Source organism: Tyto alba, unplaced genomic scaffold, assembly GCF_018691265.1.
Source record: "Tyto alba isolate M040663 unplaced genomic scaffold, T.alba_DEE_v4.0 Super-Scaffold_40, whole genome shotgun sequence".
Taxonomy (NCBI): domain Eukaryota; kingdom Metazoa; phylum Chordata; class Aves; order Strigiformes; family Tytonidae; genus Tyto; species Tyto alba.
The window spans coordinates 12,610,606-12,667,822 of NW_024881316.1; the positions used below are offsets into that span (position 1 = coordinate 12,610,606).

At 39.8% G+C, this 57,217-nt stretch overlaps 2 protein-coding genes across 5 annotated transcripts; both read right to left on the reverse strand.

The window, feature by feature from the left end:
- Nucleotides 1-3,221: 3,221 nt before the first annotated feature.
- LOC104358626 (cytochrome b5 reductase 4) lies at nucleotides 3,222-41,744 on the reverse strand. 4 transcript variants are annotated; one of them, XM_042803334.1, is made up of 17 exons: nucleotides 41,613-41,719; nucleotides 40,893-41,041; nucleotides 40,262-40,415; nucleotides 37,320-37,420; nucleotides 35,114-35,198; nucleotides 31,302-31,343; nucleotides 25,812-25,866; nucleotides 24,197-24,254; nucleotides 24,000-24,093; nucleotides 23,399-23,431; nucleotides 22,620-22,742; nucleotides 13,695-13,835; nucleotides 12,357-12,509; nucleotides 11,576-11,726; nucleotides 6,344-6,430; nucleotides 4,723-4,887; nucleotides 3,222-3,840 (listed from the first exon to the last, which is right to left on the reverse strand). In XM_042803334.1, the coding sequence occupies exons 3-17, from the start codon at nucleotides 40,386-40,388 to the stop codon at nucleotides 3,786-3,788; spliced, it is 1,470 nt and encodes a 489-aa protein (XP_042659268.1). In that variant the 5' UTR covers nucleotides 40,389-40,415; nucleotides 40,893-41,041; nucleotides 41,613-41,719; the 3' UTR covers nucleotides 3,222-3,785. The 4 variants fall into 4 exon arrangements, with proteins under 4 accessions (XP_042659268.1, XP_042659265.1, XP_042659266.1 ...); XM_042803331.1 differs by lacking the exon at nucleotides 40,893-41,041 and having other exon boundaries at nucleotides 41,613-41,744; XM_042803332.1 differs by lacking the exons at nucleotides 31,302-31,343; nucleotides 40,893-41,041 and having other exon boundaries at nucleotides 41,613-41,744.
- Nucleotides 41,745-42,601: 857 nt separating this feature from the next.
- Nucleotides 42,602-45,378, reverse strand: RIPPLY2 (ripply transcriptional repressor 2). Its single transcript, XM_042803380.1, is given in 4 exon segments — nucleotides 42,602-42,881; nucleotides 44,785-44,849; nucleotides 45,045-45,360; nucleotides 45,362-45,378. Coding segments are annotated over 4 exon segments (564 nt in total). The 3' UTR covers nucleotides 42,602-42,715.
- Nucleotides 45,379-57,217: the final 11,839 nt, after the last annotated feature.

A 57,217-nucleotide genomic window follows, 5' to 3' on the forward strand; every position in this document is an offset into this window, starting at 1 on the left:
TGCGGGGTTTTTTAACTTCCAGAAAGTATTGATCTCTTCCTCTGTAATAAAATCCCACAGAATGTAAGCACCAGAAGCTGCAAGACAACCTTAGGTACTTGTTGAGAACTAGATGCCACCACAACACAATTGTAGTGTAGATATATTAAAAAAAAAAAAAACACTTCAACAAAAAAAGAGAATTAAGTTATCCACACTAATTGATTATAATATGTGACAGTCAAAATACCAAAGTATGAAGCACTGAATAAGAATACTAGTTCTGTATTACTTAAAAAAGATAACTTGACAACTCTATTTGACCTCAAGAAGTTCAAAAAGGCCACGTGCAAGGTCCTGCACACAGATCAGAGCAATCCCAAGCACAAAGACAGGCTGTGCAATGACTGGATTGAGAGCAGCCCTGCGGAGAAGGACTTGGGGGTGTTGTTTGATGAGAAGCTCAACGTGACCCAGCAATGCGTGCTCTCGGCCCAGAAAACCAACCACATCCTGGGCTGCATCAAGAGAAATGTGGCCAGCGGGCCGAGGGAGGGGATTCTCCTCATCCACTCTCATGAGACCCCACCTGCAGTGCTGGGTCCATCTGTGGGGCCCCCGGCATAAGAAGGCCATGGGCCTGCTTGAGTGGGTCCAGAAGGGACACGGAGATGATCAGGGGACGGGAGCACCTCCCCTGTGAGGACAGGCTAGAGAGTTGTAGTTATTCAGCCTGGAGAAGCCGCCGGGGACCTTATAGTGGCCTTCCAGTGCTTAAAGGGCCTACAAGAAAGCCAGAGAGGGACTTTTTACAAGGGCATGTAGTGATAGGACAAGGAACAATGGCTTTAAACTGAGAGAGGGTAGATTTCGATTAGATAGAAGGAAGAAATTCTTTCCTGTGAGGGTGGTGAGGCACTGGCACAGGTTTCCCAGAGCAGCTGTGGCTGCCCCCTCCCTGGAAGGGTTCAAGGCCAGGTTGGATGGGGCTGGGAGCACCCTGGGCTGGGGGGAGGGGGCCCTGCCCGGGGCAGGGGGGCTGGAACCAGATGGTCTTTAAGGTCCCTTCCAATCCAAACCGTTCTGTGATTCTACGATCATCCCAAAAGAAAGTAGATACTTGCTCACTATTTAATGCTCAACATGTTGCACCTCAGGATCATCAGCCCTTTTCTCTCCCCCAGTGCAATGCAATCCCCACACTGGACTGGTCCGAATAACTTCATGTTGATTCATGGATGATCTCATGCAGGAATCTCCAGACCCTCCCCTTTACTAGGCCAGATTTTGATATTCCATTTTTATTATGAACAGAAGTACTTTTCAATTCAGTGCTTGACAGTGACTGACAATGAATGCATCAGCAACCAACTACCAACAGCAACCGTTCAAAAGTTTCTGAAAGGTAAAACATTTGCAAATTGAGACCTTGAGGAACGTCTCTTTCGCATGTCACAGTCTTCTTTTGCTATCAGCAACATCAGCATCTCACTATTACTCATTTTTAAATTGAGTATTAATATTTCCAGGAAAAATACAATTTCATCAAGCCCCCAAAATAAGATTCCTCTCTTCCCTTGGACAGAGGCAGTCCAAGATCCACAAAGTTTACTCCAACCCCATGAAGATCTGACCTGGAAGAACCACCACAGCAGAACACATCTGCACTCAGCATCTTGTTGGACTAGCAAGGGCAGCTACCCATTTTGTTGCTTTCCTTGCTTCATATTTAAGATATTTAAGATCCACATGCCTTACGACATTGAACATAACCCATCGTGTCACGGTCTTCCTTGCTTCAGGATGACAGTCCTAAAACCTCCAAGAGCACAATGTACTTCAAGCTGCAACTACAAACAGCAATTACTAATAGTACTCCAGATTGGAAACAAAATTTCAGAAACTAAAGTGGATGCACCCTAACTGCAGACTTCACAAGGTTCTAGACCCACTCTGAAGTAACACATCCATGATCACCACCTGGACTGCATGAAGCCTTTGAGAACTCATCATCTACTGACACATTTGACCTATGTCCTAATGCAAAGGACAAAGTCACTGATGTACTGTGTCACAACAGTTACTTATCCAAAACACTTTTATTTTCTTTCTTCTGTCCTTTTGGATAAAGGCAGATAAGGACAATCAAAGCACAAAGGGCAAAATAACCTGTTAAAACCAAAAATTCCGAGAGTGAGGCATTAAATGAAATTCTTTTACCCAGGAGACCATCCCATCAGATCTTGGGTGATGGGAACATGAGAAATTCCTCAGTATCCTACAGAATATGTAAGGTTTAGTCATTAACACCAAGATGCAGTTTTTGAAATCACCACATTAATCTTGTGTTTGTCACGGAAAAAATAATAAAATTAAATGAGAGCGTTGTTTTTTCCAGGATAGCACTGATGCTTCTGCTCAGTGGAAGAGAAACCTGTTTAGACCTTTGTAATACAAATCTCTACAAATAATGCATTGCAAAATTATAACTGAAAACATTTAGATGCTTCTAGATGACAAAATGATGACAGTACCACTGTCTCTTCTGAAGTAACTTGTAACCTATGGGCAATGACTGACAATCAGATCCTTTTTTAACTTCAAGTCCAATAAATGAGAGGGCACTGAAGAGCTGACAGCTCAGTTTAGCACAGCCAGTCACTGTCAGATAGCAATTTAACCTTTTTAAAGGGAATTATTAAAACATTTTTCAAGAATGCTGAAGTATTAATGCCATAACGGGAAGTCTGGCTTCTTCTTCAGAGAAATATGTATTCAACACAACAGGAGGATGTAAACAGTACTAGATGTCATATGAAACAATGCCTACAGATATTACTGACAAAATCTAGAAGGGGGGTAAGCTGCTTTGCTGCTTGTTTCTCCAAACTACTCTTAGATAGCAGATTGCTGCCTCATGATAACACTCTTTTAATAATGGAGTAAAATATCCCCACTGGTTCAAATAACCTCCTTTAATACTACTGCAACCTGCCAAATATATTTAGGTGCTTCGGTGGTCCTTACTCAGGTGTCTGCAGGCCACCAGCTGTCACGTTTTTACCCTCAGAATGTCTCATGATAAAGGATGCCTGATACCAGTAAGGTCACAACCAAAGTTTTGTGGGAGACAGACTCTGTGACACTGTTCTGAGTTCTCAGCTGGTGTCCTGAGCTTGTGCAAACCCTTCTGTACGACACGATAAACTGAAAATACAAAAAATTTACAAAAATGCATGAAGTAATGTAAAATTATTATTTTTTAATTATATGACATCAATTTTATATTTTACCAAAGGTACTTTTATTCTTTGCTTACAAAGCCAAAAATGTATCTGAATCACTTGCAAGTCAAATAAAGATATCACATGAAAAAGAACATTTTCAATGACCGGTTACCTGAGTTACAGTGCAATATTTAATTTCAGATGGTATTGCTCTTAAGACTTTTTACAGTAAGAAATAATAAGTTTTTCAAATCAAAACCTAAATCAGTGCTTGTCATAAATTTAAGAAGTCTCATGAACCAACAACATGAAATATCTTACATAATGTATACTATACATTTTTGCTTACCTTTACAATAAATTAATACCCTGGATGACTTAAGTATTAGCAAAAATATTTACAAAACCAAGATAAAACACAGTATAAATTTTTTTCAAAGATATATTTCTTCCAAGAAACAGTTTGGTACCAAGAGTGAAATTTCAAGTCTTACAAAATCGCCATTCACTTATTTAAATTCATGAAGGAAAATAAATAAAATTCATTATACAAACAAACATGGATATCCTCATAACAGTTTATGCGGTAAAAGCATGTATCTCTTCTTGGGAGTATCCAAGATCCTTCAGGTATCTGAAAGTCAGAAATCAAGTTGGTAATATTAATATTTGTAACCCAAACCCCACCACAGACACAGCTGAAGCATAACTTCAGTGCCACTATCTTGTTTTTATTCAGACATACACAATCAAGTTTACCTTTGCAAATGCATTTAGAGAACAATTTATGCCCAGGAGCTCATATGTACTACACGATCTCTTAAAGTACTGAAAAAATCTCTAAAAATAAATACAGTTCTTTGAATTAGCTCAGATTTCTCAAGAGGTAGCATAATTATTAACCAATTCAACCCTCCATTAGATCCATGCACCTGACTTCAGTAGGGCTGCAAAAATGCAAGTGTTGTCCATATTGATTCAATATTTTGAAGCAGGGCAAGAGAAACGTAGAGGACCTTTTATTTTTAAATATATGGCATATAAAATAAGGAAAGTATTAGATACAGACATAAATAAATGCATTAAAAAAAAAAATCTGAGAGAATTGCTTGTGATAGAATAACTGCTTTGAATTTTACTTTTTATAACTTAATTTGTCAAGCTAACACCAACACAGAAATCTTATTTCCTGTTATAGCAACTTTTCTATGAACATCAAAGTAAAAGCAGCATTTAAACCTTGGGGAAAAAAGGTCATTGTTAAAGAGATGCCCTTAGAAAATTTTGGACAACTTATGAGAGCTCATGAAATTTACATATTGCTGATATTTACTTAGCTACACACTAAATATACTCCTCAAGTATGATGCCAGGTGGTTTTTTACTTTTTTCTTACGTTTTCTTGCAAAGCAGAAAACCGTAGTCTTTCAAAAACAGCCTTACAACACTACAGCTGGTTAGGTGATCAAAGTTTTAAAAATTCCTTGTTCTTGAGTTCATCATTTACAATACTCACTGTACTCCCTGTTCTGTAAAAGGTGTCGGACCACAGATGCAGATAAGCACTTTGGAGTCTTTTTTGCTTCTTTTCACAGACTCAGAGAGAAGAGATGAAGAAATCTTCCCTTGTTTACCCACCCAGTCCTTTGTTGGTTGTGAAAGAATGAATTGAACCTCAAACCTGGTAAGCAGAAGAATATTTCATAAACATTGCCTCTGATTAAGAAATGTGCCACACAAAATGGTAGTGACTGAGACACTATGATTACCTTTCCTGTTGTGTTCAGCTCCCACTACACAGTATCAGATCTCACAGACATTGAGTTGTTCCTACCAATAAAGTCAATCAAATCACCTCCAGTATTGTGTATTTAATTATTTAACCCAATCATTCAGTCTTAAAAAATGTAGCTGTATATTTCACCTTACAAATAAAAACAGCTGGTATGAATTAAGATACTAAAGCACAGATTTCACTGTTCCGTTATTCATTTATACAAACATTGGTGTAGCTCAATACGCAAGCAGTGAAATAAGAATGCTTAGCCAAACTTGTGAAAATGTCAGTACAATTTCACTAATGAGAAGATACTGTAAATGGTTTCAAAAACTCACTAACAGAGTAGTAATTGAGTAAAATCCAAGCAGTTGTGTATCTGAGGCTCCTATTGAAAGGGAAAAAAGGGTTTTTACTGCAAATTTGCACAATGTCTAGACTATGAAGCTTTGAATGTGCCAGACATCACCAGGTTATGAAATAACACTGATTCTTCACTTGAATGTTGTAAAGGAACAAGTGAATTTCATTTGTTCATACAATTTCCACTAAGACTTAAGGAAGCATAAACAAAATGTACTTCTAGCATGCAAAATCTAGGCAGTGACAATTTATCTAGTGACAAAAGCAAGGGTATTGAAATTAAAAGGCAACCTGATATTCCTATACCTTCTGACAGAACTATGGCCAAACTAAGTTGACATTACATGTGCACTAGTGCAATTCTAACCTGCAATTACATTGTAACTGAGAGAAAAAAAAAAAAAAGCCAAAAAAACCCAAAACAACGGAACAACTAGACAGTAAGTAAATACAAAAGTAACAGGCCTAATTTAAACTTTGAATTTCCAGATAAACATTTTCTCAACTAAGTAACACCAAAGAGACTTTTCAAGACTTCTCTAAACTCAGAACGTTGTTCCCAGCGTACCCTATCCTTCATCACTTCCATGCTTCTCTTTACATATCTGTATTTTCTCTTGTTAAGGCTAATTTTCTTCACCTTCAAAAAGCTTCTCAGAGAGTCTTAACAATATTCTCATCTAACATATCATCTCCAATAAACATCTACTAAATGCTGTCAAATCAAATCCCTAGCTTCCTGTGGGACCTACAAAATATAATGACATAGTGTGCTGCTATGCGTCTGTGACCAATATAAGCACATCTCCTTCCACTCCCTAGGTCTCATTAAATTCTTAGCTATGAGTTTCCAGAATCAGGATCTGTCTTTGTGCCAAAGTTGTACAGTTCCTCTAAGCCCCAAGATTTGGTCTCCTATATACTGGGATGGTACAACTTGTCCACAATACATTTAAATACTGGGATGGTACAACTTGTCCACAATACATTTAAATACCTTTCATCTTTAAGAGCTAATTGCTCCAGTTGGTTTCTCCAAAGTATGTCATCTTCTGTTTTGTTGAAGAAGATCAGCTTCACTGTCCTTAAAATAAATAAATAACAAATAAACTGCAGATTGTTTCTGTATTTGAAACATGTTAAAAAATCAGAACATTCTGCATTATTCAGAAGCCTCTAACTTATATTGTTTGTTTGTTTGTTTTTGTGCAACTCTGCAATCCTCAAATCTTTTTGCCACTAACCATATATAGTTTCTTTCTCGTTGTACCTGCAAATCTGTTGAACTTGTGACCTCTCTTCTAAATGTCATAACCCTGCTTGTGGTTGCAACTTCTTCCTAAGAAAAATAAAGTCTCTTGAAGTTAGTAACCTGACTGAAATTACAATATAGCTTGTCAAGTTTTATCTAGTGGTTTATCAATATTGTTTGAGCACAACTACTTCAATTAATAGCTGGTAGATTAACTTGGCATACCTTTTTTGATATTACATACACCAGCTTGTGCAGGTGAAACTGGAATTTCAAGAAGGTTATGCCAATATTAATTTCACAAAGATGGAATCTAAACACATAGAAAATTAACTCATAACTTGAAGAGCAAACTACAGCTCTGTACCACGGCATCTATTCCTACTTTAGTTGTTGATTTATAAAATCTATTTACCTGGAAAGCTACTGTTTACAAGTGCTATATTTGCCAAATAGAGCATTTATTTTATGTGAACTGTCATTAAGGTCAGTGCTATTATCTCTTCAGATTTTTATGCTACAGTGGAGGTAAAACACACCAAAAAAAATGACTCTACAAAACAGAATTTACCATTTGATGAAGCCACATAAACCTAACTTCTCCTTTATTGCTAAGGACAGACTAATCCCCTGGGGACAACTGATACACAACAGATGATGTGCTGTTAAATACAAGCAGTTCCTGACCTGCACCCCACAAGGCTTTCAGTGACTGTTATTTTTCCTCCTCAGGCACAGCTCTGAGCAGAGAGCACACGTTGCTGCGGTGCCAGAAGCGAGTTCAGTGCCCGACTTGCAGGAAGAGGGAGCACTGGGATCCTGGCACAGAAACATGTGCAGAACCACATGGGTACCTGTCGGCTAAGCCTGCTGGTCCTGCACACCACACAGCCCTGCAATTCCCGTTCCATAACAGGGCACTCCACTGCCCAGTGCCCCTTTCACATGTGGCCGACCTCGCTTCTAAGAGACGCCCGCTAGACACAGAGTGTTTATGTGATGCTGCGCTGAAAGCGTTAATTGCCATCACCTCCTCCTCTGTACCTTGCAGAGAGCCATCTTTCACACATGCATATCACACATCCTAGGGCTTCTGTGGAGAGTTCATCATCTCCAGCTGCTCTTCAACTGCAATTTAAAAGCCTGTATTCTCCCAGTCTGAAGACAGCACATTTTTCTGACTTCTAACCTTTTCCCTTCTGCAGTTTGGTAGCATTTCAAGATACTAGGAAATCTCTTACAAGCTACATTAGATGCCAAAGGTAAGAGATCAACTTCTAGTTATGAGAAGCAAGTTCATTTTCTGCTGCCAAAATAAAAAACTGAGGTATGACTGTTGTATATAATACAAATCATCAGTAGTGTTATTGAGAGAAAAAAGTTCCAGATGCATTACAACTCAAAATGAATTACAACATACAAGCTTTGGAAAACGTGCCTTCTATAGAAGAAATTAGCCGCAAATCAGCTATGCTGCATCTTTAAATACTAAAATCATCTTATTCAGAAACTAGCATGTGTCAAAAATCTAGGTTCCTTACATACTTCCCAGGGCCCACTTCCCTGAAAACATGGAAAATAAAGCTCACTTCAAGAATCTAGTACTGTCAAAGCTGGTACGGCACACCACAGCATCAGGTGTGTCTCGGGTGGGGAAAAAAGTCAATAAAAAGTGCATAGGAAAGCCATGTGTTTTGTTCATTGGGCACAAAGGTATAAATTGGTTATTTGGAGAACAATGCTTTGACACACCCTTACTGATACTCCCCAGTGTAAATAAATGTATCTGCTCCAGTACTGCTCAGTACCCAGCACTATAAAGAGAAGACACCAAGACTTGGAATGAACTGGTAACAGTTTTGCTAGAAACGAGGGAGGAAACAGCTAAAAGGAAGAGGTGGAGATTTAGATATGATCCTTACCAGTACAGAAGAGCTGGTTTAGAAAATGATGACATTAGTTAAAGATGATGAGTTTAGATAACAAATAAGAAACTTCATCAGCCCTTTGTAAGGAAATAGGGAGAATCTAACATATGGGAAACTACTTCAAGGGATGTAGATTTTAATAAACTCAACTGGTATTCAAGGTCTTATGGAAAGCTGTACAGAGAGAGAAGTCAGAGGATTTTAACACAGAGGAAGAGAAGATAGAAAAAGTTACAAAATCACCTTCAAAATGAGGCTGACTGAAGTGGGACACTATATTAAAAGTGAGACACTATATTAAGAGTGAGTATGATAATGGAGTAGGAATTTAGGAATTAAAGGCTGGAGACAAAAGAAGATATAACTATGAAAGAGAATCAAGAATAGACTGCAAGCATCCTATACTTACTTGAGAAGAGTGCTAGCCCTCTACCTAGTGTTTAGTGTCTTTGTGCCTCAGTCTTCTTTAAAAACATATCTACCTGATTGAAGTTACACACCCCCAGTAAAAAGGAGCAAAAATCTCATCTTAAAAAGCAGCATAGAGGTAGATATTCTTGGTAAATCAATACTTTAGCCAAATACAGTTTGGTCTGTAAGAGAAGAAACAAGGCTGAAGGAAGAGTATTATGATTTCATGCACAAAAGGATACTGAAGACAGGAAGAGAACAAATTGTTTTCCACATTTACCACAGGCAAGAAACAACAGACTTGAAAGATAATAGGGACACTTTGGCTAGACAGTAAGCATGGAGATCCAACGATCCAAGCCTACTACATCACAGCAAACGCTGCCTAAGGAAGCTGTGGTTTCTCCAGCTTTCACAGTGCAGCCCCAGAGATTCAGCAGCGCTGGCCCAGCACTACAGACAGAGGCTGCTTCTGCGCCCTCAGGTGACAAGTCAGTCGTTCTCTTCCTTCCTCAACTTTCTGCAATTCGGGTTCTAGCGTGCGCAGTCCAAGTTTGCAGCAATCATTATTTTTCACAGTAACGTAATTTCATGCAAATTATATTGTTTATATATATAATCTCATTTATATAAACAGTATATATAAATGCATATATATATTTACACACACATATTTATTAAAGACACTCTTGTAATATTTTCCCAAAAGAGAAAGCGAGGGTTAAAGAGCAAATATAAGGCCAAGAAACTAAGTTGCCTAGAGCAGTCAGAAAAACAGAGCTTTAAGTGTCTGCATATAAACAGAACTGGTACCAGATCAAGTCATTCCAGTGCCTAACAAGCCTCCACGGTGAGAAGGAAAAATTAATTTACTTTGACTAGTAAGAAAACAGATGTTGTTGCATCCTAAGCTAACTGTAAGCATTGAGTTCCCATAAGAAATTGTGCTGAACAGAATTAAAATAAGCCACTCTGGTCATCTTTCAAGGACAGAGTAAACACTATCTGTGCAGTAGTAGTCTTACACACTTCATCTACCCCATTTATTCTGGTTATGGACAAAATGTTGAGATTTGCATTTCTTACTATGCTCTCCTTAGTTTTGCCTTCATGTTATCACAACTACCTTTACCTGACATACTAATTTTCCCCTCAAGATGAAAAAAAAAAAAAAAAAAAAAAAAGATTAATTCCAAGTTCACTTAGTAGTGCTTCCCAAGCATTTGCCAGATCACAGATTTACATTTTGGATTCACAAAGCCAGCCAACCACTTGTTATTCACTAATGACAATACAGGATGCTTTGGAAGAGCCAAACAGTACACAGTCTCTCTGCTCACAGAATAGGATTATATGTAATTGCTGAACAATAAACAATACAAGAAAAATGTCTGGGTTTAGATTTTTTTTTTTTCCTAGAAACACACTTCTGCAGACTATGTCATCATTTTTAGCTTTACTATGAAGACTAGTGTCCAATTAATCTATGTTGTCTCAAAATTTGCTTTATGTCAGCATAATGAACCAAAACATCCCGTGCTTATATTGAATAAAACTCAGTATTAGAAATTTATCTCCTGAGTCCAGATTCAAAGGTACAGGAAAACAGCAGCAAGTCTGTTGAACTGTCCTCTGCACCAAATCCAGTTCAGGTATATTTTTTCATTTTTATACTCTCCCAAATGACAATAGTTCACATTGACAAAAATGTAATCTGCTAAGAAATTCTGCAAGATGTGATTCTAGAGGAAGATTTTTGCTAAAAGCAATGCAAGCACACATCACCTCTATCAAAGTATGCCCTTACAGTAACTCTCTGCATTTCCTTGTAAAGTTGAGCTCTTACAGTTCTAAATGGCCTATCACATCCAGCAGAAGTACTAGTTCTGGGGTTCTGAAGGACTTAAGGGGTCAAAACAACCTGTTCACTTGACCAAGAACAAGTAATGCTTCCTTCTGTAGATTTTACAAGAGGAGTACACAATGCATATGCAATACACACCTTTTTACGTATCTGAATATACTTAATGCCATGCTTATGTAAGTCATACTTTGATGAAAACTGAAATCCATCTGGTAAAAACATGTTACTGTTACTTAGCAGGTGAAAACAATATAAAAGTATGAAGTATGCTAGCTATTTAACAGATTAAAGAGAAGCCATAACTAAACAGCTGTAAGCCTCCTCAGTCCAAAAAACACTATCTACATTGAAATATTTCAATGCTAAAAAAAGGCACCCAAACGCAAAGCTAGTTTAAACAAAAAACCCAAACAACCAAGCAAAAAAACAAAACAAAAACCCCAAAACAAACACTCAAAAACCCCCAAACAAACAAAAAAACAATCCACACCTCTCAGACTTTCTACTTGGGCTCATTTGTACCACAACTCAAATCGAAAATGCAAATCAGTCCATTTTGTTGATTGTAACCAATAACCAAATATGTGTAAGTTCCCTAAGACTCTGACAGGTTCTTCCTAAAAGCATGCCAGCTTTTGGCATAAGTTGAAAAAAAATGCTTTCATACCATTTTATTTTGTTAACTGTTTTATTAACACTGAAGCTTGCCCACTATGTTTCATCTTTCCTATGTATTACTCTAGCTTGCGGTTAAATCATAAGAAGCGTGCATACCGGAGGCAACTGACTTCAGTCAGAGCACAGTTCAGCAGCTTAACCATTGGTGTGAAGCCTGTGCCTGCCGCCAATAAAAAGAGATCTTCTGAAGTTTGAACCTGTGACTTCTTGAAGTTACCTTCAGGATTGCTAACAGAAATATAGTCTCCTTTATAAAAAAAAAAAAAAAAAGTAAACGTCAGTGAGATGAAAACAAGCTAATTAGCATTCTGATTTTTTACAGGCCTTTTCCTATTGCCTTAATCTTTGGGGTATTAGAGATTTTTTCAGAAAGGTACTATACATTTCACACATGGATCATTCCTGTTAAAACAACAGATGTTCAACTGAAATGCCTTGTCTTGATGGATTTCACACTATATGAGTACACAAACATTTGCAAAGTCACTGTTAAACAAAAGTGCATCTAAAATCTAATAAAACAGACCTAGCTTTCTTTATTTAAAAGTACAAAAAGTTGTTCTAAGAGTATATACAAAGTGATCAACTATAACATATGATACAGTTGGCATATCTGAACAGTGAAACATGAACACATTTGGGAGACCAGTCAGGAGACCTTTATGTAATGGACAGCTCCTAGTTACTGTGAGAATAAGCCTGTACACATTCAGGGCATGGAAAATAAGGTTTTTAACAAAAAAAGAAAAAAGTTATAAGTATGTCCTAATGTATAAGTAGGTAAACAATAAGAACATCACAATACCCAGACAGTGAATCTGAAAAGCTAAAGCAATTGATGCAAAACCAAACACACAAACCCCTAACATACACTTACCAATCTGCAGGTGGTCAAGTGCCTGTGTGAACAGTCCACAGGAATAAATTTTAATCATTAAATAAATACATGCACCATCCTGGCGAGATGGTTCTTTGAAATCCAGTGACAAGAAAGGCAATACAGGTGTGTATGGTTTTACTACCTCTGTCCCTAGACAGAAGAAAAAAAGGTAGCTGAAATAATATGAGAAGTACTCTACAGCCAGCAAATTTACTGCAAACAAATACCATATTAAACAAACGTTAAACAAATACTCTACATCCCATAAAAATAACACCATCACATGCTTTTACACAAGTATGTTACTTTCCACTGCACCAATTCTTATCACAGTAGTCTTCCACTTCCAATTAAAATCTCCAGGCCACAGTACAGTGCGTTTTTTCTACACTACTTAGCAATTCAAAACACCATAAGAAAAGATCTAGAGTCATCCCCAAAGAACATGAAAATCTAAACATTTGCATTTAAGTACCACAGCTTGATTTTTTCTAAACTGAAATAGCAGATTTATAGTACTGCATGATTGTATTTTCTTCCACTACCATTTCTAAAAGCTATTGTATACTGATATAAAGAAAGATTGTAAGAGTTGGACACCGGCAAAGAATTAGGTAGGAAGAGGACAAAACAGTTTGCAGTTAAAGGATATTTAAAAATTCTTCTGAGAAATCTCTCAACCATGCATAGTGCAATGCAAGTAGTGACCAGCAAAATCATTAATATGCAAATTTTTAAAAGTACCCTCAAAAAAATAAAACGGGTATTTCTCTGACCTCCCATTTTATTTAAGTTCACATTTCATAAAATTTTGAGGAATACTGCTTAAACAATGCTTTTTAAGATTCATTCCTCTCACAACCTCATGCTATCATTAATACCGTGCAGCTGGAGTGTAATGCAGTGTTACCATGACTGCTATAAATCACTCAGAAGAACTAAAAAAAGAAAAAAAAAAAAAAACGCAGAATTGCAACATTAACTTCTGCATGCCAAAAGAACTGCAAACTAGAAGGAACTATCATACATAACACATACAGAGCGAGCTTCCCCTGTTCAAAGATGAACAGCACTATGTCATCAGAGAGAATGTTTTAAAGGGAGAGTTGAAAGAAGAGCCAAGAAAGTCAACAGTAAACACCAGCCACCCTGATAGTTAGCTTTCCAGCAATATTAATCCAGTCAGTTCATTATTAAGCACTGAATGTGATCCTGAAAGCAGAGACTTTCTAACTGCAACTAGGGAATTAGTGGCCATGGACTTGGCATTCTCCCAAGGCTATGAAAAGGGATTTATGTTAATATATCCATGGCTACACTCTCCATTTTTCTTACCTGCAATGATTTGTTTGAGGTAAACATGTTGTCCGGTGGGAACACGCAGATGTGTGCTCTGAGGCAACATTAAACACAAAAGCTTGGTGTCGTGGGTAACTTCCGTCTTAGAAACCAACTTGCATTTTCTGTAGAACAGTCCTAAAAACATGGTCTTACTTGTCACTTAATTCTCAATCTGTCTTTCTATTCTTATACATCTTCTAATAAGAGATAAAAGGTATGTATTTATCTATATACAGTTATAAAAAGACTATAAACAGATGCTTCTTGTATAATTACTTACAATTATTTTTCTAATTTGGGGCTAAAGACTCATTTATAGCCTTACATTAGGCTCATAACAGACGAGCTGTGAGTGATCAGCTCTGAGTGGGAAGAAGTAGAAAACCATCAAATACTATCAGAAAGCAGAACACACCACACCCCCCCACCTCCTGCCCCCATACTACATTCCACCTGCACTAAATTCACCATACGACTACAGCATGAATACATATATGCAGACTAAGTACAGTTTGGGTAATGCAGATGAAATGCAAGCAAGGCACACCACCACAGTCCTCAGTAACAGACCACCTAAACCCAGCCATCATTCCACATATTTACAGAGCTGACCACCACGTGCTGTTGCAGTTCTCACTGCTATTAGCACAAGGAGCATTGCTGATACAGCTTTGCACAATTTTTCAAGTACACAGTATCAATACTTAAGTGCTTACACACATGTAAAATGAAACTAACACCTGTGCCTAAGTAGGCAACACACACTTTGGCATTATCAATAAACATTTTAGACATTAATTGGTGCCTTTTGGCTAACTAGAAATTACAAACTCCAGTTATATATATGTTCACATGCTTCCTTAAATCAACTGTAAGGTCATACGTACAGCACAAATTTTTGTTCATAGAGCTGTTTTGGAGGCAAGGACATGGGTTACAAATACAGTGCTTTTCAACCTCTGCATCGACTAAACAGCTGATAAAAGGTAACTGAAAAAAAATAAATAATTAAAAGAAAATTTTTAAAAATTTCTATGCAAGGTCTGCGTTTTCATCAAAATTTTTCAGAAAAATGAGGAAGAAATCAGGGAAAGAACACTACTAATCAGAATACCTATTTAAAAAAAACCCCTTGTATATTGCTATTAGCAATGAGGATTAAAAAAAAAAAGGGCAGTGGGGAAAAGGGAAGGAAGGAACACCCTGGAATACTGAATATTTAGCTTTGTTCAGGGACAATGGGGAAATAAACTGCAACAGTTTCACCAATATCTTATGAAACCTTAAAGTAATGTGTTTTCCCTATACCTGAAACAGGCTCACAGCAAGATAAGCCATTTACTCTGCCTCTGCTACAGCAGGGGCAATGACTGATCACTTATACTGGAAATGATGTCTGTGGCAAAGCACTCAGAGTAAGGCTGGCCAGACCTGCACCCATTTGAACTAAGCAGCCATCCTGATCTATGTAATCGACATCATTACATCGCTTCATGGTCTAAGAGAGGTTTTGAAAACACAGCAAAATAGAGGGCTATGCCCTGCTGATTACAGCCAGAGACTGCAGAAGGTAAGCCGGGGTAAAGCAGCAAGGAAGTACTTCAAAAAAAAGGCAGGGATGCAAAAACAACCACTTAATAGCTTTCACTGTGGAAAGCAACAAATGTCAAATATAGGAAGGTATTCCTCAACTCTCAACTACAAAATTCTATTAACTGATATAGGCCAGTCACCATTGACACCCTAGGTTAGTACTTGACTATTTGAGAACAAGTGTCCCAGATGTCTAAAATATCAATGGGAATAACAATTGCTGCATAAGGCAAGTGACAGCATATTGAAGAAATCTAGATAACAAAACCAGAAGTGTAATTTGAAGATGACCAGATGAAGAAGACATTTTTCCTCTTCTACCATTAGAAGAGCATTTTTCCCCTGAGCCTTTTTTTCAGCACTGCAGTATTCTAGCTCTAACCTGAAATATCAGTGTGATGATACCACACTGCCTAAACAACTCTCTAACGCAAGGGAAGTTTCATGGGCAATAAGATTCTGGAAGCTCAGCCCAGCAAAGAGTAACAAAAAAAAAAAAACAACCCCAACAAACAAAACGAACCAACCAAACCAAAACAACCAACCAACCAAGGCAGAGAGAAAAAGCCTCTTCCCTACAATAATCCCATGTAATTTACCATTTTCAAGGTAAAATTTGTAATCAGTCCAAGTGAATATTTTCACATAAAGTCTCTCAAAATTTGACAGGTTCATACATGAGAATACTTGATCATGACACCCTTCTAATGACACATTCTGCACTGAATTGCAATTTCAGTGAAGCAACATTTCCTCCCCTCTCTTTTTCTCATGTTACTGAAAAATATGTCACTATTTTAATCAGCTGAGCTACTTGTGAAACAGGATGCAAAGGACACACACAAACTGCAACTCAGGAAATTCCAACTAGGCACCACCATGACAGTGGTCTGGTCCAACACTGGGGCAGGCTGCCCAGACAGTCTCTGTCCTTGGAGATATTCAAACCTTGACCAGGCAGCTTTGAGCAGGAGGTTAGACCACATGACTTCCAGAAGTCCCTTTCAACTAAATTAATCTGTGACTCCGATATTTCTTTACGTTTTAGAAGTAGAAGCACCTTGAACTTTTGTATTTTGCCACTGCAGCAGCAGATGCTTTTTTACTTCCTCAGTTTAATCACATGCCGATTCTCCTTTGAACAGGGATGGACTGCCAAAAAATCTGATGTAAGTGTACATGTAGGTGGACATGGCATTTTTCTGCATGCACTTGTTTTCTTAAATTATTCAAATACCTACCAATGAATTAGCCACTATAAATCCCTGTACAGACATGATGTAAAGCCCTTGACATGAAATAAATCTTCCTTACTATTGTGTCACGTTTGTCATCTAACATCCTACATACTGCTTATTCTGAATGAGCACACATTTCAGATACACCAAAAGAATGCCTACAGCCCTGAAAAATTAAAGGCAGTAATTCCATTTCATACCAATCTTAAAGTAAAGCAAAACATCAGCAGCTCTCCAGCTATATGAAAGAAATTTTATAAGAAGTTTGTTGTAATTTGCTTTTCTAACATTCTACATACTGCAAAGTATGGTATACAAATAAATATGCTAAGATTGCTGTCAATTCTGCAGACTTAATAATTACTTGAAAGGATATGAGAGGTTGGTAATACAGCCCACAACACCGCCACAGCTAATCATCTTCCCGATATTTGGGAGCAGAGAGAGTATTTAAAAAACTGATTCATCACCTGGTTCACTGTTTCCTGTCTATGTTCTGACCTTTCCAACCTGACAAATTCCAACTTTTTGCATATGTAATGAACTAACCTTTACCTCTTCCTTTTTCTTTTTATTTTGTCATATAGAACTTTTGTTCTGATTATCTCAGACTTTTGAAAACAGAAACCTTTCTAGGTCTAAGCAAACTCCTAGTTTAGGTTGTCCTCTTTGTTATATTAACTAGAACTAGTTCATTATCAGTGGTTCCAATAAAATATGGAGACACAAGCAAAAATAATTGGCAATGTAGAAAAGCCTTTCAACAAGGTTGAAACCTTGAGCCTCTAGTAGCAAGCTGAAAGAGAACAACTGCTTTTAGCAACCCATGAAGCCAAGTTAACTGTCAGATGATAAAGATATATGATTTGCTACTATACATAAGCAAAAGGCACTGTTCTCTCAATTCTGGAGCATGGTGCAAGTCCCCAGCAGCAAATCCTAATTTTCAAAGTAGAGAAAGTAATTAGGGAGGAGATTAGCTTTGATCAAACTATATGCAGACATCAAGTGTCAGCATAACAGCTCCTGATCTCTTCTCAGAGAAGCCATCTCTGCAGTCCCCCCGCTACGAAAACCTTGCCACGTAAACCAAATACAACCACAGGCTGGAGACGCCGCTCTCTAAGCTGAAGTTTCTTCTCTGCTGGAAACAACTACTACAACACCTTGATTCATATGAATACAAAATGAGTTTTACTAACAAAAACTGCTGTACAGATAACGATACCTTTTGGAGATTACAATCCTTTTGCCTAATGTGTTCTTCCTTGTTATGAAAGGGATTTTAAGATTTTTGTCCTTGAATGATGTTTCCTGCTTTTCTTCAGTGATAGGACTTCAGTGACAATTTTAACTTCCTCTTACTTGTTAGCCATAATCCTAGTAATATGCTACAGCAGCAACATTAGCCTGTTTGCCTGGGATACAGTCTCAAAGCACAGAAGCCCCATCCTCCACTGCCCCTCCATCTCTCATAAAGGAGTTCCATCCCACCCCCAGCATGCACATAATATTGTCCGTAAACCAGATGAAAGCTATTCCTTATTTTGTTTGGGTTGCTTGATTATGGAACCTCAAGTACTGTCAGTACCAACATAATGGAGATTAGACCACACAGCTGAAGGAAGATGGCTGCCTATCACTCCTGGAAGTAGCCCAGTCTTGGAATTAAAACAACCATGAACCCTTAATGCTGACCATCAATTTATCACTACCTTCAAACGCTTCTGTTAATTACTAGATCTAACAAGCTAGCTCCTATTATCCAAAGAGGTCAGCCATGTTCCTCCCAGATGGTCTTCCTCCCTTCCCAAAATAAAGTTTCCACTGAATCAACACCTTCTAAACTCTTCCTGGTTACGCAACAAATACCACACTGGCACTGCATAAGTCTGGTTTATATACCTTGGAGTGCTGCATCAGCGTTCTGCTCTCTTCTATTACCTCTAACATAAAAAAAAAAAAAAAAAAAAAGACGACTATGATCTTCCACTTAACATAGACTAAAACCACTGCACCAAACTATGAAATTACATCCCATTTCAGTCCTTACAGGCAACACCATTTTGATTCTTTACTGAACCCAATAAACATCTGCCAATAGTTGCACACAACTGCCAGTAGCTACACAAAGAAATGGATTATCAGGTTAGTTTCAAAAACAGGGCTCTGAGTGGAAGTTCAGAATCATTTTCAGAAGGCAGAAGTAGAATTTATTCTCCAGAGGAAAAAATACACACCCACACTCCCATAAATCATCCCTACTAACATGTAATTTTTCACCTGCATATGGCTGCTGCTTTTATATACAGTCATTCTAAAACATTTTCTGAACTGGCATGCTAAGTACTTAGTTTTTGACTTAAATTTCATTTTTACTTTGTAGAAACATGTAGAAACAAATTTCAGGATAAAGATAGTTGGTATTAACACATACAGCCCCAACATCAGCTGCTTATTCTATTGGCTAAAGCTCCTAAGAAATCAGAAAATATGCAAAAAGTTATTAATTCAAGTAATTCCAAGTTTCACTTTCTGTTGACCACAGCTACAGTTGTACAGCTATTCACAAGTCAAAAATAAAAGCCTTAGATATTTAGATACACAAAACTGCTTTTTTATGTACATGCAATGTTTTTGTATCTCATTCAGAGCAAGAAGCCTTTTGATGGGACATCATAAACAGATTTATACTCAACAATGAAATTTTATTTAAGTGGTCAGTGGTGAAGGCCTTGGTATTTAAAAATTTGGCAGAATTCAGTTTTTCCACAAAATCAACTAGCACACTAATAAAGAAAACCAAAGCCAAAAGATCTGGTCTTACCAACTAAGATGAACCAAGGTAGCTGAAATTTAACTTAAATTTTATATTAAATAATTCCACAGGAAAAGCTAATTTTCAAGTATTTTTCCAGTTGGTGTCTTTTTAAACAATCTTTGATAAACTGCAGGTCTAGGTAACAGCATTAGAGTCCTTGCCTGTAACCTCCAAGACTGGGCTGCAATTCCACCTTGACACAGAAGCATGATATGCAGTGGTGATTACAACCTATCCCCTCGTCATTGGGCTTCCATATCTTATTTACCAGAAAAGCCACCTACAATAAAATCATATCTTAATACCGAAGAGAAAAACTGCAATCTATCACTATGCTGTGTAGTTCTTTTAAATGGCAAAGTTCTGCCTTGCTTTTTTAATACTGCATTTCAATTTCACAGGATGCTGGCACTATGACCATTACTTTTTGTTTATACTTCCTAATGACCAGTTTCATAACAGCTAGCTAAGAGTAATGTCACCAACTTCCCTACACTGACAATCTAATTATATTGAGTTGTGCTTTTTATGCAATACTGTCAGGTATAAATAATTATTCCTCTGGAAAATAAAGCCCTTAATCCTTCTTAAGGAGCAGAAGTGGTATTGAATGTTCTGCTGAATCTACTGATGCATCTTAAAATACACTGTAGTTCCCTGAAATCACATTAAAATTTTTTAAAAATCCCCCTCAACTTTGAGGAAATTCCATGATTTTGGGTTTTTCCTCCCACTTAAGAGATACACTGGCCAAGATGTTAGCCTAAACTCAGCAGGAATTTGAGTCCATCAGCAATTTATCAGAGAGTATGATTTTCCCAGTGTAAGAGGAAGAAAAATGTAGGGGCTTATGCTTATTGTATCTTCATAGCATAAAGCTATCATAGGCTTCCAGTATCATCTTTGCATTATGTCTGAAGAGCTTAATCACTTTTTTTGTAGAATTTAGAACTGGCTGCTCTAAAAATAAAGATTAAATAACTTAAAAGTACAATGGTTTGGGGGGGTGCAGGTGGTGTAGTGGTCATTGCCCCTCCCCCCCCTTTACAAACTTCCATTCATAAATGCTGTCATGTGAACAAGTAATAACAACAACATAAAAATCAAGCAAAGTTTTCAAGTGTCAATCCTTCCTTAATTATCCATCTCTTCTCCCTGTGCTTTCAATACCATGGAAATGTTTGAAATGATTTATACACAAGAAAATACTACAGAAAAACACAAAGAGAAGAAAAATCTGAAGAATTAAACATCAGTGCTCCCATAGGCACTTACTTATTTCCAGAATAAAGTTATTTTGCTTCAGAAAAAGTAGTTTTGCGTACAAAACCAACTGCATACCTAATAGAGACAAGGAGATTATCTGGAGTTGTTAATTACTATTTCTGTATTCACACTGCATGAGGTAGGAGTTTCTCCACACATAACATTACTTTGTTCCCACAGAATTAGAAGCAAAATTGAAACCTGTGCAATTTAGAGAAAGGGGACACAATTTTAAGCACAAACTGAAAGCACCTACTTAAGACTAAATTAAGCAAACAGAAGCCTCCAACACATAGATTTTATGGCTGAGCTGAAATCACAGGGTTGGAATAAGGAAAGATACTCAAGCCTGAACATTCTTCCTCTATAAACATTCTGGTATGTTCAATTTTAAATTCTGGGCTTTTAAAGTTAAAAAAACCTGCAGAACAAAAGTTTCAGGAGTAAGGATACCAACATATTTGCTAGATTCCTCACCTCTGTAATCAGGAAACTGAAGAAACTCAGGCCCAGCAAGCTCTTTACCTCAAGTTTTCTGGAGGTTCAATTTAAACTGATCTGAACTCAGTCAGTCAGTCAGTGATACATAATACAGTAATTCAATACCTACAACATTTCTCCTCTGCATAACAGGACAGATGCTATGCTGGAGATTGACTTCTTGGAAAAAAACACCGAATAATAAACTAGGAAGCATTGGCTACTAATACTCAATTTGTTTTTTTGCCAACTACATCCAGTCATCCTCATCTTCTTCATTTGTAAAGGATCTATAAGGCCACTATATTCCACACCTCTTGTCCTTTCAGGTTATTTTCTCATTTTGTCTTTCATAATCATGAAAAGCGGTAAGGAGACAGAAATGAGCAATGAGCAATGGACAATGGACAATGTATTAGTTCAGGCTGTATCCCCTTAAATATAGAGGATTATCTTGAAAAATCTAAAGTGGATGACTCAACAGTTTCTAAAATTCATAAGGAAAATTACATTCTATATAACCTAGAGGTAGCTAAAGAGATGTGCTTTTACGCAGTCCATTTTCATTTTTGTACCACAGCAATCTCTCAACTTTAAAGGCCTAAGTAATATTAACTGAGAGCCAGTAAGAGGTGTACAACACAGTGATCAACGTTTAATTAGCTCTTAAAAATGTATGTCTTTGCTTTCACACATAATAAGGCAGAATAACAGCAAACAGCCAACTTCTGAGCATTATTAGAAAAAGGGCCAAGAGGGCTTTTGAGAAACAGTACAGTTGCAGTAACAGAGGAGTATGCCTGTATTACACAGCATAGTTGTGCAGAAATTTTTAATTTTGCTGTTAATAAAAAAAAAAAAAAGCACAGCGATCAAGATAATGTACTTGGGTGCTGCATCAAGTTCATGAACTCATACGTAACATCTACTGCTTCTTGCAGACCCATCAGCTTGTTCAGAGCTGGCTTTGATACCGACACATGGCTTGAAGTGCCTTACTTAATCATAGCTCAAGTTACAAAGATGGGGCATGCTGGAACAACATTACAGTGTTGAGAGATGTTACATCTGCAGTAACAGTTAGAAGTTGGGGTTTTTGTACCTTCACTACAGTTACTCCAATAATGATTGACACAAGGCCATGCACTATCTCCTCAGGGTCTACTGAGGTTTTCATATGGACAGAAAGGATATTAAGCACACAGGGAGCCATGAAATGGAACAACGCTCAAGCAGTCCTCACCTTCCCCTACTAGGTTCTTCCATTCTTTCCACAAGCCTGGAAGACCCGTAATTCCACTGTGAGACAAAACAAACCAATAAACCAAAGCAAAACAAAATAATATCTCTAAGCTGAACCCTTTCAAGAATTTCTGAGAGGCTTTCAACAAGACCAGGCAACATTCCTGAAAGAAATGAAGGTATGACTATAGAAAAAGAAAATCCCAGAGAAACAAAATAGAACTAACAAGCTCCAAAAAGTCTTAAAACAGCTGGTAGCATGGCCATGAAACTGGTTACCTCTGTCTGTGCATTTGATAAATGTATTATGACACTCCAAGGGTTGTCCCAGCATTTTCCAATGAATGTTATCCTTTTTCTTTAAAGTAATCTGTACTTTCCCAACTTTCTCAGCAATAGTTACTAAAAGAGAAAAGGTTTCACACTGTTACTTTTATTTATATTCTGTGCAAAAAAAAAAAAATTTTACTCCTCCATTATAATGAAATTTTAGAAGAATTAGTCATTTGAAAACACACAGAATTAATCCGTTAAATTAAAATATCAAATTAAATGTACTTCCAGCTATCTCTTTAAAACAACAAGCACTAACTTAATATGCATAACTAGTGTATCTTATTTACTAAAAACACAGTGAAAATCTTCACAGACTCTCTGGTGAAAAAGAATGCTCATGAATTCAGACTCCTCATTTACTGGAAATTGGTAACTACCACGAATTATGACTTCCTTTCTTTTCAAAGCTATTTGAATGAATAATTAAAACCAGGAAAAGCCCGGTCTAAGCAAAGAACAGTTTACAAATACACAACAGAACTAACTTCTAATTATTTTAACATTTAGTCATACTCAGAAGAATCAGAGCACCATCAACTTTCACCAGCCCAAATGCCACAACTGAAAAAAAAAAAAATTATTCAGTTATGGTTTGATTTGATTGTGTCAGAACCTTGTGGTAAGCAAAACTGTAAAGCATCTGACAAGTCAGAAAAATAAATTGAAGTTCCACGTACTGATATTAGAAGGGATACAGAAGTGCTGCAAGAAACAGAACTTACCAGTCATGTCTTCTTGAACTCCATGATCCAAATCTAAAATAAACAAACTCTATTTTAGGCAAAACCAAAATTACATTCTAGTTATTATATATACAATTTAAGGCTAGGAATACCGAGTGAACTAATGACCCTAGAAACTTCTGCATCGTTATGCAGCCCTGAAATTTCACTTTCATCCTAACAGTTCCAGTGAGTTCTGCAGGCCTAATACATAACATTAAGAAAGACATAATTTTTCCCATTACTTTTAACAATGGCTCATGTAAAGCTACCAATCTGCATTTATCTAAATCATTCCACCTGCCCTTTATGAATACGGGCATTTTAGTAACCACTGAAAATACACTTGAAGAAAAATTTTACACAACTTTTACAATTTCCTACTACACTTTATTCCACATGTAAAAAATACATACTAAACAAATGAAGATGTGAGTTAATAAACAGTGCAGTTCTTTTACATCAAGGTACTTTAAAGTAATCATCTTTAATGAAAGAGGTATAAAATATTAATTGGTAAAATGCATATGATCTGATGAGAGGTTTTTAATAAAGAAGAATGAAAATTCAGTATTTTCAAATGCAAAATTACAGTACCTACCAACTTCTATAAGATATGAGTGGTCATCCACGATGATCTCTCCTCTTAATTGTTTGTCTTGACAGTCAACTATCACCAACTCTGTGTTCATATCCTTTCACGGGCAAAGGAAAAAATAAAATTAATAAAGTTCTTCCAGAATTCAAGCTGGATCACAACTGGATCTCGTCATTCTCCCTTTCATATAATACACTTACCTTCTGCTTAGTATATATGACAATAGTGATCAAACTGTCTGTTTGGAACCAGTCATAACTGTAAAGCAAAAACTACAGTAAAGAAAAAATATATACTTTGGGCATACGAATATATATTTAACTAGCAGTTTTCAAGCAGAACATCCCTCATGAATTTACAAGCCAAATGCGTTATTTACTATTTTTTAAGTCCAGAGACAATAACTTTGAAAAGACTGTTAAAATAAGAACAGTCTAATTATGCATCCTGATAGTCAGCACACTGTAGATGAAATTATATGGTATTGGTTTTACTTAAAAAGCACATGCATCCTCTTTGCAGCACAGGAACCTTCCTAACAAGATGATTAAAATCCTTGACTACAAACAAAAAATATTAAATAGCCAGAGTGGCTTCCAAGAGTTTTAGTTACCATGCACATAGCACAAAGCTGCAATTTCCCTTCAACTCCCCAAATCAAGATTTCACATTCCTATGTTCCCAAGCTGCCCAAACCTTGTAATAAATCCAGTGTAAGGTAAGAAGCAGAAAGCCTTCAAATGCTAATTGTTTATATGTCCTTACACTTTCCAAGAAGTAATTTACCCACCCAAGCCCAGAAAAGCTATTCCTTTCTCTAGCCCTTTTCACAGGGACCATACATCTGAATCTCAGTCCTGGATCCCACATCTGTAATTCACACCTGACTCAAGCATCTTGCAAGTTGCAATCCTAGCAAGTGAAAAACAAACCTGTCCCCACAACAAGGTTAGCCCCTCTCATCTCCCTTCCCCAATGTTCTAACCTGTCAACTGTTTGGACCCTTGGACCAGAAAAGGCGGCAGAGAGGGAGGATGTCTCGTCCAGCAGACACTCCTGACAGCCAACACATTCTAGGCTGTACACCTTCCAGTCACACACCAGAACATGCCAGACACACATGGGGAAGAAAGGCAGGAAGGCTGGGGAGCACTCTTGAAGATAAGCCACGTTCCAGTTGTTCACGAGCCACAGTAGTTTTTATGATTGCATGTAACTAGCCCAGAGATTACACATTCACAGATTTTGATAGAAAGTGAGAAACTGAACTTTGGCAACTCAGGGAATCACGAAGTAAAATTATACCTCAGTGACAACAGCAGGCATGTCACAGTGGGATTTTAGGGCCTGCTTTGCTTTGCATATTGTAGAAACGTGAATACAGCTATAACATCTTAACATATTCCAGCTTGAAATGAAATACTTTTCCAAGGCACATCATAGGTTTATGGACAAATTAACTAAAGTGAAAAAAGTAATCAGCCCAGTTGGAATCACTTTCCCACATTTTTTTCAAAAATCAAGGCTGAGGAGGCTGCAAATATAAGCCACACATTTGTATATGAAGCAAGTGTTAGAAACCAACAGAGCAAGCTGAGAACCTTGCATCATCATCTGCCAATACAGTTGATGACCTCTGACATGTTGTTTAAATCTGAGTTGAGACTTTCCTACTTATAAGAGGATGGTAATGAAATATACTCATTTAGCTAAAATATCAAGAACTAACCATGGAAAAAGTTGCCTGCATTTACTAAGAACTGCACAAAATTATTAAATAGAATGTTCAACAGACAATGAAAGACAAGGGTTTACCTTGGAGTTAAATCTTTAGCAGAAGCACCCAGTGCCTTCTTCTCAGGAAGCATACCTACAAAAAGTAGAGTCATTAAAATATTTGCTGTGATGCTCGCTTAACAGAAAACAAGCAGAGACAGTTTGTTATTTTGAAACTGAATGTTCTAAATACCCCTCCACAATATTTAGTGGCTTTATTTCAACAGGCAGCCAGAAGTACCCATGTACTTTTTAAATTTTGTTTTTATCCAGCACTTTCTTTTTGGAGAGCAGGCTCCTAGAACATGAAGTTCTGCTTCAGAAATTAAGAGCTCCATCTACCACAGAACCTGTGTGTGCAGCACTTCTGATACATGTAGCTTGGTCCCAGTTTTATCTGTTAACAGCTTGTGCTCTCACACCTTGTGATAGCGAAGTATGAAAAAAAGGTTATCTGAGCAAATCTCCTTTAACCAAACTACCTGTTTATGCAATTATTCAGATGAACAAATTAAATTTGGGACATCTGGTCTAACCTAATTCACAAGTAAAATTTCCCATCACTCAGTTAAGCAAAGATATCAGCCTTAATCTCCCTACTTTGACTTTGCTAGGCATTTTCACAGAATTCAGCTACTCACTTTAATTATTAAACATGAAACAGTCTGAAAAAGCTTTTGCTGGGAGGCAACATTTGGTCAGTCTGAAAATGCCAACCGTACTAATCTCTGGCCTAACAGAAACTGAACATATTTGGCAAAAACTTAAGCAGAGATGACAGATAAAAACAACTGCAATACTTCATAAATTTTAATACAAGGCAGTTACATAGAATCACGATGGAGGAAGCTACACAGACTGAAATGTAATACAATTTGTAACACCACATGAACAGTAGTTTTTCTGGACAACGGTTAGGCAGAGGTCTAAGATAACAGTTGGTAAGTGATGGTTTCAAGCCCATTCAAAGGCAAACCAAAAAATCTCAAATGGCTATGCCCAAAATAATTAACATATAAATGCTGTTACTTAGATCATTATTTTCTAAATGCCAGTAAGTTTTGTAGTTTGACTACATGTTTAAACACAGTAATTGAGTGGCTCTACCACGTGGGAAGTAGATAAAAACAAAGAGAATCACTCTGGTCTAGTCCAATCTGTCAGAATTATTTGATCATCCAGATGGGGGAATTAACCTAAAGCAATTAAAACTGGCTGGAATTACTTATTCTTTGATCCTTAATTACCCCTAAGTACACACCATCTGCAGCTGCCAAGGAAACTAAATGGCAGAGCAGTCAGATCATTGCAAAAGAACACCAACCACCTAATGATAAAAGCTTTCTCCAAGGCTAAGGCTTTCTTGAGGATATATATCATACGCTTAAGTTGGCCTCAATGAATAACAGAAATTCATGGTCATACACTCTCTTATTTGCTTTTGCAGGTCAACAGAAATATACGAACAGCCACAACAAAACAGAACATTCTGGCAAACCAAGTTATTTATTAATTATTCTGAAACACTGTAAGATGCTATGTGAAAACAAGAAGTCCCATCGCAATAAAAAGACAATGATTCAGATGATCAACAAACCAATTAAGGGAAGTGTTCTACCCCTCATGGTGGCCATAAGTAAAATAAAAGCTGCTGGTGAAACTAACTGCTGATGGCAGGCATGAAATTAAGTTTAAGGTGACCATGATGAACATCAGAATTACAACTCTGCATCTCACAAGTGCAAACTTCAGCTTGTTCCAGGAACTGCTTTGCAGAATCCCATGGGATATCAAGGCTAGTGATAAGAACTTCTCACATTACCCTCAGAGCCTCATTGGAGAGAGATGGGTTTGAGAGGTGGAATTACAATATGGATAGAAAATTAGTAGGACTGCCAGTCACAAAAGCTGTGATCAGCAGTTCAAAGTCCAACTGGTGGCTGCTAACAGCTGCTATTCCCTAGGGAACAGGGAATGCCGATACTGTTAGATACTGTCATTATCAACCTGAAAGGCACACACTGTCCCACTGTCAGGAAGTACATGAGTAATAACAAATCATGGGAAGCAGTCAAAACATGGAAGTTTATGGCTACCATTCAAAGGGACCCAGACACTGAAGAAATGGGCTGACAAAAGCTTCATGAAGTTCAAAAGCAGATGTAAAATTTTGCACCTGGAAAAAAAATCAAAATCTGATGCAACAAAACAAGTGGGAGGCCTGAACGGATAGAAAGGAGCTTTGCAGAAAACCTTCCAGGGACTTAGAAGACAAGCTGAACTTGAGCAGATCCTGCATATTTGTGGTGATGAAGGTCAACTTTATCCTGGGCAAGAACACTGCAATCAGTTCAAGGGAAGCGATTCTTCCTCTCTGTTCAGCATCTGAGAGACCACATCTGGAGTACTGTGTCCAGTTTTGGCTCCCCATAGCAGAACAGACATTGATATACCAGGTCAAGTTCAGGGAAAGGTCATCAAAATGGTGATGGTCATCAGCTGGAATACAGGATATATGAAAGGAAACCAAGGCAACTGTGCAAAAAAAAAGGCTAAGGGGGAAATCCAGCTGCAGTCTCCAACTACCTAAAGAGAAGGGGGTGAGAGAGCAGGAAATACAGAGGAGATAGCCAGACTCTTCTCAGAGACAGACAAAAGGCAACAGACAAGTAGCAGCAAAATTCCAGGGGGGAGGAGGGGGTGGGAAGCGGCACAAAAGAAAACCCAAAATACCACATCTCTGCTTCCCATGGGGGTAACTTGGATACCAAAATATCAAAGTTCTGGTATCAAAATTCACCCTGCTTTGAGCAGAAGACTGGACCGAACAGGCTCCAGATGTTCCTTCCAATCTGAACTATTTAGGATGCTCTGAAAGTTTCCTGTACCTATTGTTTTCTTTGGTCTTGGAAGGCCCAGAACAAGCTTTACCCGTATTTTCAAACTCCAAATATTACTAAGAAAAATAGGAACACTTATATTACTTGTGCTAAAGAAGTCCAGCTGGTTGAACCTCGAGATTTAGTTTTCTTACTTGAAACTCAAGCTTAACCTTTCCTCTCCTGACCCTTTTCGACACTGATAAGATTTTTCAAGGTCTGATGTGCATATACTCAAACACCAGCTTGTTTTCAGATGGTGGAACTGCCCAAATAATTTTATTTCTTTTTTTTTTTTTTTTTTTAATATTACAAAAATCAACATAATAGTTTGGGTGAAAGAGAAATTCAGTTTAGCTCAGACGTACAAGGCTGCATTTATTTTTAAAATATGTCCTTCATACATATTTGTTCTCAAACAAAGATGAAGTTGTCAGGCATGCTCTGGTAATGGCAGCGTTTTGAAATTTTGATGCCTTTTGTTTGAAACTCAAGTCTGAACAGATGTTGAAGAGCACATTAGGTTATACCCATGCTGACTGTTATCACCAGCAATGTATTCTGAAAACTTCAGCTTTGATTGACCCTAACATATACAATTGATGTTCACAAACATAAATGACACATTTAAGTTGACTGATCTGAGCACACTCCAAATACAGCTATTTATACATTTTAGATTGGTAACACAGAACTGTCTTCATTAGTGCCAACAACTTCCAAAAAAACAGAGCCCGTGCCATAAGCTTCTCTCTCCCACTCTCAGACAGCGATGCTTATTTCCAAACTCATTTTGACTTAAATTTACAAGAGCTAAGCACTGAGACACAACAACTGAATATGAAAAACCTCATGAAAGGTAACTTTGGGAACTCACCTATCCTATTTTGAAAAAAGTCTTGCCAAACAGGTAAATTGAACACAACAAGCAAGCATCAGTATTTTGGCAATTTAATTGGAAACTACCATCAGAATAATTTCCTATGTTTCCTGACAAGTCACAATCTGGACAAGAAATGTTATTGCTAGGAGCAGGAGGGGAAGCAAGATGGAAAAGAGAGGGAATCTCACTTATTTATCTTTATCTGGATCTGCTGTGAATATGAAAAATGCACAGAAAAACTCTGGCCAGCGAGGCAAGTACAAAAACTAACGAATTCATAAACCAAAATAACCAAGAGAGAAAGAACACTGAAATAGATGGTAAAATTAGTCTTCGATTGAATTAAAAATATTTAATGACTACTAGCTCATAATGATCTAATTCTGGTAGAGTTTGTTTTCTAATTTTCCTAGTCCTTCAAAGCAAGATTAACAGGTTCCAGTAACTTGTTTGTTGATGAAGAAAAAAAAAAAGGGAAGTCAGGCAGCAGACCCTGTCAAAGTTTAGTTTAACATCTCGTAAGGCTATAGAGCAAAACAGGAACAAATAAAATCAGTCTTGTTTACTTTTATACTATGTATGTTTAACTTTTTGTGTAGCTGAAGGCTTGTACATACTAAAAGATAAACTGACTTTTAGAAATCAAATACAACATTCACAGAACACAAAGGGAGAGCAAAGAAGATAGTAGGAGAAAAAAGAAAACAAATGGGAACTCGGATTCACCAGAGAAAGCATGAACAAGTTATCTTCCCCTCACTGTTGGGTCATCACTGTGAAAACTTCTCTGGTTTCTTCTTAAAACACATCCAGGTTTCTGTTCCTCCTGCCACTCCAAAATCTGACTGCTCTAGATTCCTTTTTCGAAGTTCCAGCCTAGAATTTTCCATGACCGATTTGCACTTGTCCCCTTTCATGCCAATAGGTCAGCCTTGAGTTCAAATTGTATTATTTCCCTTCACATATGTTCATCTTATTTGCTCCATCAACACACCCCCATGACACCTCATCTGACATGACTTCATAAACCACGTTCTTTTTGGAAGTCTCTTATACGAATATGACTAATCAGTCCGGAACATTTCCCTAAAAGCGTAGTCTTGATCACTAGCAACCAAAGCTACCTGCAGTACTCAAGGAAGGGTTCAGTGAAGCCTTGAGAAAGCTTCCCCATCTCTACAAGGACTATTGTCAACTTCCTGATACATTCACAGAACTATACTTGCTTCTCTTAGAGCTAAAATTATCAGCCCAGTCATTCTCACAGTTACGTCTCAAGTAGTTCAGTCATGCTGTAATCAGCTAACTCACCACCATTTCAACTCATTTCCCAGTGATGACCTCCCAGCTTTTAGTAGAGACTTACTAATTCTAAGTGTTCCCCGAGATTTTGTCTTGTCTCTGCTACTCCAGGCCCACCGGCACCTAGCTTTTCTGATACAGAGAAGAATCAAACAGCCTGGTGATTTTGTAGTGGCAGATTTTATAGCACACAGTAATTTGTGACGTATCTTGTCTGACTCAAGCAGAAAGCTTGACCATCTCGTAACTCCCTTATCTATACTACTCAACTAATGTCTTACAATACTTTTAAACACGGAATTCACAATACCTGATTAGGATTTTGCCTTCTGCAATTTCCACAGATCACTAGAGCCTCAATATCCAATTCAAAGACAGACAGAAGTCTGCATAAACACTGCTCATTCAATAATATTCAAATAAATGTAAGGTTTACTCCCCACCTCACTCCAGGTGAATACTTACCATTAAGCTGTTTCTTCTCTTCAGACAGAGTAGAAGAAATCTCTACAACCATTAAGAAAAAACGAGCATGACAGAAGTTACAGCACAGCACTTGCACACATCAGGCTAAAGAAATAAACCAAAGTAAGAATCTCCCAATAAACCTTTCAAAACATTAATAGATTGACCAGGATTCTTCAGATACCAAGAAGTCACAAATAAATGCAGCACTGATTACCATTCCAAAAGATTATGTATAATTAACAAAATAGTATGTGAAAAATGCCAACAAAAGTTGCACAGCACTAAAGAGTAGAAAACACAACAACTCTGGCAGTTCAAAACAAACATCACACATTTCCTTGTGCAATTATAAACTTCATAGCTAAGAAGCTTGATAAATCTGTCAGGCTTTCGATGACACTTGCCTCGTAACAACATATAGCAGGCACTGAATCTGACTAACCCAATCCTTGGAAATCTAAACCTAGTCCTTGGCAGAAAACCAGAAAAAATAAAATAGCTCCTTCTGTCTAATTACTTTATTTGACAAATGATCTTTTTCATTAAATCTACAGTATGCTGCAACTACTCCAAACAAACAAATACTAGCAGAAAAAAAAAAAAAAAAAGAGCAAGCAGATGAATTACATAGTGTTAATTCATATATCAGGTGCTCAACTCAAGGGGAAAGGCACTGTGGTTCTCAGACACCTATTCTTCTCACAGCAAATCTGTGGGGAAACTACTCCTCTGGACGTACCTGGCTGACTTCTGCCTTCTCTACATTGCCCATCTCAGAATGTCCCAATACAACGGCCCATTAGATATTCTCTTATATGAGAGCCAGGTTTGAGGAAGTGAGGGAAACCCTCCTGCTCCCTTTTATGAAAACAAAAATGTGAATGTTTCTCCCCTGTTCTGAATCCCTCCCAGTGCTCTGCATCTCAGCAGTCGGTGTTAAAGAGGAAAAATGGCAATGTGAGGCAAGTGAAGGAAAGGCTCCTTCAATAAGGCACCAAGCATACAGTACTGCAAAATTACTTCAGGGCTGACCAAGAATTGCCTTTGTCAGAGGCTCTCCTGTTTTGCCACTGTAAGGTAAAAACAAAACACTCCACAAGATAAACAGGACTGCTCACTCAGTATTTTTGGTTGGGGCTGTATTTGTCTGTGTATTCTGCTATAAACCACTTCAAGTTTTCTGCCAGCACAGGCAAGTCATTCACAAAAAAAATGTTTCTAATTAACAGTAATTTTTTGCATTCAAAAGTCTACTCTTATTTCACTACATTTTAACACACTGCACTGAAACCGGTGTTGCAATTTTAAGGACAGTTTGAGGCGTTTCCAAGACACAGCTGTGCTGGGTTTCGTGGTACAGTTTTTCTTTGGTAGCAGGGAGGGGGCTACAGCAGTGCCCCCTGTGAGCAGCTTCTCAAAGCTCCCCCGGCTCCAAGTCAGACCCATCTCTGGCCAGGGCCGAGCCTGTCAGTGACGGTGGCTGCGCCACAGAGGGAATGTATTTAAGAAGCAGAAACTGAGAGGGGGCTGGGACCTGTGAGGAGGAGCTGGGAGAAGGACATATACCCAGGTCAGTGGAAGGAAGGAAGAGTAAGGCAGGGGGGAGGTTGTTAAGTGCACGAGAGCAGAGACCTTTGTATCCCATGGTGAGACAGCAGGGCTGCCCTCCTGCCACCCATGGAGGTCTGTGGTGGAATAAAGGCTGACCTGTAGCCTGTGGAGGAGCCCACGCCAGGACAGGCGGCTGCACTGAAAGGAGGCCGGGGCTCTGCGGGGAGAAGCCCCCGCGGTTGTGGTTCGGCGCTGGGGGGGCTGCAACACGCGGGGGGGACCCACGGCGGAGCAGCTCGGGAGCGGCTGCGGCCCGTGGGGAGGGCTCACTGCGGAGAAGGTTCCCGGAGGGCTGTCTGCAGGGAGAGGGGAGCCCCGGGGGGCAGGGGAGGGGTGTGCGGTGTTCCCCCAGCTCCTGGGACAGAGCGGCGAGCTGGCTGTGACCCCCATCCCCTGCCCCTGCACTGCTGGGGGGGGAGGTGGGGAGATGTTGTACCATCTTCCAAAAAAAACACCAGAACAGAGGAAACAAAACCCAAGCTAAACAACCACAACTCTTCCATCAACGTCCCAGCAAACCTACATCTGCCTTACTTGCACTGTGCTGAGACTCCACCTAACAGCAAGTACCGATACTTGCCCTACTGCCACTCACCCTCTGCCACAAAAAGAAAGCAATGCATTCCATAATTTGAAGCCCTGTCATTCCTCTCTACTTATGGGCCCATTTAATCCCATATTCAAAAACATGCATATTAACTTTGTATTTTATTCTTTTATTTTCAAATGCAAACTTTGCTGAATATGGTCTTCTGGAAGGATGCAAGACTAGAATTATTGCTGGCCGATAGTGAAGTTAGCCAATCATGTTTTTGATAATTCGAAAGAGGAGGATACATAACCTACCAGGAATCAAAGTAAACTGAGAATTCTGCAGTGAAAAATTTCAGCAAATCCAGCCTAACTAAATTACGCTTTTTCAAGCCTGAAATAGCTAAAAGAGACATAGGCAACAGAACTGGTTTTATACAGTTGGTAACCTTTATCCTGCAAGTTTTAATACAGCAAAATGGGGAACAGTCCTATTATGGAAGAAAGCAGAATAAGTGAACAGCTGGCCAGGGCGGAGATAGATATGTTTTTCACTGACTGGCTATCACAAGAATTCCTTCCAGTTGCAGAAAACTTTGATTAATGAAATTGGCAAAAGTCAGGTTTACTTTTAAATTTCTAATTTGGCTGACAAAGTAGCAGCAACTTATCTGTAACCCCTCAACTCCGTGAACCAGTTACACTGTTGAAGTTTCTCCATACTTTGCAGCATTTACCTTAAAAGCTCCACACCAGAATTAGGTACCTTGCAACACGGACACGTAAAATACTATTACCCTTCATGTACAGGCTGAACTCAACCTAACTGTTAGGCGACGTGATATAAGCACTAAGCAAGTACGCAGTGCACCTTGCCAGAAGCTGAAGAGCTACAAGAGATGGCTGAATTTGTGAACTAAAGGACACCACAGAATTTGAGAGAAATGGTTGCAACCATTAATTCTTCCATGTTGTCACTGCAGTTTTGCTAAGGGTCAATATTTAGTAACAGTGTCTGCTTCCCAGGGTTGGGAAACTTTTGCTGTGGCCTATAAACCAAAACAAATACTGAAGATTAAAGTCTCTAGAAAGTATCATCAGCATTTAAGACAATATACTACATGTCTTGCTGTCCTGGCTCAGAGGAGTCTGTTGTATCATCAAAATTTTCTCCATGTAAATTCAAACTAAAGGACCCCGTAAAGTGTTCTGGAAAGGCTGTCCATAACTTGTATTTGATATCTCAAAATGTATGCAATTTGCCAGACCTACGTCTGGTGCCGAAATCACCAGATTGAAAATACTGACTTTTATTTCAAGATGAGAGCACTGCCTATGACAGTTTGTCCTCTGGGATCAGAAGAATAAAAAGAGATCTTGGGGGGAAAAAGAATATTTATTTCTATATTCATATGCACGTAACACACATCTGGTTTGTGATGACTAAAAACAAAAGAAATGTAGCACTACATTACTCATACAAGTCTTCATGCATAAAACAGTTTCATCTTCAGATATCTGCCATAAAGACTGAATATAAGCAACAGCCTTCATCTCCATGCAAGAATAGAGACTCTCATAAATACAATGATTTAGGATTTCTCATGATTTCCAGATAACTTTGGAATAAAGAATAACAGAAATGATTTCATTCTTAAAAACCTCACCTTTTGGAGCAGCAATGGGCTTGACAGCCATTCTCCCAACAAGACATTCCTTCAGCATCGATTCATAATTGACCCAGCGATGAACCTATATTAAAAATACATTTTCACATAATTTATAACTCTTACTATTGTCCAATGCATTGAAATTTAAAAGTTGACTTGTACAGTGGCTAATGTAATTAATTTAGCAGATTTTTTATTTTAAACACAGACACTCATTATTGCCTTGTTTGATACTTATTTTTACTTCCATTACACATAGCATGTAATTAAGTGAAAAAAACAGGACCATGAAAAAGTGACAAAAGCTTAATTTACTCACGTTATGCTTTGCAGTATCTGAACATCATAACCTTGAGCTACAGAAAATATTTCAGAGGAGCATTTTTATGATGTATGCTACGCAATTAACAGAATAAAGACCTGGTACTTACCACAAGGGTAATTAGTCTTGTTTAGATACAAATAAAGGGAAAAGGGATGAAGGAAACAAATATACAGAATAGTAGTTTAGACACACAAACACCTCCTACCAAGTTGGTGTATTTCTGTTTATTTCTGTCTTATTATCACTGAATTATCTGGAATTTACCTATTTTAGAAAGTTAAATAAAGTGGAGAAAAAGCAGTAGCTTTACAGACCAGAACTAGAGAACTTGCAGAAGAAATGGAAGGCAGAAAAGCCAATTCTGACACGGGATCCAGGGTAACATCACAAGAAGACAAAAGGAAACAAATTGATTCATGACAAATTTGAATGGTAGGTAGAGATTTAAAAATGAAAACTTTAAACTGGACAAGCTAAGAAGACAACATAAAGAATCCCATCCACAAGTTGTAGTTTCCTCATATACAGATAAAAGAAAGAAATGAAGGATTTTGAATGACAGTTAATTTTTCCAGAAATTTGAGAAACACTAGCAACCTACCAAACTCTTCAAGAAATCAGTATCAATCAGTATCTGACAGACACAGAATGCTAAAGCAGAGGGGATAACAACGGAAATTCCTCTAGAACAGGAAAGACATCAGCCAGAAGCAAAAATGTGAACAGCATATTTTAAGGATCTGAACACTGCTTTCCACTGACAAAACGAATTTAAAAAAAAAAAAAAAAAGGAGCAAGTATGTATCTGAACTTAGTAACAACTTGAGAGGCTTCCATAAATATGCCTGATGTCAAGACTCTCCTTTCCCAGCACATCATAAAATACTTGACAGTGACCCAGCTACAGAATTCCAGGCCACAGTTGATACTGGACAAACTTTTAGGAGAGAAGTTCCAAAATTCTTGAAACTAGAGAATTATGCACAAATCCAACACTTAATTTGTGAAAGAATTAACCAAAGATACATTTAACACAGCTAAAATATCATCACATCTTTATTTACATTCATTGTTAAAAACACTTTGCAAATAAAGGCATAACATACTGTGATGAACGAACGAACTGTAAAGAGGTAACAGATTTCCTTTCAGAAATAGGGGAAGTTCCCTTTCTGCTCGTCCCCAATTTCTCAGACAAACCTTGTGAGACAAGGAGACTCAACAAATGCCTGTTTCTGAAAACCACCAACTCAGTGAATCATCTTTTACAGCACCAGGTTTGCAAGCAATTCCTTACAGAAAGCACAGCCATTCTGCAGACCCTTTATTTTCTAAGTCTTTTCAAAACATTTAAAGAAATGCTAAACAAAGAAGGGACCTGCTGTCATCTTGTGATTTGTTCACAATCAGTTAATAGCAGCCGCAACATTTTTTATTCAGTGCTTTGTTAGCTGATAATGCAGCAGCCAAGGTAATAGACAAAAGAATACTACAAGCATTTTTCAAAAAGTGAAAGTTCTGAGAAGCAAATGCCTTTTAAGCAACAGCAATTATTCACTGTGGCGATTTAAGAAGGTGTTATCTCAAGTTCTTGATAGCTTTATTGCTATTTCTGCTAAAAAAATAATTTAATAAAATGGTAAAATTGAAGCATCATTCCAACAACATAAAGTATTTTCATTATTGTCTTTTGGTACAAAGTTAAAACTACATGCCTCTCAGCACACATAAGTGCCATTCTAAGCAGTAACCCATTACCGTTCCCTAGGCCTGAGAAATCACCATTTCCACTGGAATGCCCTAAAAATAATGAGAAAACATGTATTTTTCAAGCTACTTTTTGGTGAGCAAGTGTCATTCGCAGCCAGTTGTTCTCACCTGATCAAAGAGATCTGTACCATCAGTTCCTGCCGCTTTCATTAGTTCATCCTCACCACCAGGATGATATTCCATGTACGGTGTCACATTATATACAAATCCTGAAGAAAACAGAATATGAAAACATGTGAGCAGCATTTCTACAACCACTCTTATCTCCAAAAGCAGCAGAAAGGTTAGTGTCTATTAAACAGTTTTATGGCAAACAGTAGACATCACTGGAACAAATAGTATGACTCCACAAAAACAGAAACATAAGCTACACAATCTTACAGAGCACAAGTTGTATCTTATTACATAGAGATGCCAATCTTACAATGCCATACAACTTGTCCCAGTGCATGTCTGAAGAAACCTGGAGGGTTCGCCCTTGAAGTTGAACATGATGTACCACAGCTAGGGGGTAAAAGAACCAGAGGCTGGTTTAAACAGACACATAAAATTGAGCCAGTTAGTGCACAGAATTGTTTTCATTCTCCCTTTCAATTAAGTTACCCCTGAAGTGCTGTCATAGTTGTTTCCTACCACCCATCACCTACAGAATAAAATGCCTATGGGAATGAACTGTCTTCCATAAGGAAGAACTGCTATCATCAGCAACAAAACTTCCATTCTTCAGATTCAGCAATTTAAAAAACTTAACATAGCCTATGCCTATTAAAGGCTTACAACTCTGGTATCAAATTTGTCCCAGTAAAAGGGATCAGCATTCTTTCTACATGAGTACTATTATTAGTATTTCCAGGGAGATAAAACCACGTTTCTTCACAGGTCTGAAATGATGAAGTCTAATTATCGTTGTCATGCAACCGGAGTAATTAGAGCCTGGAGAATGCAGCTATAAACGGATTTAACTTCAGACATATTGGTGTTAAAAGGACTGTTGCAGGCCTACCTAGAAGAGTATTTAAAGATATATAACATTATCAAAACAGGAAGCTACCAGAAATGAAACTGTGCCAGTGCTGTCATAAGAAGCTTTTAAGACATTAAAAAGTGTACATTAATTACTCCAGAAGGAGAAGGTAGGCATTCAGCACTGGGTGGGGAGGAGATATACGTGGGACAATCCCAGTTGGTAAGAACTATGCCCGACAACGAAGGAAGGATCTTTCCTTATTTTACTGACCCGATCTTCTGATGGATGTATTCACTATGCCATCTTGTGGGCAACACTGATTACTGCACACAGCAAAAAGGAAGTAAATATCTACATAGTCGGGACCTCCTAAAACATTAGCCAAATGTCCAATTTACCACTACACTTGCAGGAGCAAAAGAAATCTCATTTATATACCTTTCATGCTTTTTTTTTTTTATAATCTGTGGCCTGTATGACACCTTTCTTCGATGATTATCACACTGGGTTTTTGAACAAGTTAGCTCTTAATCTTCTACTTCACATTCCTCTTACCAATTTCTGCTCTTTCATATAGAGACACAGTCTGACTACCAATGCGGAGACATCATTTAGCTTTTCTACAATGGTGTTATTTTACTACCTGTCCACATATCAGGTCTACAGATAATCTACCAGGATTCTCAGCTATGCTGTTTTTTTTTGCTAGTAGTTCTAAAACAAAGAAAAGGCAGAGATGGAAAAATTTAAAGACAGATAGAGAAGCAACGTGACAGAGTTCTTGTCAAAACCAACCTCAGAGATGCAGTCAAGGGGGAGTAAGAGATTAAAAACAAAACAGAAGCATTTTTAAGCAGTGATTCTGTCTGCAGCAGTAGATGTCCCTTTTTGAGAGAGAAAAAAAAAAAGAACTGACTTCCATAGTAAAAACACTTTCTTTAGCTCTGTTCCCACTACAGTTTTGCTAGCATGTGCAAAGAGCAGCACACAGAGCATTAGCAATCCTACTATTTTGTTCAAAAGCCAGTACTGAGTGACATTTTGCCCTTACTTTCACTCTCATCCCCCTTAACACCCAACAAAAATACAGTCATCCTCACAGAGAAATTCTTAACCCTCTTTTGCTGGAGTTCAGAGATGACATTACATCAGTTACCAATGCTGCTCCTTACCAGATCAAAGTTACCACTAAATTAACTCCTCTTCCTAGAGAAATGTCATATTAGCTACTCTGATCTTCTTAATCTTCATAGAAGTGCTGCTATGTCATAACAAATTTAAGGTGATAGTCATGTATTTCAGCCTCTAAATGACTAAACTGGAGAGCAAACGTTTTATTCCTTTCTGTAAGACAACTAGGAACTTCATCTTCAGCACTGAAAAAACTCTTCTAGCCAGGGCTACTGCTCCAAACCACCTTTCACACTTTCTTAGCTTGTAACATACAATACTTTCAACCTTTAAGCTAAAATTTCGTAAAACTAGTAACATAAATAGAATGGCTTAGCTACCACAGATATTTGTTATGCTACATAGAGATTAGAATCACTCTGTGGCGACTGTCAATTTGCCTTACTAAGTTTTATGAAATAATATGTGGTCTTGCACACTTATTTCCCAAAGACCATTCTATAGGCTTAACATTTTTAATATTTATGTCTCTGGATGCTTCAAAGCAGTCACTAAAAATAGTCAACTGCTATTTTTATATAAACTCTCTAAGACTGAGGAGTGTAAATACACGTTAGCACTTCCAGTGCCTTATTTTTGTCATTTGAGGCAACATCTACAAGCTTGTGTTTCGTTATTTTCATATGCAGATATAAACTAGGCATAAAATATGGCCACTTGGAAGACTTCTTAAGACTTGAAAGCAAAGAAAATCTTTGTGGCACAAAATCTCTTAACTTGAACAAAGCTGTGCTCAGTTATGTCAAGATTACACCTGGCCTAAACATATAAGGTGCATAGTTTGTTCTGAGGTGTGGCTTTTGTTGTTGTTTGGTTTTTGTTGCTTCCTCTTTAAGCACAGAAGAGAGAAGCTAGGCAAAAAAAATGTAGAAGCAACATCACAGCAACCAACCTCTTATACATATCCAGCAGTCCTCCTTTTTGTTGTGTTTAGCAAGCTCATCTTCAGTCACTTCAATTAGCCTCCCTTTTAAACCAGTCAGATCCTTCCCACTTTTAGTTAGTCGAATCCAATCCATAAGACTCCTTCCTGGTTTTAAAGGTACCTGAAAAATAACAAACGTACAAATACAAGCATTATTGAATTCTAAAGGAAGAAAAAGCCATTCAGTACACTTTTCTAAGCCCCCTGGGAGGGCTTAGACAACACAAGAAATAACAAAACTCCTATTCTTCACTGATATTTGGAAGCCCTACTCAGGAGTAAGGGTGCTTAAGGAAGCATCTTATCTAGCGACCCAGACAAGGGAATTATTGAACGTCTGCAAACATTTAGGTGACTCTTCCCAAAGCACACTGCAGACACCAGGTCCTCCTGTGGTGCTAAAACGATTTTATCAGCATCATTTGAGATATGGTCTGGAAACCTATGAGCAACAAAGATGAGAAATTTGAAAATCATGGCCAGGTAAGACAAGGTAGGCAAGTTCACATTCACAACACTCATACAGACTTTCCGTAAGCCCTATAGCGACTGAAAAATCTCATCCAGAAAAAGCTGGGACTGAAGCCTTCCAGCTTACCAGGGATGTATTAGCCACGGCCTCCTGCCCTGAAAGGCAGAGCAAGATCTTCAGGGTGCCTAGCACCTTCCTTTTCGACAGCACCGCAGACTGGGAACCCCTCTGATCCAAACTCTAACAGCAGGGGACAGGGTTAAAGAACCGCGGTCCTACAAAACCACAGCACAAACAGAAGCGAGAAAACTAAAGAGCACGTAGGCCCACATCACTTGACAGGACTTGAGTCTTAAGTACGAGTTTGCTTTCCAAGTGAGGTTTGCAGACACCAAACGCCCCCCCCCACCACCACTCCAGCGACGAAGAACCGACACATAAAGCACCAGCTGCGCGCTGTAATTTCAAGCTGAAAGCCTCCGTCTCTGCACGGGAGGCAGCCCCGGGCGGCCCGGGAAGGCAGAGCAGGAACCCTTATCCCCGCCCGCCCGCCCGCTAAAACGAGAAGTACGAAATATTTTTCAGCCAGGCGGCAGAGCCGGGCCCCAGCCCCCTGCCCCAGCCGGCGGCTGCTGGAGTACGAGACCTCTCGAGGGAAGCGCCCGGCGGCAGCCCAGCCCCACCCGCAACCGGGACCCCACCGGCAAGCCACGGCAAACTCCGCCGGGAGGCGGCCAGGCCGCGCAGCCGGGCGAAACCCAGCCCGGGAAAAAGCTCCGACCCCACCGGCCCGGGGCCTGCGGCAGGGCCCCTCAGCCCCGGGGCGGCGGCCAGGCCGTCCCTTACCTTGGCGCGGCCGCCCGCCGCCACCCGCTGCTGGGAGGCGGGCGCGGGGAAGGCCTGAGGCGGCACGTTCAGCATCCTGGGGGCCCGGGCCGCGGCCTGCGCCCCGGCGGGCGGAGCGCTGCGGCACAGCGCGCAGGCGCGGCGGGAGGGAGGGAGGGAGGAGGCGCCGGTGGCGGCCCGGGCACGGTGACGGTGGGGGGGGGGGGGCTGCTGCCGGTACCCCCGCCCCGAAACGGAGAGAGGGGCTGCGGGCGGGGTCCCGCTCCTTCCAGCAGGCGCTCCGGGGCGCGGCTGTGGGCAAGGTGAGCCCCCCCCCCAGCAGCACACAGCGAGGATAAGGCTCAGGTGCACAAGCTTTATCTGACTGAGGCACTGGCCTTTCAATTAAAGTTTTGGATTTTTTTTTTTTTTTTTTTTACTTTAGGGGCTTTGGCCTGCGTGATGGTTGGCACCAAGCTTTGCTTCCATTCCCAAAAAACAAGCTTGCAATCAAAACCAACTCACATTAGACCTTTTTCTCATTTCTTGATGTCCACTTTACAAACAAAACTGATGATTGCATACTGTACTTATACATAACAGAGCTCATGCACACGACAGCATGAGTGACTTCAGACAAACCCCTTCTTTGAAAACAAAAACTAGAGTAGAATTTGGACCCTTCTCTCCATCTGGAAAACAGCTATATAATTTAGCTTTTCCGTGTTTCAAGCTCCATTGTAACAGCAGGCACAACATTAGAATACTTAATCCAACAATTCCCTGATGTGCTTCCACACTGAGCCCACTAAACTTCAAGAAAGTCACATAACCATAGAGCCCTTCAAAGAAAGGCATCCATTCTCTGCTCCTAAAATTGATCTCTAAGTTACAGTCCACAAAATATAGGACCTCAGATTAAAAAAAATATACTAATCAATGCTTTCCCTGCCCAAAACAGGACAGGAATAGAATGAAGGAAAAAGGCTTAGGTAAAATTACAGGACACTTCAGTTTTATTAAGAATAACTTACATACAAATAAATTATCTTTAAAAATACTATAATACATTTTTATATTAAGTATAAATTAAGTCTTAAAAGTTGCATTGGCCTTTCCTGCAATCAGCAGTCTGATTCTGTTCTTGACTCTTGTTCCAGTTCATCATCATCATCTTCGCTATCTGAGTCTTCATAAAAGGAAATTGTAGCTTGAACTGGAAAGTTTTTCAGAAGTGCTTCAGCTTCCTGATATAAGTAATCATAGCACCTTGATTTGGGCCAAAACAGTCTGAAAAAAGTATACAATAGGTTTGCTTATTGTTATTACATATTCTATTTGGAGGCTGACAGACAAGAAACAGCAATGAAATTATGTTAAGACAAGCATCCTGCAGAGTTTTCCCCCTCATGCTCAATTGCTTTCTACATTTAAATAGAAAAAAAAAATATTCTCCGGACTCTGTATTTTCATCTGAAGGGATAAAGATGCTCTTGAAGTGCTAGTTTTGCAGCAAAACTACTCTAAAGTGCAAGATCCACTGCATCTGAAACTTAACACTCCAGTACCTCATTAACAGCATTACCTGGGGACCTGATCCAAATAATACTGCCCTCACTGGAACTACACCTAGGGAATACAATTGGGGTCAAACAGGATCCCCAATATATTTGGATTAAATTAGTAGTTTTGTTACTGAAGGTCCCCAGCCTAACATTGTTTACAATCGTCTAAGGCAAATCTCAAAGTAAAAAGAATGTTAAAGAACTAAGGGGATCAGACCTTGATATTTCATCCCAAACTCCTGTCTTTTCAAGAAGAATCATCCAACAGACTCCTTACAGAAGATGCCACATGGGTCTAGATTTTAAAGTAGTCTGTGTTGTATTCAGAAATTAACATAAAAATTGCTGATGATATCTTGGTGTAGGAAGGGCTATTAGCCAGTGAGAAAATATATTGCAAATAATATACTCCACAGTTCCTCTTCCCTTTTCAGCCAACATCATCTTTTGCTTACAATTTGGAAGTAGCTGGAAGAAACAGACAATAGAAGTCCCAAGAGCTAACAGGCTAGCACATTGCAATATAATAAAACGCTGGCTACAGGTTGTTTATAATAGAAATAGATTAAGAAACAGAACTAGGTTTACTACCAGTTACAAAAAGTGCTTTCTAAGCTACTGTTTAGCAGACTGCTGCTTCTTTTGCAGCACAAAGTAACCCACGCTCGCTTTGTAACATCCCTCTATTGCCAGCGCTCCCTGCAGCATTTACTCACACCTAAAAACCCGGGCAGTCACGGGGAGGTCCGGGTCTGTGCAACTGCTTAGTCTGCGCATCACTATTTGAAGGATCAGAGCCTAGCCTTGGGTAAAAGCTGCGTCCCTGTCTGGAAGGACTACCTGTGCAATTACTTTAAGCACCCTGCAACACCCACTAGTACTTCTGAACACAGACTCTCCTGCAGATTCAACTGTAGTTATTTTATTTCCCTTTCAGAACTGACGGTGCAGATACTCCCATTGCCTTCAACATCAAAGCAGCAGTTACATGAGTGTTTTCCTCAGCAATGCTGGCTTAGCCAGCCCATACCCTCTCCTCCTGCCACGCTTTCCCATGCCGGCACCTGCTTTCTCGCAGCCGGAGGACACCGGAGGCTGGCGCAGCCCGGGAGCCAACCCCGCTCCCTGTTTTCATCCTGGGCACAGGAATGAGTAGCAAGGTGCTCTCATTCAAAAAAAAAAAAAAAAAACAAAAAACAAAAAACAAAAACAAACAAAAAAAAAAAAAACAAAAAAACCCAAACAAACAAACAAAAAAAAAAAAAACAACAAAAAAACAAACAAACACCAGAAAACCTCTATAGGACTGTGTAACATGTCCAAGTACCACACCACGGAAGCACGCCAACATCTCATCTTAAAGATGTGGTAAATTCACGAGTGCCGGCAATCACCTGCCCAAGGACCTCAAAAGCACTTGGGTGGCTCCATCACTCCGAAGGCACTTTAATATCTACTTAAATATATGGGTGGGAACACAAGGGGCGGGGGAGCGAGTGCGTGGCCAGCCCGGCAGGACACAGCCGAGCCGGGGGGGACTCTTCCCTCCCTCCCTCCCGGCCGCGCCACGCCGCGGGAACGCGCCACGGGAGCCGACGGCGGCGCGGCGTGGGGGGGCAGCCACTTACCTGACGGGGTGCGTGTACTGCGCCAGTTTTCGGGAGGCTCCCACCAGCCCGCAGGGGCCGTGAGGCTGGGGGGGAGAGAGGAGAGATCAGCCCTCGGAGGGGGGGGGGGCACCCAGCCCTCGGAGGGGGGGGGGGGGGGGCACCCAGCCCTCGGAGGGGGGGGGGGGGGGGCACCCAGCCCTCGGAGGGGGGGGGGGGGGGGGCACCCAGCCCTCGGAGGGGGGGGGGGGGGGGGCACCCAGCCCCTCCACCCCACTCACCGCGCCGGGGCCGCTCCTCCGGCCGGCCTCGCTCTGCGCGGGCACCCACGGCCTCCAGAAGGGCGCGGACCTGCGTGGCGAGGGCAGGACCGTTAGGGCAGGGACGGGCCGCGCCCCGCACCGGGAGGAAGAGGAGGAGGAGGAGGAGGAGGAGGAGGAGAGGGTCGAGTACCCCCGGGGGGGCAGCGCCGCCGCCGAGGGCGGTCGGGGGCAGCCGCCCTCCATCCTCCGCCGGTCCGTAACCACCCGCCTGGCCCTGCCCGCCCCGGGCCCGGAGGGTTTTATAGCCGTCGGCGGGCGCTGCGCTCCGCGGAGCCCACCTCCCCCGGCTCATTTGCCAGCGCCATCAACGGAAAAACTCCGCGCGAAGGCGCCGCCGTGTAAACACGGGGCGCGGACGCGTGCGTGGCCCAAATGGCCCGAGGAGGAGGAGGAGGAGGAGGAGGAGGAGGAGGGGGGGGGGGGGCGAGGATTTGGCAGGTCGGTGTTAATCGCACTTGAGCAGACACATGGCTGCTGGCGGGGGGGCGGGGTAGCCCCTGTGGGAACGGAGCGGGGGGCGAGGCGAGGCAGCACCGGGGCCGTGCCCGGGCCGCCGTCCCGCCCCGGCACCGGGGGTCGAGCCGCCCCGAGCGCGGCCTTTTGTTGTTAAAACCGTGTTTGTTTATGCCCTCAAGCGGCATGGCGAGGCGTGGGGGGGGGGGGGGGGGGAGGGAGGGAGGGAGGCCCCATCCCCACGCCGCTGCCGGTAGCGCCCGCCGCTGCCCACGGCCGTGGCCCCCGACGGGTGCGCAGGGACGGACAAAGGGATGTCACTTCGGGGGGGTGGGGAAAATGACGCTCCTTAGGGGTGTCCTTAACAAATAACGCCTCGCCCCCCTATACGCTCCGTCACATATTCTCCCGAAGATAACATTGCTTGCTTATTTAGCATAGTTTAGTTTTTGTTTTGCTGTTTGTGGGGTTTTTTTGTCTTTAATATTTTTTTTTCTTTAATAATGTATTTTTACCCTAAAGGAAACGTGTCTTCCTTTATTCTCTCTCATGGGGTCCTGATACTTCATTCTGCTGCCAGCATCAAGTGCTGTTGCTACATGCACAAGATTTTATGCCAAACTCGTACCATTTCCATGTTCCCCGGTACCAAGGGAGCTAATTTTTATTTCTACTTTTATTTTTTTTTTCCCCCTTGTTCTTTCTGAGATTTCAATCATTGATGCGTGTGAGGGGGGGACAGAAACAACAGAGTGATCGTATATAAGAGCTAGTAAACAGTAATAATATCAGCCCTGGGGAAGCTGGGAGTGTTGGTGGGATCGAGCTGCGCTAGATGCTGAAGCCACACTTCAAACCCAGCTAATTTATTGGCCCATTAAAGGCTCACATTACTGAGGCACCACAAAGACTGAGGCTCTGTACTCTTTGGAATAATATTTTGCCTTTTTGAGTGTAGCCATAAGGAGTGTGTCTACCTTAGCACTGCCCAAGAACAGCAGTAGATAGAAGGTTGCTTGTGCCTTCTCAGCAACATCTTCAGCACAATCTTTCACTAAATACTTTCAGCAGCACCAGTTGTAAAAAACACTACATATTAGAAGCTGTTTGGGAAATGTAATCAGATTAATAGCATTACATTAATAGCATTTTTTTTGAGATCTTTAAGTCAAAACCAGATGTAGACTGAATTGCCTTTCTGAAGAAAAGCAACCTCTTACTTCAAAAGAGAAATGGATGGAAGAGTGCACGCATTTAAGCTTGCGCATGCTGTGTGTGACACATTCCAACTTCATCAGTGGGTGGATTCTGTCATTTCAGAGGTTTCTGCCACTTGACCGCTTGGAAAAATTGATAATTATTATGATTTTAGGAGCTATTAAAGAAAAATGTATTTCACAGTGAAAAGCCCATCTTAGTAGGACATGAGGGCTGAGCCAAATATTTAAAATAATAAGATTTCCAGAGTAATTTTGCTGCACTGTGACGTTTACAGATGTTTGCATTTTTTCCCACCTCATTTTCACTGTGGCCTAGACTCAGATTAATTAAAATCAGAGTGAACAAAAGGCTCAAAATCCTGGTAAATATTCATTTTGCAGTTAAGAAATGGAGAATAGAGCAAGGTAGTTTGTGCAATAAGCTGAGTTTGATCATAAGCAAAATTGTATCTATTTTTCCTCTGTTTCCAAATGGCTACTATGAAACCTTGTCAGATGAGGTAAAGCATAAAACAGATGTTTAAAAGCTGTCTGATGGTAGATTCTTCTTTTGCCTAAATGAAGTGAGAACAATAATTTTTGTAGTTGGTATTTCTCTTTTAAGAAATATAACAGGCTGTGTAAGAGGAAAAACAAAACAAAACAAAACAAAACAAAAAACCACCAAAAAAACCCCTCAGAGGCTAGGTTCATTGTCTAAAGAAGAAAAACAGAAACATTTTCCATCACGTTAGTAATGACAAAGGACTAAGAGAGCACATCAGCTTTATCTGTTTGATAAAGCATAAAAATGAGTTTCAACATCTACAGTAAAAGTAAGGAAAGAAGGGGTGTCTTTGACCAATGACTCTTAATTGTCTCAGGATTCTTTTTAGTACCTGCCTGAAATGAGAAAATGTCCTAGGGAGAAAGTGTGATTTACCCATTAGAGAGCAAACTGTAACAGAGGTGTTGAAAGGATAAGGAGAAAATAATGACTAACAGCTGTTGTTCCCCTGCATATTTTCACACTATATGTCTCTTCTTGGCTTTATAGTTTAGTAATGCAGTCCTGTTTATTGAGAGAAATACAAATGTCTGTCTTTGCAATAATAACTTATTGACACCATGGGAAAACAAAACAAAACAAAGCAACAACAACAAAAAACCCCCCACCCCAAACCCTAACATTTTGCCATCTTCCCACTGACCTTGAAATATAGGCTAGAAATCGTTAAATTAAGGCTAGAAGAGTCTTTGTCATGGCTGTCTTTTTTTTCTTCAGTTTGTGCACAAAGCAGGAGGAACAGTGCATTTGTAAGTTACTATCTGAACCATGGTTTAATCGTGTTAAAACCTCTAGGCAGGAGCTACATACAGCCGCTGAGCAAACAGTTGGCCAAATGGGAGTGATGGAACACACTTAAAAAATGTTTTTTTTTTGCATATAGTAGTGGAAAGCATAGTTCTGAATTCAACGTGGAGTCTGATAGAGGCAGTCTCCTCATGCATTCTTGACTCATCTAGATAAAACTGTATTCTCCTTTCCATGCCTTAGTTCCTGCTTTTTTGTATTTCAACTTTTTTAAAAAAAAAAGTATAACTCCTGAGATGAAGGTTGTTCTTGGTTGTATGTACATAAGTAGATTGCCTTTATCATAACAAGGCCGGGAGTCTGGATCTAATACACTGTTCTGTTAATATTACAATGGAATGAAAACTGAAATATATTGTTATATGGTTTTATTTACTCTCTTATGCAATAATAAAATTATCTAGGCATTCCATCAGTTCCCAGATTCTTGAAAATTTTGCTCAAGGTCATAGATTTTTTTTATTTCCTTATATCATTTTCCAAGCAGGTTATAGCTGGCTATTTACAGGGTTCAATTCTGTTTAGCCACAGTTTGACTGTTATAGAGATTTTTGTATAATTACAATTGAGCAATTTCAAATGTGATACAAATAATTCTTGTGCAGTCACTCTGGATTTACAGCGGCAGAACTAAAAACTCAATTTTGCTTTCTCAGAATGTATACCGAGCAGTATTTATCCAGAATGAAAGTAATTTACTTGGTTTGGTTTAAATTGATTAAAAGTGCTTTTGTGGCTTTCTGCAGTATGAGCTCTTGAAATGTAATGCGCTGTTAATAGGATATACAGAAGAGCAAACACAGAAGTCTGTGCAGATTTGTGTGTGCTACTATAAACAAAGAAGGTGTTCACAAATGGCTTAGAGCTAAATTTGACAAGACAGTGCTAATCACACTTGGACATGGGAATATCTGGACAGAGGACACTCAGCTGGCTTCATATTAGCCTCTCCAAAGGCAGTGGTGGTTCTCACTTGTTAGTAAACCAGGGACATGGTATGAAAATTACCACACGAGTTGACATAGGGAGCAAATTGGCATCATCTTGTTAGGATTTTGTTTTAGTGAGGAAGGCAAGGTCAAACATGTGGAACTGCTTGTCTGCTTACTGAGTCTGGACTGAGGAAAGTGATTAACAGACAAAATTTGATCTTGAGTGTTTTATAGCCTACCTTCATCCTGATGCTTCCAGTTTTGGCAACACTTTGGGGCTGGGTATTGGAAAGTAAGTGTATGCATGGTATTTGCATACAGATATTGACTGTACATGCATATGTCATTTATTCATGTGTTTCTTCTGTTAGCTCATAAGTGGGTTGTTTTTTGCCAGTAAATGCAAAGTTTGCATAGGAAATTTCTGTGCACAACTTTGATAGATGTTCATCTGTGTGCAATTATAATTACTTATGAGTAGTGTCTTATGAGGCATCAAGCACTTTTTTGCTTGTGCTGATACATAGGACATTTTTTCTGCTATAATTTGAAAGTAAAATATCAGTTTCTAAAGAACAGAGAACAGTACAGATGGTTTTACCAGCCTCTATCCTCACCATTATTTGTTTTTGATACGGTATTTTTGATATCACTCATGTACCTGAAAGTGGGCTTGGTTCAACATTTCCACAAAATGAAATTTTTAGTCAATACAAATGAGACCAAACTAGGTCCTAAGAAATAAAATAAATGCAAGTTAAGTTTTCTGCTTAAAAAAAAAAAAAAAATGGAACAGAACTTAATCAGCAGATCAGCCTATTCACATTACCAATGGCTAGCAAACTATTGCTTGGCTACTGAAGACCATTCTTATCCCACTGTCATTGTGTATTTTTTCATCCTATTTATATGCAAAAATGCAGCATATGTTCAAACACTGTAATTCCACTTAAGCCCTGGTGTTTCCTACAGAGAGGTGTGTTTGGAGGCCTGAAGATGCAATGCTCTTTTGTGGAGACATCCATCCCACTTATTCCCATCACTCTGGGTTTTGGTTAGCCCATGATAGTATTAAACGTTGTTTTTTCTTGTTATGGAGAAAATTATTCTTCCCCTTCCTCTGCTCAGCTGGACATGAAGGGTTGCAGGAACACTGGAAAGAAAACTTTGTGAAAAGGAGGGATGAATTTCCAAGAAAGCACGTCTTTTCACCCTCTTTGTGCTGTTGGGATCCTCGTTCCTGGTGATTTAGGGTTAGAGAATTCAACAGTGACTGGCCTCACTCGACGGGGCACAGCTCTACAGTCCGCTCTGTCAATGAGACTGAAAAACTCCAACTTTCCCAGATTTATCCCAGCCCTGCTGCCGTTACAAACTTTGCGGTCACGTGAGCACGTCCGGGTGATCACCGGTATCTGCCGGGGGATGACCGGTACGTCTGTGTGTGTGTGTGTGCGCCACACGCACGGCTACTGGAGGGCCCCGCGTGTCCGTGTGGCGAGGTGTGACCCCACACAGCAGGTTGGGCTTCCTCATGTCCTTCCCCCATTGCACTCCGCTCCCGAGCCCGGGCTGGCAAATGGTAAAGGATAATGTATCCACATGGGAAAGCAACACGTTAAGGGGCTGAGAATGTGTAATGGGATCACCCACCGGTTACAGGGATCTTTTAAGAAATAGGAACATCATTTGCTGTTGAGTTATGGGCACTTTAAATTCCATGCAGATAAGAAACAGAGACATCAGTGCTGAACACCAATCTTGTTACTTCTTTTAATAGAATGGGAGTCAGTGAAACACTGACACATCATTAATGCTGGGGCTCAGCAGAAGTGTCTGGCTCGCTCAGCATAATGCAGCATAATGTCACAGTGTTTGCTGCAGTTGGAGCGTGCGGTGCTGCAGTGTGGCACGGGCAGGATTTGCCCTCTCACCTCTAAAATAAGTGAGAGGCAGCCAAATGAAATGAAGTCGCTCTAGCCCAACAGCTATTGACAGAAGAGATGAAGAAATTAGATAATCATTGGAATGTCCTGATCTAACTCCTCTGGTAATACAGTCCCTAGCAGTGTCATCTTTCCTCTCCCAGTGTTCCATTCAATTAGCTGTTTCTTCAGATTTATTGCTTTCCTGGCTACAAAGATAGTCATGGAAGCAGAGTGGTTGTTTTTCAATTTCCCCTGTATCTCTAAGTCATCAGCACAGCAGCAACTCTCAAAAAAGAATGCATGCCACTAAGCTGGTGATGTATATAATGCAGCATTTAACCTCTGGCAGGAGGGAATGAATTACAAGAAACAGTGATGTGTGAGCTGTACCTCTGACAAACAAGCACCTGAGACAGGCAGCGTGAGTCCTCAAGATAGCAGTGCCAGCCCTGCGGAGTACACACGGTATCTTGTACTGCACTGCGGGGATGTCAGAGCTCTTACACAGGCGCCCGGAGATAAGCACTGACAGACCCCCTACCACTGCGGTTCCTCCCCAGCTTCTGGTGACTGGTGGTATGAGGCTGCAAATTCCATCGTGGCAGAATTTCAGTACTACTTCATTGCATGCTCACATCCCCACGATCCTTAACAGTAGCACTGAACACAGGGAATAGGGAGCTCATTGTATGGGCTGGTAGCCTGCCTGTCTTAATGAAGATGCAGATAAATGGCAGAGGGACCAAAGGTAAATATCGGTGTCACCTATTTTTAAGGCCACCAGTCAGTACCCTTAAAAATCACAATTTCTGTTACTTATAGCTTTCCAAATTTTATTTGGACTAAATTTTCCCATGGTAGGTTTATTCAGGCTTAGTTCTGGGGGCAACTGCAATCAAAATAAGACAGCTCAAGTCACTGAGACATTTCCAAGAATGAGGGAGAAATAGTAGAAACATCATCTTACAATGTAATAATCTTCTAGTGCCTTTTTTTGGGGAGGAGTTTAACAAGTACAGGAGCACTGCATGGTTTTGGACTGTGAAGTTTGCCATCTCACCAGGTATATGCCTTTTGTTTTTTCTGTGAAAATCCACTCAAATTCAGCCAATTTCCAGGTCTATAAAAATGATAGTTTGAGTTGCTCACTAAAACAACTTTAAAGAATTAACTTACTAAATTCCTTGAAGAATTAAATCTGCCTGGGGCTCGTTTCATCCAAAACTGACCAGGGCTATCCTTGCAACCTAAGCTTTGTGTTGCTGGTGCCTGGGGTAGATCTTGGAGTAAGTTATCCAAACTGGGAGGCAGTTTCTCTTCTTCTGCTCTCTTCCCCTTCCTTTGTATAGCCCAAACACGTGGGCTGCAGCAAGAGGAGGGTGGCAGGAAGAGAAGGAGGAGGAGAAGGAGGTGGGGAAGAAGTGGACAAGTGCTTTGGTGACAGACACACACCGGGAAGTGGGATTGAGGCTGGGGTTTGTGGGGCATTGAGAACCAGGACCTCAGGGGAGGCTCTCTTTACTCCATTCACCCGCTCACAAGACAAAGACATCTTTTCATACCTGAAGCAAGCAGACATACGCTGCTCAGGGACCATGGCAGACACCAGTTCCTAACCAATGCACCTGCAGCCAGGCATGGGGGCTGCTGGAGGACACACCACCTGGTCACTGGGGCAGACGGGGGCCCAGAGTTTGGGCCAATCTACCTGATTACATTGTGGCTCGCGAGACCTGCGCCCACACCAACAGCCTCTGCAAAGGTCCCAGGGCTCTTGGAGACCCTCTCCACACCCACTCATCTGTGGCAGCTCACACCCATGGCTTTCACAGTAGACCTGTCCCCTCACAAGGTAATGCAACCGTTCTGGTGATGGTGGACCTGTTTGCCAAGACAGCGCGGTTTTTCATCTTCAGAGTGTTGCCCATGGCCCTGCTGACTGCCTGACTCTTCCTACCATGTTTTCCCATGCCGTGGCCTCCCGCACTGTGTCATTACCAAACAGGGGAGCATGTTCACAGATTTTGGCAGGAGCTGTTGGGCCTCCTCTAAGGTCAACTCACCTATCCTCCTCAGGCCACCCCCCCATCCCACGGACAGACAGAGAACGATAATCAGATCCTGGAGCAAAATCTCCAGGGTCACAGCAACTTCCTCCATGCTGAGTGCATCACCCTTCCTCCTCCAGGAGAGACTGCCCACAAAGATACTGCTCCAATATCTGCATGGCAGAGCCTGTTGGTGCACCCAGAGCCCTGACACTGGAACCAGGCTGGGTGTGGAGAGAGGTGAGGAGAGGACACCCATGTGTGCTGGGTCCAGGGGACTCAAGGACCAGGGCTTGAGCTCATGAGGGGCATCACAGCTGGCTGACCAAAGAGCTTAAGTCCTACGGAAACATCCTGGAGGAGGTGGCTCCAGTAGATGTGGGGAAGGGTAGCTCAAGGATGTGAGAACAGACCATGTTTGAGCAAGGAGACTGGATCCAAGTGCCCAGTATGCAGTGAAGAATAGGAGGAGGGAAGGGGCAGGACAAGTCACTGAGGAGCGTGGTTGCAGAAGCAAAACAAGAATGTCTGGAACCGGAGCTGGCTAAAGAAAGCATTGGACATGGGAAGGACAATTCGAACTGGAAAGAGTAGCGTAGTGATATCAGACAGGAATAGGTTCTCTGTGGGGAGTGCAAGATGGATGGGAGGAGAAACTGGGAGAGAGAAATAGTACTAATAGGATAAGAAGACTGAGATGAAGGACTGAGAACAGTCAAAAGGCACAAGACAGGTTTCTTCCTAATGAAGGACATTGGACCTGAATGTCTTGGTCCTAGAGATGGTCTAGAGAGAAGTCTGGAAGGTGGAATCTGGGACTGGTCAATAAGATATGAAGAGCCAAAATTGGGAAGAAGCATGACTAAAATGTTAGTACGTTTGAGGGGAAGGGAGAGAGGAATCAAGTTTGGAAAAAAATAGGTATAAGAGTTGTGGGCTCAGTGTACACCGTTCCAAAGCCTGGGATGGACCTCAGGAAACCCTACCCCAGCAAAGCCTGAGAGACCTGCTGGTAAGGTCCCATCACCTTCTAGGGAGGTTCCAAGTTGGTACCACTAGCAATTACTGTGTTAGCTCAGGTAACAAGGGTCTGCATCATACACCCAAAGTTTTTCCTGTTCAGGTGCTACTATTGCATTATCTGATGATTCATCTCCACCCCAGAGTTGTCCCATTTGCATTTGTACAAACATAGGAATTCACCTTCAGACTGTGATGGGGAACACTTTTAACACTGTAAAGTCAATCACTCGAAAATCCTGAATCTTTTGAAAAAAAACCTAAAAGCTAAATTCAGTGAGGTTCGCATGTGAGTTATATTTCATCTAATCTAAGTGTTTAATAGTTAGTCATCTAAGTCTAAGATGATGAACTCACGCTGCCATGAGATAGGAATCTTCAGAGGACAACTAATTTCATCCTAAGGTGAGATGTCTAAAATGTACAGGGCAGGCAAGATGACAAAGTCTCTGGCACAGTCTGTGTCTCTCCACTCTAAAAGATGACTACTTTATCTTAGAAATGTCTAGTTTAGCTTGAAAATAGCTTTTAGATTTCTCAAGCCAGGTCATGTGAATCCCAATGACATGTTCCTACATTTGTGTGTCTGATATGAGGGTCTGTAGTATGATTTGTAGAAATGTTTAAGTCCAGGCCTTCCAGGGTTTGTAAGTGCAAATTCCCTCCTGGCATTTGTGTCCCCTAAATAGCTTGGACATTATGTATCTGAGGCTCATGACTGCAGATGAAGTTAATGAGAATCATGCCTTAAATTCAGTGGTATATAATTCAAGGCTATGGAAAAATGAAATCATCATTATCTCAAACTGGCCTGCTGGTTTTAAAGAGACTTTATAACATTAGTGTGTGTACTTAGTTACCTATGTATAAAATGGCAATAGTGGTAAGGCACCCCCAACCCCTTAAGTCTCTGTGGAGTCTCTTCATTAATTCCTGCAGCCGCCACAGTTACTGGCAATGCAGAAAACTCATCAGAGGAGCATTTTGAAATCCTGTCTTTAAGTTTTTGCTATGCAAGAAAACCATCAGAGTGTGCAGGCTGTACAGAGAACAAATGTTGTATTGAATAGCAATTCAATACATTGTCATCACCTATTCTGGGAACTGAGAGAGGGAAGGGATTTGTGAAAAACAGAAGATGGTGATGCCACTGACTGCCATAATGCATATACGCATACAAGCTGCATTTAAATTGTGTAGACAACCATGATTCTGGCATTTTACTAACTTTCTGGTGCTCACTATCACAGTCTTAATAACGTTGCTTTGACAGATGGTTGTCTGGGAGTGTGAGACAGATGTGTCTCAGGTGTATTCCATCTGGAGATTTTGCCTAAGATGCTCCCCTTTTTAATTTCCTTCAAAAGCTTCCGTGCATGTCTTTGTATGTTCCAGTTCCAACTTAGTATTCAGGACATTAAAGTACTCACTATAAAATATATTAAAATATTCAATATATCAGGTGATAAACTGTGAGGTGCACTGTTTGGTTTTGATATGAATACATATACTCAGATTACTACAGGGAAAAAATTCAAAGTAGATGGTTTCTCTGATAGGCATAAATTTGTAATTTTTAAAGAGCGTGAAGATGACTATCACAATGTTTTTAAAGCTGCATCCTCAATATATTTATCAGCTTCCTCTGCTCAACATTTTATTGATTTCTTTCGTCTTTGACCTGCAGCCACAGTCTCATTATCACACATCACATTCTTGTACATCCTAGCATTCACAATACGAAATACAGAATAGCAAATCAGTGTGATATCACATTACTAAAAATTTTCTTTTCTCATTTTTTAAACGGATTTTTTTCATTAGTACATTTTAAGAATTCCACAGATCCCGCTTCCCAAGTTACTGATGTGGCTTTACCCAGTGGAACAGAAGTCTCCGAATATTTAGCATTTTGTTAGTCAGCCAAGTATCTCTCTGGCCTCCAGGCATTACTGCAGCATAAGTATAAAAAAAAGTCTGAGGTTTTTCCATTACATTTACCTTCTGTCTTCTTAAACTAGTTCTTTCTCCAAAATAACGGTTCCTATCTTAACATTTTTTCTTTGTTATTGGAATAGTTTATGGCTATACTAGACATTGTAAATTCTTGCCATTTGGTTTTCTTTGGTCTATTTCTATTTCTATTTCTATTTCTATTTCTATTTCTATTTCTATTTCTATTTCTATTTCTATTTCTATTTCTATTTCTATTTCTATTTCTATTTCTATTTCTATTTCTATTTCTATTTCTATTTCTATTTCTATTTCTATTTCTATTTCTATTATTTCTATTTCTATTTCTATTTCTATTTCTATTTCTATTTCTATTATTTCTATTTCTATTTCTTCTATTTCTTTATATCTATACCTATATCTATATCTATATCTATATATCTATATCTATATCTATATCTATATCTATATCTATATCTATATCTATATCTATATCTATATCTATATCTATATTTATTTATGCTGTGAAAATATATTCTATATAAAATATATAGTATATAAAAGAATATATATATTTTTACCATCCCAGAATATTTATATAGTGTATACTATAGATGTCATGAATATATATATATATGATAAGTTTATATATATATGAAATACATATTAAATTACCTTTTACCTGAATATATATGACCTAGTTGGAAACTGACACATAACAAATCTAAATCTTGTCAGATAATTCTTCCTAAGTATGTAAGTTTTGACAAATATATATTTTATAAAATGGTGCTGCTATTAATAAGAAATAATTTAAAACGCAAAGAACGTTCAGTGTTTTCCAGCTGAAATGCAGCACTCATCATGGAAATTATTACCCTGGGTATTCATTATCTCAGCAGTGCAAGAGATCACTCATATTGTCCGTGACATTAGCATTTGGCAAATACTCCAAAATAAAATATTGTTTGATGTGCACACTGAGTAGCTTTTTGTCTGAAATAAATATTTTAAATACATTGAAACACATATATTTGACAGTGGTTTTATTTATTTACTGATTTACTTAGAGAGGATTCAGAGGACATGAATAGGGAGTGCTAGGTGTAATTCATATAAATATTAAATGAATGCTCTGTTAAAGCAACTTTTATACATACACATTCCTAAGCACCTTGTTGAAACAAAGTCTTTTTCTTTTAATTTGGACCTATACTAGTAAT

Excerpts from the sequence above, each read along its gene's own strand:
- LOC104358626 (XM_042803331.1), bottom strand. The coding sequence starts at position 41,687 with ATGCTGAACGTGCCGCCTCAGGCCTTCCCCGCGCCCGCCTCCCAGCAG. Across the intron at positions 31,344-35,113 it reads GCCCATTGCTGCTCCAAAAG|AGATTTCTTCTACTCTGTCT; the intron begins GTGAGGTTTTTA and ends TAATGGTTGTAG. Across the intron at positions 6,431-11,575 it reads ACTGAAGTCAGTTGCCTCCG|GACAGTGAAGCTGATCTTCT; the intron begins GTATGCACGCTT and ends ATTTATTTTAAG.